The sequence below is a fragment of the Argopecten irradians genome, chromosome 1, assembly GCF_041381155.1.
Source record: "Argopecten irradians isolate NY chromosome 1, Ai_NY, whole genome shotgun sequence".
Lineage (NCBI taxonomy): Eukaryota > Metazoa > Mollusca > Bivalvia > Pectinida > Pectinidae > Argopecten > Argopecten irradians.
In genome coordinates, this window is record NC_091134.1 from 53526406 (window position 1) to 53591726 (window position 65321).

The 65321-nt window shown below is 37.6% G+C and overlaps 2 protein-coding genes across 2 annotated transcripts in view; both read right to left on the minus strand.

Annotated features, from left to right (window-relative positions):
* Window positions 1–4632, minus strand: part of LOC138310770 (baculoviral IAP repeat-containing protein 2-like) — a 5135-nt gene extending 503 nt beyond the window's left edge. Inside the window, exons 1-3 of the mRNA XM_069252107.1 lie at window positions 4547–4632; window positions 1340–1707; window positions 1–777 (exon numbers count right to left, since the gene is read on the minus strand). The exon at window positions 1–777 is cut by the window's left edge and continues 503 nt beyond it. Coding sequence (XP_069108208.1) covers window positions 626–777; window positions 1340–1688 — 501 coding nt within the window. The 5' untranslated portion in view covers window positions 1689–1707; window positions 4547–4632 and the 3' untranslated portion in view covers window positions 1–625. The remainder of the gene's footprint in view (window positions 778–1339; window positions 1708–4546) is intronic.
* A 28232-nt stretch (window positions 4633–32864) lies between these two features.
* Window positions 32865–46449, minus strand: LOC138333154 (uncharacterized). The gene is made up of 6 exons (XM_069281337.1): window positions 45029–46449; window positions 44599–44765; window positions 40034–40203; window positions 36755–36803; window positions 34802–34921; window positions 32865–34435 (listed from the first exon to the last, which is right to left on the minus strand). The coding sequence occupies exons 1-3, from the start codon at window positions 46257–46259 to the stop codon at window positions 40189–40191; spliced, it is 1413 nt and encodes a 470-aa protein (XP_069137438.1). The 5' UTR covers window positions 46260–46449; the 3' UTR covers window positions 32865–34435; window positions 34802–34921; window positions 36755–36803; window positions 40034–40188.
* Window positions 46450–65321: the final 18872 nt, after the last annotated feature.

The following is a 65321-nucleotide window of genomic DNA, read 5'->3' on the forward strand; positions in this document are numbered from 1 at the left end:
ACTATGTTAATTTCACGTCGATAATCCTCAAATAATATGACTATTCTATGATCCAGTAGATGTGACGCTTAATAGGTTATAATTTTACAACATTTTTAAAATTCACAAATAGAAAAATCTGCAAAACATATGTCTATTTTGCCACGTTGTTTGTATGGTAATTTTCTACAAAAAGAGAAAATCACAAAAAATCTTTGATCAATGTTGAAACGAGACATCAACGTAACTGGTACCGCACCAGAGAATGTTCTTAATTGATGCAGTATTATGATATAAAATATGAATGTAAAAAAACGTCTTATCTTGTTTTATTTGTTGGGATGGTAATGATAAGATCACAGAAAATATTGGACTATTACAGAATAAAATCAATGCTTAAACTAATACTGTACATTATTATACATTAGTCAAACTACATTGAAAATATTGAAATAGTTTATTATCATTGAATAATTATCATCATGTCACGTGCCATTAAAAAAACCCAAATATTTTATTTGGTAATTTTGACAGGAATACATCGGACATCGTCTTATTTCCTTTCTTAAATGTTTGTCCTATTTTTTTCAAAATAAACATATATCCTTGCGACTCTAAACTGACTTATGACAACAGGATGGGGCTGTTAATTATGGTATAATTCCTGTATCATTAGGTTCCGGATGAAGATACAGCTTGGACTCAATCGAGCGTGTTCCTGCCTGACACTTGTTGTGAGATTCTGTAAAGGTAGACGTAGATCACAGCAGAAACAGCGAAAGTTGTCTTCTCCAAACTCTGAAACAAAATAAAAATACATAATATGTGTTAGGTATTTAATGCTTTTCCTAGAAGACCACGTTAAAAAAACCTGCAAGACCTTACAACTCTAGTTGAACGAATGAAAATATGACACCATTTGTATTGATAAATCTTTCACGTTATGAACTCTATATGAACATTAGCATGATTATTTCAGTAGAATCATTTCGTTATAAAAATTTATTGTTTTGTTTTCGTCCTAATGCTTTCGAAATTAGTCAAAAACCAAATAACAATATTTTTTTCTTCTATTAAAAAAAATAAGAAATACACCTGCTTTTTACACTCATTTAGTCATATATTAAAATGACCTTAAATGGTTAAAGTACATAACTAAGATTCTGATAACTTGTCTTTTTGTGATAGCGGGCTGAAGTAAAGCCCGAGATAAGAGGTATGGAGAACGGTTTGTGATCAGTTCAATTTTTCGTATAATGTATCTGCTTCATACCAATATGTTTGCTACTCGTGTCAAATCAACTCTCATTTTCTTTATTTTTCCGACATTTATTTTGTTAAAAATGAAATACATCTGTACCTGCTACATAAAATCCAGCCGTCACCAAGTCCTCCACATCCGGTCCCTCTTGGTGCCCCGTCCAGTACAGGAAAGACTGTCTTCGGTCCTGCTCCATCCTGTGCGACATATCCGGGTAGAAGAACGAGCATTCGGGTGACTGTAACACATGGTAGTAATAGGGACTTGTTCCGTTTAGATTGGAAGCGCTCATCTCAAGCCCACAGGCTGTACATCCTACTGTTGAAGTTTCGGGGTCGATACAGGAGAAGCCCGCTATCACAAGTGGTCCTGTTGGAATGTTTGAGTGAGGCCATACTGTAAAGCTTTCTTCTCGAATACGACTGCTATATATTGCGTTGTCATCCATATTTTATAACGTTTTCAATCTGAAAATAATATTACATTTCGAATAGTAGTATATATATGTGCACGATAATTAAAGGAAAAAAACAACAATCCATCATCCAAGATTTATCATCTTTAAGATGTCCACACTATGATTCCAAGTTGCTACGATGCAAAAAAAAAAGCAAAACAAAAGTTTTTTTGCAGAATACATTTTTTCTGATATTGTCGGTTCCGAATAGGTCTACATAAATGAAATGTAACCCATTTCCATTTAACAATTTATTGAATGGTAACATATGACAACTGTGAAAAGAATTTTTTTATCCAAATCTAAGATTAACCCTGTGTCTGCAGTTGTAGGCAACAATCAATCCCAAACGTTGTATTTCATTTGAATTTTCAACAAATTCACCTTGCGTTTCGTGTTGTCTCAGTCCAAAACATAAAATATACAATTGTACCTACTATCAATGTATGCTTTATAGTGATTTGTTAAATGAAACAAAAAACAAATCACTACTCGGGAACAAAACTCATTCAGCGTACAGATTTTGAATGACACCTGGCCACGCCTCTTTATATACAATACAATTCATTTATTTGCATTTTTACATCCACAAACAAGGATCGATAGCAAATTACAAAGATAACATTACATGTATAACACAATAACAATAAAACAAGAACAACTTATGCATTCAGCAAGCCCGCTTTCCTCAGTTCAAACGACTTTTTAATGAAGAGGCCCAAATCCTGCAGAAGTTGTGGTTCATTAGATGACAATAACTTTATTAAATTTTCATAGTCTGTGAACATAGAATTAATGTTGTATTTAGATAGGAAACTTTTTCTTTCAGTAGAATTTACTGTACACTGGAGGATGAAGTGAGCTTCATCCTCTACAATATTGCAAAATTTGCATAACCGGTGCTGGCGAGGTATCTTTTTCGTCCTACCAGCTTCAATTTCTAGGTTGTTGATTGCTGATCCGAAGTTTTGTCAACAATTTTCGATATTCAAAATTTTTCAAAGAGAGATAATATTCCTCTTTACAGTTTTGTTTAAGTTTACTATATAGAAATAGCTTATTACTACAATCTAAAAGCTGCATTTTGCTTGAGAAAATAATGTCAAATCTGCCATGTATGAATCTTTTTAACGACCGTTTTAATCTGGCCTGTGCCTTCCTACTGAATTTTCCCCTTTCAATGTCAAATGTGATGTTATTTTCGTTGATAATACTTGATACGTATGAATACCACGAATATGATCCACTTTCATGAATATTTTGACTGACCTTCAAAGCCTCTTTTACAAGATTATTAATGTCATCTTGTGATATTCTAGCCAAATAACACAATGCTTGAGTATTCATGAAACAGTCTAGTGTATATTGTCCTAATTCAGCCCTGGAAGCAGCATTTACTGCATATTTTCCAACCCCAAGGGCCATTTTGCAAAATTTTAAATTTATTTGTTCAAATGGCGTTTTATCTATTATTGAAAATTTGTCAAATGTTGAATTATTCACATGCGCTCTTTTACTTGCATTTGCAATTTTACTGTAAAAGTCAGCATACCATATTTCAGAATTATATGTTAAGATTGGTCTGACTAAAGAATTATACAACTTTTTCCAGAGCCATATGGGCATATCAGCTATTTTATTTAAATATTGCTTAATTGAAAACAGAACTTTTCTACTTTTTACACTAAGTTCCTTAGCAGCTAGCATGAATTTACCGTTGTTACATAAAGTTGTACCTAAATATTTATACTCAGAGACTTGTTCAATTTCCTGATTTTAAACATAAAACGGTTTCACATTATTGTTTGGTTTTTATATTTCTCTGCCTAGTTTGGAAAATCATCGTTTTTGTTTTTTTAGAAATTTATTGAAAGCTGCCATTTTTCACAGTAGTTTTCCAATTCAATTAATGCTTGCTGCAGTCCCTCGGGAGTTTCTGATAAAATCAATAAATCATCCGCAAATGACAAACTACCTACTGCTAAATCCCCTAATTGTAGTGGATTATTATTTAGAATGACTGGTAAATCATTGATGTACATGTTGAAAAGGGTAGGACTTAAAACTATCTCCTTGTTTTACCCCCCGAATAATGTTAAAATATTCTGTCGTGAATGTTTTAAATTTTATTGAGGATTGCGTTTTTCCATACATGTCACTAACAATTTTGAAAATATTTTTTTCCGACACCATGCTGTGCAAGCTTAAATAATAATCCATTTCTCCATACACTATCAAAGGCTTTATTGAAGTCCACAAAACATGCGTAGATTTTTCTCTTAGACTGTGAGTAAATGAACTTATTTTTAGAATTCCCTTCCTTACAAAATTTGTGAACGAGTGAACAAGTGGTATTGACTTATTACTAATAAGTCATAAAAAAGACTTTTATGTATGAAAAATAAAACATAGTTATAAAGTATTCTATTAGCTTTAACTTGTTACATAAAATGCCATAATCGGTCTTTGACCGAAACTACAAAAATAAAATCTTAACATGGCCGAAAATGACAACAAACTTCCATAATTGCGACATATTTATCCGATATTCCGCTCTTATTTCTAGAGCAGACAATAACGGTTTGTTTTAACGCCCAGATTATAAAAGTAAAGGTCACAGATGTTTAACTATCTGATTTGCGCATTGATAATTTTCTTTTGAGCAACAACATCGATACTATTGGTACGTACGTGCATGTGATCCTTACCCCAAGTGATGAAGATGGTAGACTCTATATTCTGCTTACAGAAGACAAAAGCTTACTTAACTGCATAATATTCTATATACATTCATACAAAAACCTATGTCTAAATACAAGTAAACGCATATAGCTTTGTAGTTTACTCACCACTTCTCATAAAATGTTGTCTGAAAGAACCCGGCGTTAAGGCGCAGTCTGGAGATGGCCGGTGGCGACAATGTCAACAATCTTTAGGCTATTTGGCGGAAGTGACGTATATTTACCATTTGATACAAGTAATATTATACATTTGGTACGGAATTTTAAAAGCAAATAACGCCAAAACGATATTTTCACTGTAAATGCTCTGATTTCAATATTGAAAAAACTGGTATTTTCACTCGAGTGAAAAATGTTATATATATATTCACTTTAAAACCCTATATTTCACTGCGAAAATGTAATTTTTTGCACGATATTACAATTTGCGAGTTTTGCGTTTCGTCCTTTGCACAGATATTTGATCGTAATAAGATCGTAATTTTATTACAGTGAAATTAATGCTTCTTTTTATTGCACATAAAAAAAATGCTTGATTTGATAACTAGACTCAAGACACTGATATATAAAATGTCATTTGTAATGTTATTAATATAACATTACATTATTGAATACACCTTTGAATACATTTCTCATATTAGAATTCTAGCCCTTTGTATCTCATCATATATCACCAAAATTGAATAGTACATGTCTTTGTTGCCAATAGATTTAATTAATTGGTATTAAGCAAATTTTGTATTCAATATATTTACCAATTACTTACCAGGAAATTTAGTTTATACACGTATCTAGGTATTTGTAGGAAATGTATAGATATTTAGATATACATGTAGCAATGTGTGAATTAACTAATTAATTAATAAGGTCCACAATCAAAATTGACTGTGTACATATGTACCATATAGAGTATTACATTTATGGTCTATTACAGTCTAAAGCTTCTCGCAGGTTAATGTGGGTTTTTTATTATCGGGAGCATAGTTACTGGTTAACACCGCGTTTTTTTAATTCGTTTGCTTGGCTTTTTACTCCCCCCCCCCCCCTACCCGACACTAACCGGTTGGTTATTCCTATTTGTTTGCATATTTACGGCCGTGTGTGTGAATATTTCCGAATAGCATGCATGCACAAATATCTTTATATGATCCATTCTAATCTAAACTTAGCATACCCCTATTCAAACCCCACTTTCACCACTATCCTTTTGATTTGAACATGTATTGTATATAGGTTTTGATAAATATGTACAACTATTAATGGTTAATGTTGTAAAGATCTATGTCTATATGTTGTCAGTTTATTAATAGAAGGAAGGATATTCAAATACCGTTCATATTATTTCTTTTGCTGCCAATCCCTCTTGATAGAAGGAATGAAGGAATCTGTTTCGGATTACTTATTATGTTTATCTTGCTTTTTTTGTTCTCTGTTTTTCATTTGCTTGTCTCCGTTTTTATTTGATACTTTGTTCCATACCAGTACCCAGCATTTGGTTATTCAAAATGTGTGTCTCGTCGCTCCACTCTGTATAGATGCTAGTCGTTTTTATTATGTAAATGGGTATTGACATAGATCAATATAGAGCGGCGGTTGGGACACACTATTTAAAAACTCATGGCGTTCTTGAATCACTGCACAATAAATGTATGTTATCTTTTTTATCTATTCTTTTTCATTTGTTCAGTATTGTTTTTAAACGTCTTAAATCATTTGTGAAATATGGAGTGACCATTAGTATTCAGTATCATAAGCCTCTTTTAGCAAACCATAATCATTACTTAACATTTTTATTGATATTGATCCTAAGCAATGATATTGAAACTAATCCCGGACCCGAGCATGAGCAAAATGAATTTTCAATTTTTCACCTCAATACAAGGAAATATACGCAATAAAATCGGAGATATTGAACAGCTGGCTAATTAACACACGTGTATACTTTTAACTGAAACACATTTAGATGAAAACGTTTTTAAATTCTGATATATTGATAGAGGGATATTCAGAGCCCATAAGACTTGATAGAAACTGTTTTGGGGGTGGTGTTATGGTTTACATATCAAACGACGTTCATTTTAAACGTAGACATGATTTGGATGGAGGAGAGATTATCTGGGTTGAGTAAAATTTCACTAATTGTTCTTATTTTATAAGCACTGTGTATCGTCCTGAAGGATCAAATATGCCTTTTAGGGACAATTTTCAATCATCCATCGAGAGTGCTCTTGGTATCAGTTCTAATGTCCTCATATTTGGCGATATAAATATTGACTTACTTAGAGTTCGAAATCATAGACTCAATGAGCTTCTTTTTCTTTTTAGTTTATCTAATGTGATTAATGAACCTACTCGTGTCACTGCTCATTCTAGTACACTTATCGATCCTATACTTGTCAGTGATACTGTAAATGTTATTGAATCTTCTGTAATTCCTGTCAATAATGAAATTAACGACCATTCAGCTACCCATGCGGTTGTTAAATTGACAGAAAACATTACTAAAACATACCAGCGTAACGTGTGGTTGTATAAATATGCCGACTATGATCAGTTCAATAAATTAATCAGAGAATTTCCATGTCAAGAGAGATTTGAAAATTGTTCCGTTGACGAAGCTTGTGAAATTTTCACTGATTCCTTTCTAAACTTTGCTTATATGTGTATACCCAGAAAAATAGTAACTATCAGAAAAAAATGACAAACCATGGTTCAACTCGGAATTACGTACTGAAATTAGAAAAAGAGATCGTTTGCATAAAAAAGCACGTAGCTCTAATAGTCCATGTGATATATTGAGATTTAAACACCAACGAAACCGGGTTAACAATATGAAAAAAATTGCTAAAGTATCCTTTTTTGAAAATATTAATGGAATTATAGACAATTTTGCTATACACGATTCAAAATCATATTGGAAATTGATGCATCGTCTAATTGGAAAATCTGCTTTATCAGAATCTATCCCCCCATTATATGATAGTGGTAATGGTACATTAGTGTACGATAACAAGAAAAAAACTGATTTACTGAATTCGTTTTTTTGTTCCATATCTGAAATTATTGATGAACCAATGTAACATACCCGAATTTCCATCGATATGTCAAAATACCATTGAAACTGTATTTTTTCTGTTCAAGAAGTTAAGGATATTGTTTCAACTCTTAAGCTAAATAAAGCTACTGGTAAAGATACTATTAGTCACGAAATGTTAAAAAACACAGCTGAAACTGTGTGTTTTCCTTTGCAATTACTTTTTTAATGCCTATATTCAAAAAGGGTGAACGTTTTTCTAACCTCTAATTACAGGCCGATTTCACTTTTAAGTACTGTAAGTAAAGTTTTTGAGCGGGCTGTTTATAAACATCTGCATATTTTGTCATCGATAACAATCTTCTATATAAGTATCAGTCTGGTTTTCTTCCGGGACACTCTACCGTGTCCCAACTTTTAGAGATTTATCATAATATATGTGTATCTTTAGAAAATAAACAACAAACATGTATGGTATTTTTCGATATTTCAAAAGCATTTGATAGGGTATGGCATCGTGGATTACTTAAAAAACTCTTTTCATATGGTATCAGGGGAAATATCTATAATTGGATAAAAGATTATATAAGTGATAGAAATCAAATTGTCGTTATTGGTGATTGTTACTCAAATCTTTGTTATTTAAAAGCTGGCGTTCCTCAAGTGTCGGTTCTTGGACCATTGTTATTTTTGATATTCATAAACGATATATCTGAACATGTGTTTTCCTTATCAAGAATGTTTGCTGACGACACCTCTCGCGTATTCTTCAAATAACATCCAAGATATTGAACAACACACAAATCATGATTTATCAATTATAGAGCGCTGATCAAGGGAATGGAAAGTAAATTTTAATCCTAATAAAACTGAAGTAGTTTTATTTAACGGTTCTCTTGAAAAATTAGATATTAATTTGCAATTTGATAACACGATTTTGACTAACGGTGGTTTACACAAACACTTGGGTATAACTTTGAATGAAAATATGAAATGGGAAACGCATATTACTAATATCGCTAACTCCGCCTCACGGCATTTGTCAGTTTTGCGCAAGTTGAAATTTACATTAAAAGGGGAAACGCTGTCTAAATTATATACTATGTTTATTTGACCTTTATTGGAATACGCGAGTGAGGTGTGGGATGGATGCACCAATTTAGATTAAGAAAAACTAGAAAAAATACAATTAGAAGCTGCCAGAATAGTTACAGGTTTAACCTCTTTCGCAAGTAGAAATTCATTATATATGGAAACTGGTTGGGACACATTATCGGAAAGACGGAAGCAGAAAAAATTATTATTATTTTATAAAATTCATCATAATATAGCTCCGTCTTATTTACATGATATTTTACCTGATAGGATTAATGAAAGTACCGTTTATAACTTAAGAAATAATCATGATTATGTATCCCCTAGGTGTCGCCTAGTGTTATTTGAAAACTCGTTTCTTCCCAGTACGGTGAAGCTTTGGAATTCATTAGATTTGACAGTAAGATCTTCAGAAACTGTTACAAAATTTAAAACCCTAATCAAACGGGAAAAGACTGTAGCAAGACGGTCAGTTGGAAACAGAAAACTTGATATTATGCATACAAGACTTCGTCATGGTTGCAGTGCTTTAAATGCTGATTTATTCAAAGTTAATTTAGTTTGATCACCATCTTGTCGTTGTTTATTTCCTATAGAAAATGCATTTCATTATTTTTTCCAATGTGACCAATTCAATGACCACCGTGTCATACTTATGAGAAAATTGTCTTTGTGTGATACGAATATTAATTTGAAGTTGATACTTAATGGTTCTGATACACTTAGTCCGAAAGATAATGAAAGCATACGCCTGACAATTCAAGAATATATAAGAAATACCAATCGCTTTGTTTGATCGAACAACATTCACTGATTGCTAAATGATGATTGCTGGCATTTCATTGTCAAAACTTGTTTCATGATTATTTTTTCTAAAAAAACATTAATGCCAAATGTATTTGTTAGATATTAATTGTAAAATCATTTATATATCATTTTAGATTGTTTACAAAATTAATGTTCAATTGTATGGAATTAGTCACGTCATGAATGTCAAATGTTGAAACAATTCTACATGTAGCTATAAAACGTGGGTGCTGATATGGCTAAACAAATCAAATGTGCCTACCAATACTTATTAATGTTTGTTTGTTTGTTTCTTTCTTTTACATATATAATTTGATATACAATCATTAATGCTGCTATTGTATGTTTGATTATGTAACATCATATACATTTGTATGGGAGAGGGCAATTCTAAGTTGTATAACTTGTGCCTAATTCCTTTTGACTTTGTTCAAATAAAATATGTTTAAACTAAACTAAACTAGACATCACAACGTACTGATTATATTATGTCGTTGTAGAATTAGCCCAATTGATAGTAAAAAAGACGCAGGAGATAGTATTCGCTTTGTAAGTTAAAACAGGAGAGGCTTAATCAGCTTGATCATGCAACCAGCATATTGGTGTTATCGGAAAACACCTATCACATATACAGTGTAGCGTTGCTGTATTCGGCATTTGACGGAAATCAACTATATTTTCGACTGACCTATACTTCCGAGGCGAAACATTATTTGAAAGACAGCCATATTTGCAAACAAACGTTGGTATCTTTCAGTTAAAATATGTGCATATATATTTTTTGATGAATGTTGCAGGATAAAAAGTATACATGGTCAGTGTCTTAAAATATAAACTGTATTTTGGCTCAGTTTAGAAAGAAAACATGGTTCATTCTTACCCTCGCCAAAATATAACTAATACTTTAAGACACTGGCCGTGTATTCTCTGTATATATCGATGAGCGGGTGTCAGGATGATACATATGTGGTTGTCACTTCTGACGTTATTCTCCTTTTATATATTTTATAGTCGTTGTACTTTTATTTAAATTTACTGTGGTCGTTCCGATGTAGTCTAAATTTTGATCTTATAATTGTAATAAAATTAAAGAGAACAATACTAAATTAGAAATGTGTTCCGGGAAATGAATGTCAACCGACAATATACAGAAAAGTAATTCAGGCAAATTCAATCTTACTTACCATGTAGAAATCTATCTCTTATATCCCGTATATCATTGCTTCGAGTGCGTGGAATATGTCGGACCAAATAATGTAGGAAATAATATGATTTGTATCCAAAATTAAAAAGACTTTGTAATCGATTTAGAATAGGGTGTGATATATACAGTCAGCTCAATGCGCTTCCTAAAACAATGTTGATATCTCTTCTTACAAAGAAAACATTGTGATCAAATATCAGCTAGTTTCTGCCTTGGGCATCATGTCATGTTGCTAAAAGACCAAAAGACAACAGGAGCAGTAAAGTGACAAACTCGTCCCGCTATTGGACTATAATATAAGATTTAATTTTTTATTTCAAATGGAAAGGTAAAACAGTAACTAGGTTCATATCATCATTCATGTTCAATGCTCGGCTGTTAAATATATATATATAGTACATTCTCTTTAGGACCTATGGCCGATTATTTTCGTCAGTTGATATTTTCGCGGCTTCGCGGGATAGTGCTTTGATCGCAAAAATTTGATCCATGAAAAATTGTAAAATTAATTAATTAAATATATCCTTATAGCCAAATATCATCACGATATTTGAAAACTGCTAAAATTTAATTTTACTCGTTTCTAAAATCCGAAAATTTTGACCCATGAAATGATATTTAGCATATAATTAAATATTTCAAAAAGCACGTATACACTGTGCTCGTAATAAATTATTAAACAGTGTATACATCACTGTACAAGGTCATCGTAATTATTTTTTTTTACATAATTGTAAAGAATATTTATTTCTTACCTCTGTGCATTAATTTATTTTATTATTAAGACATTTTAAGTAGGCCTAATAGGCGACACCTTACTCGGCAATAATTCATATACCTTAAATTAAGAGAAACCCTCAATCTACACAAAAAGAGTAACGGAGACTAGTGAGGCATGGGATCTGTCTGTGAAAGCACAATTAGGTATAAAGTATTAAATTTATCTTACTGACCATCAGTCCGAATTATACTAAAAATAATCAATTAATTTACAAAGTTCTTAACGATATTTCATATATTTTACTAAGATTATAATAACCGTTTGATTTTCTCTAAAGAATTCAGATAATGAAAGAAATATGTTATGATGGAAAATATTTGACTACTCTACAAATGCATGTAAAGAAAGCTGTTAATGATTTATAAAAAAAATAATAGTTCTTTACTATATTTCATTTATTTTACTAAGGTTAAAAATAGTGTGATTCTGTCTAAGAATTCCGCTAGGAAACTGTTTTACACGAAAAGGAATAAACGATGAAAAAATATTATACCAAACTCTGCAACAATATCATGTAAAACTGTTAATGATGTCTGCAAAGTGATCTCATTTGAATGAAAACACGACAAAAGATAATAAATAATAATATTTATTAATGAGAAATATTAGTACGATGGGCGTGACTAAGGCCATTTAAACTTCTGAATTACATGCTGCAATAATTTAAACATAAACAACCTTCCGCTCTTTACACCGTACTTCGTTAATTTTTCAGTAAAAATGGAGTTTCCGAGATATGTATTACGTAATTTTAGAATATAAGAAACATTAACATACTTTTACTTTAAATTAAAAAAAATGCAATTTCGTCTAACATTAATTTATAATTTATCCATAATCTCACGCGTGCATGTTGATAGAATAGAAAGAAATAGATAATTCTTTATATCTTTTAAACGAAAATAGGAATTACGTTTGTGTATACTTTTGCCCAATATTTAATGTCTTTTCAAGGATCTATGTGTTGATAAATCATATCACAATCATATACCAACCTACCAATCTTAAGTATAAATATCAAAACATTAATCGATCATTGAAAGTCAAAAAAAGCATTTAAAAACATAACAGTATTCCCCACATTAGATAAGGAAATAAATAATTTATAAATAATTACAACAATTTTATATATATAATTTAAACATCTTACTAAATTCATAACAGCACTTAATTTAAAACTTGATCTATGCGTAGTTAATTCTCAATTACTGCCGTGTTGATATAAACGGATAAAAAGCTATTTTTTATTATTTAGAGTCAATATAACCGACTTCTATCGCCTTTTGACATAATAAACCTAGGTATGTGGTCGAGATTCAATCTACATCGGAAACCTTTACGGTAATCCGCTCATACATGCTGATAAGGTAACAATAAATAACAACTTCAATAAGAAATTATCCCCATCAACTTAACACAACTATTGCACTCCTCAATGCATTATGCACTAAAATCCTCATCGTATTTTCAATATAATTCTAAAATAACATAAACATTCTGTGTACTTTCATCTTTGGTTTTAACATTAAGTATTATTTCGTAAATACATGTTATCAATACAATACGATCAAACAATAATACAGAACAACCAGAAACACAACTTTTGGGAATTCCATTCAACGAAACGTTGTATACTAAATAAATAATTAAATATCGTAAAACATAGTAAGATATCAACATGAAATTGCAAAGCCCTAAAACATCATCTTTTAGGAATGTCAGTCTCAAATTTTGATTGGTCATTCAAGATATATATATATAGAATAAAAAAAAATAAAAAAAATGTTCCCGGTTTCACGCATGGCAGCCAAGTTTCCTATGACAAATACGTGAAAATTCTATTTTCGATTTCCCCCTTGCACATGGGACAAATCAGTTGGGCAGAGTCGCAGACTTTGCAGCAGGACCAATGTCCACATGGGTAGTAAGCAACCACACGGAGACTCTCTTGACACACAAAACAGAATTGTTCTCTCTTCAGTCTATTATTTTCTTCCTGCAACATCTGAGTTTCTGAAAATATCAGTGACCAATATAGTGGGCCTTTTTTTCTGGAGAAAAATGCGAGATATTCAAAATTGGAGCACATCTACTTTATTAATTTGAGATATATGCAATATTTAAACCGATTTGTTAGAGACACGACCGCACTGAAGGAAGAGTGGACACAAAGAAATAGATTGAAGGAAGTGGATATAAATAAATAGACTGCTACGGAACATTAGATAACATTGTTAACAAACATAAGTCAGATAGTTATACCTTCATCTTCATTGCTGTCGCCGGGCTCCATTTCATCCTGGAAAATGTTTAAAAAAATATATTGAATAGAGAAAAATATGAATTTCAAAACTAATTTCAATTTGATACCGGTCGTAACATAAATTGACAATACATTGGAATACGTGTCTGTGCTAAAATTATCAATCAGAATATATTTTTAAAACGTTGATTACATTTACTTTACCTTGATATCGGCCTCTACATCTCTTGTTGTGGAACTAACCTCCTCAGAACGGGCTTCATTGTCACTGGCTTTTTCGTTCATCTCTACAGCATATTAAGATATCATTATCATGATTAAATAGGCCATTTTGTGTTCCTGATTATGTTATTAATTATAATCCTGTAGGAAGAGGGCTTTATTTGTTCCTAATCCTATTGTATATAAAATATCACAATAAAATACATTGTACAGTCCCATCTGTCCATGCGACCAGCTCTATTTAGCGACCGTCTGCTCTAAGCGATGTGAAAAAATTGGTTTTGACTTCAGTTTGTTTCAAGAAATAGGGGCCAGCGACCACACTTTTTCTTCATTGTGGATGCCAAAATGTGGATGCATTCGGCGACCAGAAAATTTCCAAAATGACCCCCATTCCGGCGTTTTGCCATATACAAACCTAATATTTAGGTGAGTATATGATATATTTGAAATTAAAATGAATTAAAACAATAACAAAAAGACACTCTAATTATAGTATATTTTGATTTATTCTAGAAGTTAGACATCAATATCAAAACATGGGTGACTTGTCATCTCAATTCTGATAAGTACGAGTTATTCTATTAAGAGACCACTCTCTATTAAAAGACCACTTTTCAATTTCCCTTGAGTGGTCACTTAATACAGATTGGACTGTATGTTTAAATCAAAGTGATTACAGGCTATATATATATATATATATATCTTGCACGTGTCTTTGCATAGTCCGCTAAACATGCCTATATTTTCCCCCTAATTTATATTGGGACTTTTTTATAAGCCTAATATAATATAGGCAGGTTTTCTTTCTATGAGAAGGAAATCGCCTCATGACTTTGTTGCATTAGAGAATGATAATTGATATCTAGTTAGTGTCCTACCGAGATAATAAGTCTTTGGTTCAGATAAAGACCACTTTTTATTAACACGGTATTCACTAAATATAACGCAGTGTGTTACTCGTAGTGTTTAGCGTATCTATATTTAGATCATGTTTCCTACGATGCCGAGGATTTTATGAATGAGTCCATGAATATTCATATATGGAGAAACACGGGGTTATGCGTTGAATATTCATTAAAATAAAATAACAGCACAGTCAAATTACTGAAGAAAATGATGACTTGGAAGATCAGTAAAATTAAACGTGGAAAATATAAAGGATTAAAAAATATCTTAGAATACCGTTCTGCTAACGTTATAGTCAATTGTACCGATGGAAACTTACCTCAATATAGAAATACTACTCAGTAAACAAATGTATACAAACAGTGTGAGGATGTACAGTATACATACATATTATAAAACTAACAAGTGATTTAACATAGTAAATTATATGCAATATTGTAATGAGATTATTTGTTTATATCCAACTCCATTATAAAACTTTGCCTGATTTTTCTCAACTCAGAAGTAATGTACATATGTAATTACATTTACATGAATATAATTTTATACATCACAAAAATGAATAAAAAGAACCAGAATAGAAATCGAATTAGTTTTATCATATTGTATTTGTGAACATTGTAATGACAGGCATAAGATATTCAAATGTCATAGGTAGCTCCACCTCCCATTCATTGAAACCAAAGTCGTCCTCGACCTTACAAATAAAACTAAATATAGCTGCTTGTCAACTACATGTTCATCCGTTGCCAACAGAAGAAAGCAGTAAATCCAATACATAAAGATAATATTGTGTACAATATTTATAAACTGTTGATAATATAGAAATAGTAACAATATTTCGTTCCGCATATAACATCACCCATTCCATAATATTACGTAACCTTGTTTACTATTGTGTGTACTTCCGGTTGTTCGACTACAGCATGGCGAGAACTAGAAGATGAGTGTTTGTTATGATTGAAACACGATATAAATCAAAGTGGTCAACATAAACGAAGATCGATTGTAGGATTGATAGCTTAAATTCAGTATTTGAAACAGATTTACTGTCCAAAGTGTAGGTTCTATATACACGTACCTACCTACCAGCAACAAAGATAGTCATCAAAGCGTGTCCGGAATCCAAACATCCAAGTATTAAGTCAAAATGAATCACCAAATTCATTTAATTGAACTCGTAACAAGTGCACGTGCTGTTAGTATAAACACTGGAGTAACTTAAAGAATGGTGTGTTTGCATTGGCACGTCCTGTGCTTGATATATTGCTTGACAATATTATGGTGGACTGGACCATTGAACACGTGGGTGTTTGTGGCGGGGCACCGCACTGTGCTCAAAACGTCATCGGCTAAAGATACATGAACAATACATAAAATTTAAGTATATCTTAAAAGTGCCTCATATAAAACACACCCTGACTAAAACAAAACTTACAAACCTCTGAATTAATCAAATATCCAGGAACGATTGCGGTTAAGGCTCCGTGGTCTCGCACTGTTGACCTTTGTAGTAAGTAATAATATTATGAATGTCTGCGTGGTAAAACAGCCAATCAACGTTCTGTCTGTCGGGGATTTCCAGCCTATAGCGTACATGGAGCATTCTGGGTAGGCCAGGGCACCAGGCTAACATAAATATGTACTATGAATGACACCATGTGTTACTACTTGGTAACACGTACTCTAAATATAAATCAATGACGTACAACGTAAATGAGACGCCCTTTGCGCTGCAAATATACACACATATCTAGAAGAAGTGACGATTATATTGTGTTGTGTTGGATATCAGGAAAAGGTATTTTATGCACATACATATTTTTTTTCAAACCAATATTGATATGATTTTGATGTGTGACATTCTAATAAAAACACGTGAATTTGAATTTCTATTGGTTTGACAACGGGAAGAGGAGCTTTGTTATTACTATTGATATAACGGCATTAGTAGATATGTTTTATGTAACTATACTGCTGTCATCGGTACATTAGGTTTCTTTGTTTAATTGTTTTTTATTTATTTTTTTAGAGTGTGTGGGGGTGGGGTGGGGTAAAAAACAAACACATATTAGGTTTATTAGATGAATAAGTAAGATATAGCCATTTACTTTTCATTATTCTATTAAAAGTTTTATCCTGATTTGCAAATATCTTTATAGCTACTGTAATGACAGCGGATATTTAAAGGCCCACTACCTTTCCGAAACGGCTTTTAATTTTTAAAATGGGAAAGCAAAACGAGATCGATATTTTTGTATAGTCGCTAAAGTCATTAACTTACCGTTAATACTACACGTGTCATCACATTCTCAACAATTTGATTAAAATAAATAAAACGTTAATGTTCATAACGCGGGTCGTCTTATGTTTCCCGCCGTCGTCCTAAATACCGCGCGGTAGTTGACTATCACTGCGCCAGACGGCAAAACAGCGAAGCAACTCTCCACTGTTATCAAACATTACGCAGGAAATCTTGCATATGTTTGGTGTTGTAACCTCATCTTAGGCCATTGGTATATATTTTCTGATGTTATTAATGTTTTTAAGAAACCTTTATGTTTTCCTCCGGAAAGGTAGTGGGCCTTTAAACGTCAATATAGGGACATTGACATTGTACTTACATGTATTAATGTCCTTGTAATATGTACATGTACTAAATAAAGGTAACGTTAGTGATATAGACATGCAACATTAGCCAAAGGAGAGGTATCACTTTGGGTCATTTTACGGCCACTCATGATGATCAGTCACAATCAAAAATATATTGCATATAGAGTATTTGGGTCAGTTGCATATTGTGTATGCTATTAAGAATAATTTATATAAATATGCACGTTACCCTAGGATGAAATCACCTTCAGTAGATCATGACAAAATCCAAATGAAGCTCTTAACGTCAGTCTAAAGCTATGAAATGGTTAAAAAGTATTTTCATCTAAGTAACCACAAAATTTAGATTACAAATTTAGTAACCTTTTACGACCATGCAGTGGGGTGGCAGACATAATTCTAACATCATACCTTCAGTGAAGATGTTGCTTGAAATTAGCTCATAAAACAAGCCTAAATAATTTGAAATCCTGCTTTGGACAAACGATAACATTAATTGAATATGAATTTATGCATTTGACCTAGCCAATGTGATCCTAGGAAGTAATCCAAGAAGATCCATGTGCAGTACTTAACATCGATTTCATGCAAGCTATCAAATCGTTGAAAAATCTGAGTTTTCAGCAAAAATATTTAAGTTTTTAATGCTAAAATAGAACAAATGCTTAACTAGGTCACTGTTTGAATTTTTCATCAGTTTTCTGGACTGAACTTCACAAACCCAAGATTTACATGAAAAAAACTGCAAAAACAAAATATTATCTCTGTTTAATTGATAAGGACTTACACAATGAAAATGTGAAAACTCACCCTTTGACCTTTGACCTCTGACATTACCATGAGCCCAGAAAAAAATCGGATATTCTGATTAGCACACAATGTACATGTGCAACTGCACGGTATCTTCATGCAAAATATTTCGCATATCACCGAGTGTCAGTAATACGGCCCGAAGTGATACCCCTCCTTGTGTAGTTTTAAGTTGAATATAAATACAAGTCGATATTCTCGATATATGGTGAAAACAGCAAAATTCCCATTAAATCCAATATTTTCTCAAATCGGTATCTTTGAGTAACAAAAACTCAAAAACGAGCACACGGACATGTAGTTTTTTTTTCCATTGTTTTAGTATGAACTCCTTTTTCCAACAATCTATATGAGAAAAAAGGATGACAAAGAAAATGGATAGACATATAGACATCAGATGTCATTTGGATGACATGCTTAACCAAATCAAACGTTAAAATGTACATTAATGAAAATTTTGTATATATCAGATATAAGTATATTTGGTCCTATTTTCCAAAATATCATATAATTTAGTTGCAATATTCTCAAATGTAAGATAAGGGGTAATAGTTAGTTATTGGCCTACAGTTCTAGACTCTCCTAATATGCCATTAGTTTTACAATAACTAACGTGAAGTTGTTTTCCATATGTCACCTATATAACCGATACTATTATTACTTCGTGTGTTTCTGTCACAACGTTTGTAAAATATGTATAAAATGAGAAACGTTATGCTAATTATACTAACCTTCTTAACAGCCTTGAATACGACAGCCGTGGCTCCACGTCCAAGTATCTTCACTGTACCGTAAACAGTAACCGGTAGAGACCCATACTTCCAAATTGAAAACTAGTCTAGTCCAGAGATGAAATGTCTCGCCTTGTGAAATATGTCCACCGCATTCAGGTGCTTTCAAACTAAGTTGATTAAACCTAGTTGCATTTTTCACTTTTAAAATATCAATTTCCATATATTTTGTTTTCTTGTTTTTCTTTATTTCAAAAAAAAAAAAAAAAAAACAAACAAACAAATCAAAGTGTTCCAATGAATAAAACAAACTTTATCAATGGATATTATTTTGACCACTCGGATGCCAGGAAAATGTGTTTTTAATCAAGCTAATACTGTCATTTTTCATTCTTCAAATTAATTCCTTTAAAACAGATAAATATTTGGCAGGCGGCTTGGATACTACCTTACCATTTTTTCTTTAGACTTGTTCATGGCATAGCTTCCTAGACTGAGAATTGTCACAACCTCCTACCGCCCACATACCTAGTTGTATTGTTGTGGGTTCAGGGATAACAATTGTTACCTGTAGGCCTTCGGTATCTTGGTTTCCTATCAGGAAGCGTAGACAGCCTCGTGGAGCGTCGGCGAGCCGTCAGAGCCGGGGAAACAGGTCCTCTCGGTCCAACGATACCAAAACTACTCACTCCGCCGGAAGTCCCGTCGCACTAGGTAGTGACGGAGCCGGTTTCAGTAAGCCGGATCCGGAATCCACAACACTCTTCCCCCTTCTATATGAAAGCAGAGAAGGTTAGACAAATAAAATACCAGAATACATATTATACAAGCTATTTACACACTTATATACAATACTGAAACTTGGGGACTAGTTGAGCAGGTAGTCGGAGAGCCAGGCAGGTCTCCTCCGACATCTGGTCAGCTCAACTTCTCCGTCATCCGGGTCGGTATCGGTAACCTCCAGGGGGTCAAGAGCACTACCGGGAACCGAGTCATCTTCAACTGGCGCAGTGTCCCTAGGGGTCTCCTCATCACCCGGAAAAGGGTCCCACTCGGGGAGACCGGGCCCCTGGTCGGGCTCAACCTCAGCGCTTGGCTCAGAAATTGCTCCGGGAGTGTCTAGGAGTCCCGACCTCATGCGCAGGAGCCAAATCGGAAGATCTCTGTCTTCACATGCCTTGAGACGGTCATGATGCACCACACCACTGGATTTACGATCCCGTATTCTGTAGAGGGCTGGGGAAAACCGTTCCGTCACCAGGTAGGGTCCAGCCCAAGGATGTTTTAGCTTGGGACTCTGTCCGACTTTCCGGGAGGAATCCAGTTTGAATACAGCATCCCCTGGGTCGTAATGGGAAGTATGGAGGTTGAGGTCATACGTTTTCTTTTGCCTCCCCTGAGCCTCCTTCAGGTTCTCTCTAGCTGTCTGATGAGCCAGGTTCAGTTTCCCTAAAAAACTTGTCACGTAATCCGACTCATCCGCATGAGTGCCGGAGACCACCGTGCCGAACATGATGTCCACAGGTTGAGTGACCTCCCTCCCAAGCATCAACATATTGGGAGTGAACCCAGTTTGACGGTGACGAGTTGCTCTAATTGATGCAGAACATTGGTTGAGGTGGGCATCCCAGGAGTTTTGCTTACCCCCTATATAGCAACGCAGTATCTGTAATACCAGACGGTTATATCTTTCCACCTGCCCGTTGGAGCATGGTCGGTAGGGGGTGGTCCGAGTCTTCGCGATTTGGAGATGGCTACATAGGCTTCGGATTAAACTCCCATCGACATTCCTCCCTTGATCCGTATGAAGTTCAAGCGGGCAACCAAATCTCAGAATGAACTCCTCAGCTAGCTTCATAGCAATGGTCTCAGCTTCCTGGTTTGGCAGAGCATAGCATTCAATCCACTTTGTGAACTGATCTATGATTACCAGAATATATTTGTTACCACCTTTGGTCAAGGGAAGGGGTCCCACAACGTCCATGTGGAGTCGCTCCATGGGAAGACCTGCATGGTAAACACCAAGGGGTGCTCTAGGCCTAACCCGAGCTTTTTTTGACTTGTTACACACATTGCAGGACCTGACATACCTCCTACAATCCTCTGACATCCCAAACCACACCACAGAGTTCCTAAGTCTCTCCAGGGTCTTTGCTCTACCGAGGTGTCCGGCCGTTTCGATGTCATGACACTGTTGAAGTGCTACTTGCCTCAACTCCGAAGGGACCATAAAGAGAAGCCTAATCTCGAGAGGTTCTTCCCAACGATAATACAAGACTCCCTCTCTAATCAACAGTTGCGACCGACAGGTCCACCAGTGTCGAACGGCAGGACTCGAAAGGGTGATATCCGGTCTGCTTGGCGTAGTATCTGTCTCCAACCAATTCAGAAGTAGCCGAAGATCCGGATCATTTCTTTGCTTATCCCGCAACTCTCCCATGGTGGAGGTACCCATCCAGTTACAGTCGGGTAGGGGCGCCTCGGAAGGGAGTTGCGCTTTCCTGATGGTTAGAGGAACGACATAATCGATATCCTCCTCGAACACCTGCCACTGATTGCGGGCTCTCGTGCAATAGGGGCAGCCCCCGCACGGCAAGGCACTCAAGTCCACTGAGGGAGAGTAATGCTCGCATGGGGATAACTCATCTGGGATTCTGGAGAGCGCATCCGCGTTGCCATGACACTTGCCAGGACGATGCTGGATTGTCATAGTGTATTGAGATAACTCCTCCAGCCAACGGGCCAGCTGACCCTCTATATGCTTGAAATTAAGCAACCAAGTCAAGCTGTTATGGTCCGTTCTGATGATAAACGGCCGCCCTAACAAGTAATGACGGAACTGCCTTGTGAATATGATGATAGCCAGTAGCTCCTTCCTGGTTGTACAGTACTTCCTCTGGGGGGACGACAATGTTTTGCTTGCAAAACTGATTAACCGTTCCCTCCCATCCTGCACCTGATTTAACTCTGCGCCTAGAGCTTTGTCAGAGGCATCAGTATCAAGAATGAAAACCCCTTCTGGGTGAGGGAAGGCCAAAGTGACAGCCTCGCACAAGGCACTTTTAACCCCCTCAAAAGAACGTTGGTGCTCTTCCTCCCAGTGCCAATCCTTCTTCTTCCCCGTCAGCTGATGAAGGGGCCATGTCATCTCAGCTAAATGATGGATATGGTCCCGATGGTAATTCACAAACCCTAGAAAGGACTCCAATTCCTTCCTACTCTTCGGAGTAGGCCAATTATTGACACACACTCAATATGTTCCGGATTGACAGAGACTCCTTCTGCTGAGACAATTTTCCCAAGGAATTTTACTGCTGGCGTTGGAAAAGCGTCTTTACCAAATTGTCCAAATGATCATCAAAATCTTTCCCCAGGACCATTATATCATCCAGATAGGACAGACATTCCTTCCAAGAGAGACCAGCGAGCATAAGCTGCACCACTCTGCTGAAGGTGGCCGGGCTGTTACATAACCCAAAAGGAAGTCGTTTATGCTCAAATAGCCCGTACTTGGTGATAAACGCTGTTTTGTGGCGGTCTTCCTCTGTTATCTCTACCTGCCAGTAACCTGAGGCCATGTCCAGGGTGCTCATAAAGACTGTATCACGGAGGGTATCAATACAGTCGGAGATGTTCGGTAAGGGAAAGGCGTCTTTTACAGTGACCTCATTCAGGGCACGATAGTCTATACAGTATCGGAGTCCCCCATCTTTCTTCCGAACCAGCACAGGCGCAGAGGCCCAGTCCGAAGAGGAGGGTCGAATCACGTCCCTTTCCAACATCTGCTCTAAATGCTTCTCTTCCTCTTGTTCGAAGCCCAGTGGGGTCCTCCGTAGAGATTGTCGAATTGGTTTTGCATTCCCAGTGTCAATCTTATGTTGAATGTTTCCACTGAATTTCCCCAGGTCTAGATCATCTTTAGCAAAGATGTCCTGGAAATCTGACAAAAGTCGTCTGAGTTGTTCTTGCTCAGGTGACGACAATCCCTGCGAAGACCTAGTGTAGAGAGCCTCCAGATGTGGTGGGATGTTTGGTTGCCCCTCTGGATCAACCTTTAAACTCCGGACAGACACTCCCTCTCCAGAATCCTCCACCAATTCCTCCAATTCAATGGCCTTACCTAAAACTGCTCCCTTTCTGATGGTAACAAACCTATCAGTTGGGTTACGAACCATGGTCTTCATGGACGTTCCCGGTCTCAGAAGCTGATTTGGGGATAACAGTTCCGTGTTCCTCCGTTCAGGTTGGAACACTATGTCCACTAAGCCTGGAGTATCCAATTCAACTCCCACAAACTTCCCAGAGAAGGGCGGTAGAACCGTCCGAGCGGCCGCTGTTACCATCCGGGTCTGCCAAGGCGGCACCGAGGATCTCCCATCCCCATAGCAAAGTGGTACGCTCTGACTCCCGAGGGTCAAGATCATATTGTCCAAGTCAATTATAGCCTTACTACCTCCCAACAGATCCATACCTATCAGAACCTGATCAGTAATGTCGGCAACTACAAAGTCATGCTGAATTTTGTCACAGGAACCGAATTGAATCGAGACTTGTGGTGCAACGTATGCTGACAGATTTGACCCTTTCCCTATCCCTTGTAAGACAACCTCCTCTGTCAGCGTCTGTACAATCCCAGTCTGTCTCGAAATTGTGGTATTGATAACCGATACCTGCGCCGCTGTGTCTACCACCGCCTTAAGAGTTAGCCCATTGGGGTGACCTAGCGTTACGGGCACATATGCCGTTAATCGTTTTGGTTTGTCCTCTTCTCGATAGAGAAGAACTTCGGATAATCTATGTACAGGAGGGGGCTGGCCGGTGTCTTCATCCTGGGGCAAGGGTTGGCCTACCGCCTTACCCCGGAGTTGTTTAAAGGTACCTCCTTTGCCGGTGACGGTGACCTTGAGCGATCCCTATGGGGAGACTGAGATTTGTCTGGGCAGTCTCTAGCAAAATGACCCTCCCTTGTTACACCTAAAACAGGCATTGCCCCTAACTGGACTAGGAGGTCTTTGTGGGGAACCAAATCTTCTAGGAGTTGTTCTTTGCTCCTTCAAGATCTGGAGTATCTGCTCCACCGAAGACCTTGTATCGTCCACGATTCTCTCCGTCTTGGTCAATCGCTGCTCTAGTTGAGCAAGGGATGACTCCTGCACAGAAGAAGCCCGAACCTGGAACCCTGAAGCTTCATTGGGGCCCTCCTGGAAACTAACTCTCCTTGCTTCTTGTCTCTTCACGCCCAGTATCAATCTTTGGTTAGTGGAGGCCAGTTTAACCATTGACACTGCCTGGTCCAAGGTTTCTGGGTCCTTATCCATTGCGGTCAGAGCAGCTCTCTTATCTAGACAACCCTTAAGGAACGAGTCCACCGCAATTAATTGTGAGAAGTCCTCAGGGGCATTTGGGAAACCATCCATTAAAAGCTCCTGAAGTCTTTCTGCAAACTCCTGCAAGCTTTCCTCTGCCCCCTGTCTGACATCCTGTAACTGCCTCCTCACCAGATTAGGTGGATCCTTCGTGCTGAATCTCTCCTCCAACTTCCTGCAGATGGCTTGGAAGTCCAACTGTGTGGTCCTTGGTCTAGTAGTGAAGAACTTCAGGGCGCTCCCTCGAAGACACTCAATCAATTTGTCCAACTTCTGAGGGTTTGACCACTGATATCGGTCCGCTATGTGAGAGAATTGGACAAAGTATGGACGCCAGTCGTTCTTACCATCAAACAGCGCCATCTTTGGAGGTGGAGGACCCTCCATCCTAGTCGCTGGCGGTCGGTGTCGTGTCGAGACTTCCGGGTTACTATTGGTGTCCTTGGTCAGAGGCTTCTTGTGATAGAAACCACCGGGAGCCAGCTTCTCTATCACTTCTTTCATGTCAGGGTTCTCTCCTACTGCCTGAGGCTTCCTGTCCAGGTCTGTTCTTTTGCTGGCCGAGAGAATTTGCAAGTGTTCTTGAAACTGCTCTTGCTGCCTCTTTAATTTATCCGCAAATTCCCTCCGTAACTTGTCCATCTGTGCCCGATGTTGCTGCTCCCTTTCTCTACTCTCGCTTTCAAGCGTTGCGAGACTTGCCTCATACCTGGCAATAAGGGCCTCATCAGCTCGTAGGTTTATCTCCTCCTGAAGGTCCTCCTGTTCTCCCTCAGGATTCTCCGAGGAGCCAAAAGTTATGATTCCCTGCTGTACCAGCGGATCCCAGATGGTACTCGGGATGCTAGTTATTTGTTTGACATCCTCTAAAGTCAGCTCCCCACACTCCTTCTTTTTTTGAAGAATCAATTCCGCTCTTGCATCTCGGATCTTGGGGATAGCTTTAAGCTCCTCGAGAGAGGCTGTATTTATGTTAATTGGGTCCATGTTGTAATTAATGTCTGCTGATGAGTGGACCTCACCTAACAGTTTACAATAAGCAATAAACTGACGGAAAATATATATGTATAATTGATTATGCTTAGAACAATATAAACAAACATCCAACACCAAAAAAACATTTATTTGGACAGCGTAAATTTACAAGATTTCTTAAATCTAACTTGTAGCTGATGAGTTCCCTCACCTAGTTACATGTGCAATTTAATTTAGAGGGTATATATATATCAATACCTATAAGATTTCCTGTAATTCCTCCTGGTCTACTCCAATCTGTAACACATCTGCCTGGTGGACAATTGAAGGTTGTTGAACATTATTGTTCTCATCAATGTTCTTAAGCATATCCTCCAGGAAACACTTAATCCAGGCAAGGCTCAAATATGGACCTGGATGTACCCCATCAGTTAACAAGGACAGCCGATGAGAATAACGTGACTTTGCCTTTGATCGAGCCTTCCTATTTCTCACCAGGAACTGACTAAACTTCAGAGTATTTTGACCAAGGTCAAGGTTCAATAAGTGTATTTCACTGTTTAGAACAGATACCTGGGCCGTGATGAGTTTATCCTCTTCAAGGAAACTATCTGGGTTTCTGTGGTTTCTGGATTGATTCCATGTTGTGGTAGATATAGTTGGAATCTCTACAAATTTCAAAATTACCGACCCTGGATATTTGTTCACAATATCTACTAATTTCCTAAACTCTGTCACAATCTGATTCACAATGTCTCCTGCTGAGTCTGTAATCCTTATAAATTTACCATTCTTCCTTGTTATATCACATGTACCAGCCCATATATACAGCAAAATTGACTTATGTCTATGAATCGCTTTCTCGATTCTGTGGTCGACCAAATTAACCAGAGACGCAGTAGAAGCTCCTGGGACACACCATAATTCTAATGGTAAGCGTTTATTTGTGACGGTGTAATATTGATTTCTGAGAGAGAAACCCTTACTGTCAGAAACTAAGATAGGCTTCCATGGCGTTTTTGGTAACGAGTTTTCCCGAATATATTCCCGAATTTGTTGGAGCGATCTCATGAAAATAAATGACAAAAAAAAATGTTATATGATTTTGTAAGAGGGTTGGTGAGGGTGCCTCACCTAACCCGACCAAAAAAAATAACAACGACCATTTAAAAATGGCGCCTCCCCGCGTCTTCGAATGTAGTAATCTCAACAGCGAGAGAAAAACACATGTTATTCAGTTTTTAAATCCAGCTGTCTTACACCAGTTTGTTGTGGTGTCAGGCGATAACACTTTGTTACCTGTAGGCCTTCGGTATCTTGGAATAACCAATCAGTAGAGCTGTAGACAGCCTCGAGGAGTCGTCCGCGAGCGTCACGAGTGCCGGGTCCACAGGTACCACACGTTACCAACGCTCCCAAAACAACACACACCTCCTGGAAGACCCGTCGCACAAATTGTATTTGACACGGAGCCGGTGGTATTTCATACAGAGCCGGATCTCGGAATCCACCAACAGAATAAACAATGTTTTGTGGATGAATTGTAATATGAGATGGGATACTATATTGTGTGATCCACACATTGACCATACACAGTGGAGCAGAATAAAATCATCACCCTAACAGACTTGTCGCATCACACTCCAGTATCTACAGTGTTCCGTACATATTAGTCCGGATAATTTCTAAGTACTATTTAAGCCAGCACCATAGCATAAACTTTCTTCAAAGACAAAGATATGTTTACCTCTGTTCGGTCTTCCTTCCGTTGGAACAGAGACCTACAGTAGGTTGCCTCATCACTGATTCTATCTTCTTGGCTACTAACCGACCCTTGTCCTGCTGGATCTGAAGGCGATATGTTTGCAATTGTCCTGTACCTGTCGGGCTCTCAGATTTCACTTTGATTAAACCAGTGGATACTCGAGTCTGATTACCCATTAAACTGGGCCAACGGTGTTGTAACTTCTTCCTCCCAGTCGAGCTGCGGATGGACAGATGCAATGTCAAATGACCACGACTGGCCATGGCTAGTTGATGACAATCACGGGTGAAATGCAGGGTGAAGGCTCGTCGCGTTAGGACCATTCCTGTATCTTGGGCTCTCCTTTACAACTCCGCTTTTGAAACTGTTCAGGATGTATTACCGCTGCCATTTAGCACAGCCAGTCTGCATTAAAAAGGTCCATCACGTTTTCGAAACAAAAATTAAAAATTTATCAATAACTTATGATATTAAAACATCGAGTGGTGGCCTGAGGTGTAAAGCCGTTTTCTTTTATGGTATGTACTTTTAATTACTTTTACTTCCCTTGTACTGTTCTCCTTGGTCCGATGGTAATGGCAGTCTGTTTTGTCAGGGTTTTGTCGTGACATTCATAATATGGATAATTCCTTTGTTACATAATTATCAAATCCTTCCATGGCTCAATTAATATCGAACAAATCCTTCCCAAAGCCAAACAATATTTCGGTCTGTAATATCTACCAGTCTGCAACAGATATGGTCTAACTGAGGGTCACAAAATGTAGTAATACCCGAGGGATTAGAATAGTTTGTGATCCTGTTTGTAGAATGTCTCTATCATTCCTATCCGCATATGAAAGGGAACTTTTCTCTCATACCTTCATGTTACTAAATCTATTTTTCCTTCCCTGCAAAATCCTCTAAAAAAACCCGTCTGCAAATCAATTCTAAAACAAGATCCCAGAGGAATCTTGGCGCCCACCTAAGACTGATCTAGGTCTGACAATTGTCAGATGGATATTTTCTCTACTTTTCAAACTTTAACAACCAAAATCCAAGATAGCTGCCTGGCGGTCATCTTGTTGACCTATTGGTCCCAAAATACAGTATGTATAACCAGGGCCCTAGATGATCCTACATATGAAATCTGAGAATGACCCCTTCAGTACTTTCTGAGAAATAGCGATAACAAACATTTAACTATCAGAATCCAAGATTGCTGCCTTGCGGCCATCTTGTTGACCTATTGGTCCCCAAATGCAATGGTAGGCTAAAAATGCTTACAAATCCCAATGCATGCATGTCATCGTCAGCATACGTATGCCACGGAAAACAGTCCAAACTTTGACCTAATTTCTTGAAACAGTTTCTTCTCTGATATCACCGTGAATTATTTTATTTCTTTTTATGCTACAATCTCTTTTAGTTGTATTTTGAGATTAAAAAAAATTCGAAATGTATATTACATCACTTGCAGGTCTTATGTGACATGAGTTATCCACAGACGTACGGGTACGGATCCGCTATATTGGAATGACCATTTCTACTAGTGTTTAAGACAATGCTTTATACCAGTCATTACATGTATGACCTAATCTACCCCAGACAAGATCGCCTATGTAAATCTAGAATGAATTATCTTAAGGAAATCGTGTCAAGATACACATGCGATGTGTACATCACTTCTAAACGAAGTTTTTGTTTGGAAATAAAGTATTTAATGTTGAAAATATTAATAATACAAAATTGAAATACGAGGTCCAAGACTGTGTCAGGATATTATCAGATATGTTTCAGATTAATTTCACTGATAAAACCTCAGTAGAAATTAAAAATTTGTTTTCAAGTTGGCTGCCATGGTACCTGATCTTGGATTCCATATCAACCCAAAAATATAACACCTATTTGAAACCATGTCGGCCCCATTGTCGGGACCATTTCAGGCATGTTTCATTTCAAAATGTGTTTTTCATGATAGCGACTGTGGTGTCCTGCCTTGGACTTGGTCATGACCATGTCAGACAAGTGTCAACTAAAGTACACTTTGATTTTGGATCAACCTGAAAAAGTCGGATTCATGTGAGGATCATTTCATGCAATCTTTAGCTAAGTCCAAGACCAACTTAACTTCGCCTCGGGAAATAATTTATGTCTCCCCCATAGCCATTCAATAACTGTATAGTATTTATAATTGATATGTATGTATCAAGTACTGGGCCCGGTTGTTCAAAAGTCACACGATTACTGAAATTTTCATTTTCTCTTTTGCTGCAAAATGTGTGATTATCTCTTCCCTAAAATCAGCAAGTAAGAAAACAGTCGAGTTTTTTAAAGGCCCACTACCTTTCCGGAGCAAACCATAAAGGTTTCTTAAAAAAATAATAACATCAGAAAATATTTACCGATGGCCTAAGATAAGGTTACAACACCAAACATATGCAAGATTTCCTGCGTAATATATGATAACAGTGGAGAGTCATTTCGCTGCTTTGCCATCTAACGAAGTGATAATCAACTACCGCGCGGTATTTAGGACGACGGCGGGAAACATAAGACGACCCGCGTTATGAAAATTAACATTTTATTAATTTTAATCAAATTGTTCAGAAGGTGATGATACGTGTAGTATTAACGGTAAGTTACTAACTTTTGCGACTCTACAAAATTATCTATCTCGTTTTACATTCCCATTTTTAAAATCAAAAGCCGTTTGGGAAAGGTAGTGGGCCTTTAAGAATCTTATTAAATGTAAAATTTGTATTACCAAAAATTATTTTCTCTTGCTTTGAAAATTGTCGTTGAATTGTGATTAAGCATCTTTGAACATCGGGCTTATGCTAGTTAAATGAAACAGTGAGAAAAAATACCCAAGTCATAATCTTAACAATCTTTATTATATGCATGATGGACGAGTATATACACAGATCATTGTAGACAAATCTTTGCATTGAACAGATATGTACATGTATATCTGGACGAGTATATACACAGATCATTGTAGACAAATCTTTGCATTGAACAGATATGTACATGTATATCTGGACGAGTATATACACAGATCATTGTAGACAAATCTTTCCATTGAACAGATATGTACATGTATATCTGGACGAGTATATACACAGATCATTGTAGACAAATCTTTCCATTGAACAGATATGTACATGTATATCTGGACGAGTATATACACAGATCATTGTAGACAAATCTTTCCATTGAACAGATATGTACATGTATATCTGGACGAGTATATACACAGATCATTGTAGACAAATCTTTCCATTGAACAGATATGTACATGTATATCTGGACGAGTATATACACAGATCATTGTAGACAAATCTTTGCATTGAACAGATATGTACATGTATATCTGGACGAGTATATACACAGATCATTGTAGACAAATCTTTCCATTGAACAGATATGTACATGTATATCTGGACGAGTATATACACAGATCATTGTAGACAAATCTTTCCATTGAACAGATATGTACATGTATATCTGGACGAGTATATACACAGATCATTGTAGACAAATCTTTCCATTGAACAGATATGTACATGTATATCTGGACGAGTATATACACAGATCATTGTAGACAAATCTTTCCATTGAACAGATATGTACATGTATATCTGGACGAGTATATACACAGATCATTGTAGACAAATCTTTCCATTCGATATGTACATGTATATCTGGACGAGTATATACACAGATCATTGTAGACAAATCTTTGCATTGAACAGATATGTACATGTATATCTGGACGAGTATATACACAGATCATTGTAGACAAATCTTTGCATTGAACAGATATGTACATGTATATCTGGACGAGTATATACACAGATCATTGTAGACAAATCTTTGCATTGAACAGATATGTACATGTATATCTGGACGAGTATATACACAGATCATTGTAGACAAATCTTTGCATTGAACAGATATGTACATGTATATCTGGACGAGTATATACACAGATCATTGTAGACAAATCTTTCCATTGAACAGATATGTACATGTATATCTGGACGAGTATATACACAGATCATTGTAGACAAATCTTTCCATTGAACAGATATGTACATGTATATCTGGACGAGTATATACACAGATCATTGTAGACAAATCTTTCCATTGAACAGATATGTACGTGTATATCTGGACGAGTATATACACAGATCATTGTAGACAAATCTTTCCATTGAACAGATATGTACGTGTATATCTGGACGAGTATATACACAGATCATTGTAGACAAATCTTTCCATTGAACAGATATGTACATGTATATCTGGACGAGTATATCACACAGATCATTGTAGACAAATCTTTCCATTGAACAGATATGTACATGTATATCTGGACGAGTATATACACAGATCATTGTAGACAAATCTTTCCATTGAACAGATATGTACATGTATATCTGGACGAGTACTTTCCATTGAACAGATATGTACATGTATATCTGGACGAGTACTTTGCATTGAACAGATATGTACATGTATATCTGGACGAGTACTTTCCATTGAACAGATATGTACATGTATATCTGGACGAGTACTTTGCATTGAACAGATATGTACATGTATATCTGGACGAGTACTTTCCATTGAACAGATATGTACATGTATATAAAACTTTGAATGACCCAATAAGGGTCGTCCAGGGTGCTTAAAAATTTAAACAAATAATGGGACGATTAAAAGAACATTTGGACTAGCCTTTCATAATATTATTAAGTAATAAATCAATTTGCACTTACTGGGTTGAATGAAGTACTTTATAAAATATTTGTGTTTTTTACTATATTTGTACGTTTATGTTGCTGCATACTTTACTGTAAATAAAAACACTCTAAAAATGTTTAAAATACAGTTTATATACAGATATTTTAAAAATGTTAAGTATTCAACAAATTCTTAATTCAAAAAGTAGCACTTACATTACAATAAACCATTATATGTAAATTTTAAAATTCTAAAAATATGTTTTGTACACTAAAACTTAACTCTCATCACAATGATTTTAGATAAAGATCTTCATTCCTTTCTGTAACAGTAGAAAGATAAGTTAACATTAATTAAGAAAGACAATAGGAAATCTAATAATCTCTACCTTGACTAGAGTAATCAGTGCCCTATCACAGTGAAAATACATGATTTAACATACCGGTAGAAAATAAATAACACTAAGAATTTGTTTAACCCCTTGACAAGTTTTAAAAGTAACATGTTGTTGGCCTCACCTTGGCATATGAAGGACTACGCATGATTTTTTGGCCCCTATAAATATATAAATATACATCTGTCGTTCAAACCTGTTGTTTAGTGATCAAGGTGTTGAATTCCAAATATCGAGTACACTGTACATCCTTGATACAGTAATATGATGGTTGTGTATCAGTGTAGCTGCAGTTGCTATGGGAACCTAAAGCACAGTGCATTGTACATTATGTGGTGAAGTATTAACATTAAAACAAATGAAGGTTTATCAACTTCCTTTGAAATGATGCTAAATATCTAAGGGTGACAGGGATTATATGCAAAACCATTTGAAAGATTTTTTTTTTCATCTCAACTCCAGTGTTTTTAACTTGCATTGTCAGCTAAAATGACTACTGGATGTCAGCAAGAACAAACAGACTAGGCCAGGGTCATGATCTTCAACAATCTTTTTGTAAGTGACCTAAGTACATGTACAGTATTTGCATAACAGATTTAATATCAGTTTTCATTTAAAACAGAATTTTATATGCTTGTTCTATTTGATTTGATTTTCTGCCTTACTTCAGTTATACCTGACATGTCGGAAATTTATTTTATGCTCAATATGACTTTTTCAATTCTGACAGTTTGAACTGACATTTATTTATCTCTGAATGTGATACAATCTGTCTTTCATTTGCATAAAGATATCACAAATACCAGTAAACAATAAATAAAAGTATTGGATAATACTCAAAACAAGAGCTGTTGGAGAACAGCAAAGCTCGCCTATTCAGAAGAAGTTGATGTTCAAGTATTTACTATTTAAACATGGAAATATGACAAATTAGCAGACTCAAAAACCCCCTAAATGGCCCCAAATTGGTTGTTTTATCAAGTTCAGCATCCATACACATTAGGAAAATAAAATCATAAACATTTATGATGACTTATGCTTAAACAATTGACAAAATAGAGACTTGCTCAAAAACTTTAACATGGAAATATGACAAATTAACAGACTGAAAAAACCCCTAAAGTGCCCCAAATTGGTTGTATTATCACGTTTAGCATCCATACACATTATGATGACTTAAGCTTAAACAATTGACGGAACAGAAACTTGCTTAAAAACTTTAACGTGAAATGGGACGCCAACGCCAACGCTGACGCCGACGTGACAACATTAGCTTCCCCTATTCTTCGAATAGGCGAGCTAAAAACAATTTACACAAGACTTCTGTGTGGAAGAGCATATTTGTTTCACTTCATATTGTACTATTAATTTCGTTTTTAACACCGAAAACAGTTATATAAATCTAATAACACAGCTTAATTAAATAAAGAAACTAATAACACAGCTATATAAATATTATTGCTATTTCCCTAACTTCATCTTTATGTGAGAAAGATGATATGCTGATAAACAAAGCTTATTGATATGAACACTACTGAACTTACTGCTCAAAATGGAAGGGTTTTTGGCAACCCAAATGTTCTTCATTTGTTTTCATACATATATACAATATCACATCTCCAGGTACATAACGTAAACCTATAGGTTATGTCCAAGATGAGCGAGATGATGCAAGTAACTTTGACAGTATATACACAAGGGATTGCAGCTATATATCCCTCCCCTTCATTTCATGGTAGGGCATAAAGTATGACAGGACAACCAGTGACGTCCGTACCCATCAGTTAATGTGTAAACCAAATGGAAGACTGTCTGATCCTCATATCCAGCACATCATCTAACTTTCATTTTATACTGCTTATCATACTCATGTCAATCCAAATGTTTTTTTTTCTTACTGTGTCAGTTGAAAGGCCTTTCAAATTTTGTATTTGAACCTACCATCTCTTTGTCATTTATAATACATTTGGTTCAATGGTTGTAAATTTATGTTTGATCTTGCTGTTTCAGTTCCATCTGTCAATGCTAAATGTCTTAAATCATCTCAGCATGACTCAAAATTGTCTACGGTGTGTGTAAAATCCCTGCCGTCTCTATACCGGTTTAAGACAGATACGTATCAACTTTACCCGAAATAACAATCTGACAACTTGGACATTTTATATATGCTGGTGCACATTCTCTGCAGCAACATAGATGGTAACACGGTAGAAATGTTACAGCCGTTTGATTTTCTTCACAAACTATACAAAGTAATTTCCTTCTTAGAGCTTCATTTTCTTCAGAAATCCTGACTAGTTCTGAAACAGAAAGAAATATTTGATTGTAAAATTTCAAAATCATCTTACAAGAGATCCCAAAGGGAACTTTATACTAGGTATGGTATGATATAAGTTATAGGAAAATGTATAATATGAGTTTTCTATGGTCGGTCTCAATATGGATTATGTCAAACATTTATTTACTACAGAATACAAAATTGAACTATATCACCCAGCATCCATCAGCTTCTGGAGTAAAAAGCAAATTATCTCCCTTTACTTGTCATTTCCTTGTTAGAGTGTTCATTAAAATTATATTCTGATCACATCTGTGTATTTCTTAGTTTCTTATTCTTAATTCTATTTCCTTATTTTAGTGAACATTAAAATTTAAAATATATGTGCCTTCATCAGACTGATCTTGTTCCTGAGGGGGGTCCTGAAATATGTCAACATTTTCTCCATCTGTGAAGGAGGAGCTGTCAATTCCATCCAGAATTCCCTCAATTCTGAGCTGTGGTACATCTAGAAAAGCAATTACAAAATACTCATCATTAGTTCCAAAAAGACTAGAAAGAACAGAAACACAAGATCTATCAAACTGATTTGGTTGTTCAATCCTTGAAGATGCTACACCACTGACAAATGGTATTTTTTTTCTCACTATCAAAAACAGGAGCAGACAAATTAGTATTTTTTTCAGTTGCAAAAGTTATTTATTTTACATCATTACCATCACTGAAAGGTTTTGCGCTTTTTATATTACTTGGAAATAAAAATAATTACAAATAATTGCGTCTTGAAAAATGACACTATGCCCTATATGGAATGAAGCGATGGTGCGCATCAATCAAAAGGAAAATACATTACAGTATATACATTTGAAATTATCTTTTGTTTAAATTACTAGACATACAATAACATGAGTAAACACCAATTGTTGTTCTAATGATGTGTATTGTTTATGCTCTGTCAGCGGTGGAGCATATTTAAATAAAGTTAATGGTCAAGGTATTGTGCAAACTCATATAATTTGCACTTAAGTGTAATTTTGGTTCTTTTGGTGTTGAAAATAAGGCCAAGAGGCCTTGACAGTCACCTGAGTGTTAATACAGAAAGAGCATTGCAAAGTTGGTTCAAATCTGTAAAAAGTATTTATGAATTAGAATAAACTTTAAAGTTGAACCTTCGTATTAGAATTTTTATTTTTTTGTTTTTCATTTTGATAGTTAGTGTATTATGTTACCAAACCTTATGCTTAAAATTCCAATTTGCTTTGCAAACATTTAACAACAAAATCAAACTAGAAGTCAGTCCGTGTCAGTGATTTTATAAATTTCACTTTTTAATCTATGAAGATTATTTGGTTCCATCAAACCTGTGAATTCAGAAGAAGATATTTGAAATTTTAGCCATTTTGACCCATTTTGGCTCCGCCTCTCTGGTCCCTGGGGGTCGGCCAGGACCAATATGGATATAAGGATAAATGCTATCTCAGGCAAAAATTTCTAACCCAGGTTGACTAATTTCATTTGAAAAATAAGCAAATAACGTTCATAAATGTGTTTTTTCCTATATAAACTATAGTAAATTAAACTTGACCCCCTCCCCAGGGGGAAACATGAGGCTCCAGGGTCATATTAATTCACAAATTTTGTAAAGGACCTTAAGACCTTTCCATCTATGAAGAGTATTTGATTCTACCAGTTCCAGAATTTCAGAAGAAGATTTTTGTAGTTTTAGCCTATTTGACCCCTTTTGGCCCCACCCTATGGCCCCTGGGGGTCAGTCATGGAAAATTTGTTAATATGATTCAATGGCCAACTCATAGGGATAATTCTGACAACATTTGACTAATTGTCTATTGTGATGACCAAATAATGCTCCAAAATGTGTTTTCTCTATATAAACTATAGTAAACTTAACCCCCTCCCCAGATGGAAATCTGAGACCCCAGGGTCATATAATTCACAAATTTTGTAGAGGGCCTTGAAACCTTTCTATCTATGTGACGAGTATTTGATTCTACCACATCTGTGAGTGGAGAAGAAGATTTTAAAAAATTTAGTCAATTTTACCCCTTTTGGCCCCTTCCATAGACCCCTGAAGGGTGGAGGTCATATAATTCACAGTTTTGATCGGTCTTATGCCTTAGAAGGTTTGTGCTAAAATTTCATTGAAATTGCTTCAGCGGTTTTTGAGAAGAAGTCGAAAATGTGAATTGTTTATGAACACACGACGGACGACGCACGACGACTGACAAAAGGCGATATCTAAGTAAATTAAGACATAGTTGAAGGTTTTTTTAATTGGAAACCAAACCAGGGACACACATGTCAGGTTAGATAGAAACCTCACCATTTGTAGCACCAATATCCTGTTCTGTTGGCAGTGTGAATTGGCGCATCTAAAACAAATTATATACATAATACAGTTAAACTTGAACTGGCGCATCTGAAAAATATTGAATACATAATATACAGTTTAAACTTGGATCCCAACTTACTTTTGGTGTAGTGCAAGGTCTTTTATTTGAATAATCTTTCAGTTAGTCTTTAAACTAATACAGGCCCACTGTTTCCAAAACAACACTTCATACTTTATTAATAACAAGAGGCCCATGGGCCTTAACAGTCACCTGATATTTGATACAAATAGTTATGTAATTTACTAGCCAATTGATGTCATTTGTTCCTTTTGACAAGAAATTCACCAAATAGGAAACATTTTTTTTTTGTGAATGTAAAAATATTTACATAACATAAAGTGATCAAAACTATCAAAATACAATAAAATTTATTAATTGATCAATGATTATTATTACAAAAGGGCAATAACTCCTTCACTAACAATCAAATATCTTTAGTATTTTAGTCTGCATACAAAATTTAATTACGTTCAGTGGATATTTATTAGTTATTGTATTCGCAATAATAATTATTATTGCAAGGGGAAATAACTCCATCGGTTATAATGGAATAACATTTCTCTTTTTTTCCCCCTATATATGTTAGTCTGCATACAATGTTTCGCTTAATATTTTCACAAGGTATCATGTTTACAACGAAGATCCCATAATAATTATTATTGCAAAATGCAATAATTGCAAAGTGCAATAACTCTGACAGTTACAGTTGAATCACACTGATTTTCAAACTCGTCCAAGATCTTTCCAATGTTAGCCTACATACAAAGTTTCATTAAGCTTGGTTCACATGAAATGTTTATGAACAACAGACAACAGACATTACATGACGGCCGAGGGTGGACAAAAGACTAACGCAATAGTTAACTATGACCAGAAGACCTAATAAAACAAGAGGCCCAGAGGGCCTGTGTCGCTCACCTGGTTTGTAATGCCAAGTAATGTTCTGAATACAGGTTCTTTGTTTCCTTTTCTGATAAGGGAATTTTAATATTAACCTCTTAAATCCCCTATTGGGCCCCACCCCTCCAGCCGCACAGGGGGTCAGAGCCTAAAATATTTTACAAGTTTCTGTTCCCCTTCCCCCAATGGATGGTTTATGGCAAAATTTTGGTCACAATCCAAGGCAACAACTCTAGGACAAGAAGTGATTTATAGGGATTTTTTTTTAGAAACCATCTATTTCCCCTTATTGGGCCCCACTCCGTCCCTGCCCTCGGGGTGCCCAGAGTCAAAAATTTTAGCAAGTTCCTGATTCCCTCTTTCCCCAAGGATGGTTTGTGGCCAACATTATGGTTAACAATCTCCATGCTGAACTCTACTGACTAGTAGTCGATTTTAAAGGATTTACCTCAAATTACCACTCTATTTGGGCCCTCGCCCTCCTGCCCCCGGGGGACCAGAGCCAAAATTTATACAAGTTCTGTTTCCCTTCCCCCAAGGATGTTTGTGGCCAAATTTGGTTACATTCCATTCAGAACTCTATGACTAGTAGCGATTTAAAGGATTTACCTCTATTTCCCCTATTCGGCCCGCCCCTCCTGCCCCCGGGGGACCAGAGTCAAAATTTACACAAGTTTCTGTTCCCCTTCCACCAAGGATGTTTGTGGCCGAATTTGGTTACAATTCATGTAGAAACTCTATTACAAGTAGCGATATAAAGGATTTACCTCTATTTCCCCTATTGGGCCCCGCCCCTCCTGCCCCCGGGGGACCAGAGCCAAAATTTAAACAAGTTCTGTTCCCCTTCCCCAAAGGATGTTTTGTGGCCAAATTTGGTTACATTCCATTCAGAGCTCTATGACTAGTAGCGATTTATAGGATTTACCTTTATTACCCCTATTGGGCCCCGCCCCTCCTGCACCCGGGGGACCAGAGCCAAAATTTATACAAGTTCTGTTCCCTTCCCCCAAGGATGTTTGTGGCCAAATTTGGTTACATTCCATTCAGAGCTCTATGACTTGTAGCAAATTTATAGGATTTACCTCTATTTCCCCTATTCGGCCCCGCCCCTCCTGCCCCCGGGGGACCAGAGTCAAAATTTACACAAGTTCTGTTCCCCTTCCACCAAGGATGTTTGTGGCCGAATTTGGTTACAATTCATGTAGAACTCTATTACAAGTAGCGATATAAAGGATTTACCTCTATTTCCCCTATTGGGCCCCGCCCCTCCTGCCCCCGGGGGACCAGAGCCAAAATTTATACAAGTTCTGTTTCCCTTACCCCAAGATGTTTGTGGCCAAATTTGGTTACATTCCATTCAGAACTCTATGACTAGTAGCGATTTAAAGGCTTTACCTCTATTTCCCCTATTGGGCGGGCCCTCCTGCCCCCAGGGGACCAGAGTCAAAATTTATACAAGTTCTGTTCCCCTTCCCCCAAGGATGTTTGTGGCTAATTTTGGTTACAATCCATGCAGAACTCTAGGACAAGTAGCGATTTAAAGGATTTACCTCTATTACCCGTATTGGGCCCCGCCCCTCCTGCCCCTGGGGGACCAGAGCCAAAATTTATACAAGTTCTGTTTCCCCTCCCCAAAGGATGTTTGTGGTCAAATTTGGTTACAATCCATGCAGAACTCTAGGATAAGTAGCGATTTATAGGATTTACATCTATTTCCCCTATTGGGCCCCGCCCCTCCTGCCCCGGGGGGGGAACAGAGCCAAAATTTATACAACTTCTGTTCCCCCTCCCCCAAGGATGTTTGTGGCCAAATTTGGTTACAATCCATGCAGAACTCTATGACTAGTAGCGATTTAAAGGAAATGTTGACGGACGGACGGACGGACGACGGACGCCGCGCCATGACATAAGCTCACCGGCCCTTCGGGCCAGGTGAGCTAAAAAGAATGTGGGTCAAAGAAAGTAATATCAACAGTATGTTCCTGGGTAACACAGGCTCCTTACAACACAAGTCTGTTTGAAACAAATTACTTTAAATAGTAAATATGGAGAAAGGAAGAAATCCAAACCGTGTAGACAAAATATAATGTCAAGGAAGTGATTTTATCAAATTAACCTTTTAATCTATGAAGAGTATTTGAATGCATTACATTAGTGAATTCAGGAGATTTTTGAAATTTAAATCGTTTCGACCCATTTTGGCCCTGCCTTTCTGGCCCCATACTACAACCATTATTTGAATAATATTTTGTTAATGCTCATGAAAAATTTTTCATCTGCTGATAGTAAGCTAAAAGTAAAAGCTTCACCTGGTCTTCTGTCAACCGACGACATCCAGCTCTTAGAGCAAAGAACTCTGGTCTACTTTCCAGTACGAAGGGACAATTTGGATGTTTATCAAAGTGTACTGCCCAGGGGTCATCACTTTCTCTGATGTCAGCCAATCGAATTCCACAGCAGAAGGTTACACAGAAACTGCCTGAAAATTAGAATTAAGTAATCTAACTTATAAATATCAAGTATTGAAATGATTCAAATAGGAACACGTATATTCATATACTATGGCCTGGTTGAGAGGGCACTATTGCCTTTGGCTACGGCATTATCCCCACACGAGACAGTATAGGCAATATCTCAACCAGACACGAGACAGTATTTATTTTACATTGATTTAAGCAGTTATACAACTTATGTAAATCACCTCGATCGGATGTAAGCCAGATCTTGTGGGAGGATGTGCCCGTATCACCCAATACATGACCTTTTCACGTCCGTGTCGGGGATGGAAACTTTAGCAGGGCTTTTCACCCATTTAATGTTTAATACCATTACATGTGTATAGTGTACTGACCCATTTTAACAACATCACGGGAAACAATTAGACTACTGTATCTTGTTGTTACATATAAATTGTCAGACAAAAATCTGCATGTTGTTTCTTTAAACAAAGATTTTGTGTTTATGAAGATTGAAAGTACAATAGTACATAGATCAATATAGAACTAGTGAACTGACTTTTGTAGAAATAGCAAACATCTGGTTTCCTTTCGCGTACACCAAAAGCTTGTCAAACCATCTAAACATCTTGGTTGAAGCGCAACATTGATAAACTATGAAATGTAAGTGACATCACATATAGATTCACATTTTAATATCGCACCTGCTTTCCTTGCACATATATATAGATATTAGTTGTTGCATTTTTTATATACACTGTATTTTCTTCCTTAATAATGTTTTTAGCTGACAAAAAAAAACAGTAAATATCAAAGGGAAAGTTCTTGGAAAGGAAAAGTGACAGTTTCTGGTAAACCAGATAATTTGGAAATTTACCATCAAGAAAAATATCCTGCCTCAGGACATTCGTCCATCTGTGTTCAATGAGTTTATTGGCCCATGGTTGACTCCCTGGCACTTCTATGGCGATACTCTGGATATTTAATGACATCATGTCCTAAATATCCTTTTAATGTTATCCTAGCCTGTAACAATCAGGGACATAATGTCCTAAATATCCTGTTAATGTTATCCTAGCCTGTAACAATCAGTGACATCATGTCCTAAATATCCTGTTAATGTTAGTCCTAGCTGTAACAATCAGTGACATCATGTCCTAAAATATCCTGTTAATGTTATCTAGGCTGTAACAATCAGTTGACATAATGTCCGTAAATATCCGGTTAATGTTATCCTAGCCTGTAACAATCAGTGACATAATGTCCTAAATATCCTGTTAATGTTATCCTAGCCTGCAACAATCAGTGACATCATGTCCTAAATATCCGGTTAATGTTATCCTAGCCTGTAAAACAATCAGTGACATAATGTCCTAAATATCCTGTCAATGTTATCCTAGCCTGTAACAATCAGTGACATCATGTCCTAAATATCCTGTTAATGTTATCCTAGCCTGTAACAATTCAGTGACATAATGTCCTAAATATCCTGTTAATGTTATCCTAGCCTGTAACAATCAGTGACATAATGTCCTAAATATCTGGTTAATGTTATCCTAGCCTGTAACAATCAGTGACATAATGTCCTAAATATCCTGTTAATGTTATCCTAGCCTGTAACAATCAGTGACATAATGTCCTAAATATCCTGTTAATGTTATCCTAGCCTGTAACAATCAGTGACATAATGTCCTAAATTTCCGGTTAATGTTATCCTAGCCTGTAACAATCAGTGACATAATGTCCTAAATGTCCGGTTAATGTTATCCTAGCTTGTAACAATCAGTGACATAATGTCCTAAATATCCTGTTAATGTTATCCTAGCCTGTAACAATCAGTGACATCATGTCCTAAATATCCTGTTAATGTTATCCTAGCCTGTAACAATCAGTGACATAATGTCCTAAATATCCGGTTAATGTTATCCTAGCCTGTAACAATCAGTGACATAATGTCCTAAATATCCTGTTAATGTTATCCTAGCCTGTAACAATCAGTGACATCATGTCCTAAATATCCGGTTAATGTTATCCTAGCTTGTAACAATCAGTGACATAATGTCCTAAATATCCTGTTAATGTTATCCTAGCCTGTCACAATCAGTGACATAATGTCCTAAATATCCTGTTAATGTTATCCTAGCCTGTAACAATCAGTGACATCATGTCCTAAATATCCGGTTAATGTTATCCTAGCCTGTAACAATCAGTGACATAATGTCCTAAATATCCTGTTAATGTTATCCTAGCCTGTAACAATCAGTGACATAATGTCCTAAATATCCTGTTAATGTTATCCTAGCCTGTAACAATCAGTGACATAATGTCTTAAATATCCTGTTAATGTTATCCTAGCCTGTAACAATCAGTGATATAATGTCTTAAATATCCTGTTAATGTTATCCTAGCCTGTAACAATCAGTGACATCATGTTCTTAATATCCTGTTAATGTTATCCTAGCCTGTAACAATCAGTGACATAATGTCCTAAATATCCTGTTAATGTTATCCTAGCCTGTAACAATCAGTGACATAATGTCCTAAATATCCTGTTAATGTTATCCTAGCCTGCAACAATCAGTGACATAATGTCCTAAATATCCTGTTAATGTTATCCTAGCCTGTAACAATCAGTGACATAATGTCCTAAATATCCGGTTAATGTTATCCTAGCCTGTAACAATCAGTGACATAATGTCCTAAATATCCGGTTAATGTTATCCTAGCCTGTAGCAATCAGTGACATAATGTCCTAAATATCCGGTTAATGTTATCCTAGCCTGTAACAATCAGTGACATAATGTCCTAAATATCCTGTTAATGTTATCCTAGCCTGTAACAATCAGAGACATTATGTCCTAAATATCCTTTTAATGTTATCCTAGTCTGTAACAATCAGTGACATAATGTCCTAAATATCCTGTTAATGTTATCCTAGCCTGTAACAATCAGTGACATTATGTCCTAAATATCCTTTTAATGTTATCCTAGCCTGTAACAATCAGTGACATAATGTCCTAAATATCCGGTTAATGTTATCCTAGCCTGTAACAATCAGTGACATAATGTCCTAAATATCCGGTTAATGTTATCCTAGCCTGTAACAATCAGAGACATTAATGTCCTAAATATCCTGTTAATGTTATCCTAGCCTGTAACAATCAGTGACATAATGTCCTAAATATCCGGTTAATGTTATCCTAGCCTGTAACAATCAGTGACATAATGTCCTAAATATCCTGTTAATGTTATCCTAGCCTGTAACAATCAGTGACACCATGTCCTAAATATCCTTTTAATGTTATCCTAGTCTGTAACAATCAGTGACATAATGTCCTAAATATCCTGTTAATGTTATCCTAGCCTGTAACAATCAGTGACATAATGTCCTAAATATCCTGTTAATGTTATCCTAGCCTGTAACAATCAGTGACATAATATCCTAAATATCCGGTTAATGTTATCCTAGCCTGTAACAATCAATGACATAATGTCCTAAATATCCTGTTAATGTTATCCTAGCCTGTAACAATCAGTGACATAATGTCCTAAATATCCGGTTAATGTTATCCTAGCCTGTAACAATCAGTGACATAATGTCCTAAATATCCGGTTAATGTTATCCTAGCCTATAATAATCAGAAGTCAGACATGTAAGCTCTCATAATTTTCATGTGCGTAAGTAAATACTGTCAAATAATCATCAGATCCTTATGTTGCTATATTGGATGATTTTTATAACAGGACCAACAGACCGAACCTCTGGACCCGAACTGCTCATACCTGCCATGTATACCTGATGTTAATACATGGTATAGAACTAAGCATAACTGAGCTAGTTCAAATATAAGGTGCCCGAGTCCCTGGGTTATACAGAAGTCATTAAAAAAGGTTATGGTCAATTATTTGATAAAACATGAAAGTTCATCAGCCTAGTGTACCAAATATCTGGTCCTTGAGCCTCAATATTGGTTATTGAAAAGTTATTTCCATACAACAAAAATGTGATCCTATGACCTTCATCTAAACAAACAAGAACTATAAGCCAATAACTACATTAAATTATTTAAAATTTTAATGATTATTATGTATCACCCTGCCAGATCTTTTTGTGGACCTGTACTTAAACATAACATCCTGCTATACCACACTTGAAACCTTGAAACCATGCAGTTTTAAAAATAGGACCAAAGATATGCCCACCAAAGATTATTACACAAATTTCGTTAATATTTATTCTGACGTTTGATTATAGTTTGATTTTTAGAACCCATATACATGTATAGCAATTTTCAACTTAATCGATCAACATGTGAATTTTGACTAACCAGAAGTCTGCATCATGTAGCTGTTAATATGTAGAAGAACAGGGAAAATACACATATGATTCCGGTCGAGTGCCCATACTAGGAACTTACCTGAAGGAGGTTTTCTCGCAAAAAGTAGATGAAGGCTGGACCATATTGTCTCAATATATGACTGCAGTACAAACTAGCAGCAGCATGTCGGAGAACTGGGTCATGTGACTCCTGCCAGTTTCCCAGCCTAACTCTGCAGGAAGAGCAGGCAAAAGTCCCAGCATCTTCTACAATGAAAACAGCAGACACATGAATATGTGACTTCAGCTGTTTTCTGTCACAGAGCATTGAATGTGATGACATAGTCATGGCTATTAGCCATCTTTCATTACCGTCGGTTCATTTAGTTGGTCCCAAAATTGAACTCGTACATAGATCTGCATGGTACAATCATATAATGATAACTTCATGATCAATAAAATCAAGCGATCAGGATACCATATTTTGCATTATTATTCATTTTTAGTAAAGGAAATATGTATTTGTTTACCTGTAGGATGTAATCCAGAGTCGATGAATCTTTCATGATCGATATCTACTGAGGAATATGAAGACAGGTAATTGTCTCTCAAAGGTACAGCATTACTTGGTCCTAATGATTCTAAACTCATCATCATCAAAGACAGCAGTTTGCTCATCTCTGCTACAGAAATTGGTCCCTCAAACCTCAGCACACGTGTCGGGGAACAGCACACAGCGATATTTTGCTCACCATCACATCTAACTGTAAGGCTGTTTCCACAGGTGAGACACATGACGATACCCCGTGTAAAATCAGTGCAATAATATCCATTGTTATATAAGTGTTGGGCAGTTGTCAGGGCGCTATCACACCAGTGTAAGAAACTAAAGATGGCTGATAGATCCATGCTTGGAGCATTCCCTATCAGGACTGGCCTTAAGCTGGTAAATTCACCAGGCACATACGAGAGCCGAGTGTAGTTCATGCCCAACCTTGCCACGATAGCACCAACAGCAAGTTTGAAGACACAAGAGAGAGCACCAATATTTATGAAATGACTGTCTGTATTTGGTTGTGCTTGAGGCTGAATAGGTTCTCCATTACTGTATTCAATAAAGTCCAAAAACAGAGTTTTCTTAATCATTTCCATAAATGTTTTCTCTTTCATCTGCAGCTCAGTACCATTCTGTTCTTTTGTTTTTAAATGACACCACAACGCCTGTAATTCTTGCCTCTTCAATACAGCCACATGTCCTGAGTACCAAAGTTTGACTGTGTTTTGTACTATTATAATCTTGCAATTGTAAATGACTAGCCCCGGGAAAAACAGTTGAAAATTTGAAAGATACGACTCAGTGTTTTTGGACTTATTTGTATTTTCGAACTCAAACCTGACTGAATTGTTATTGTCCATTGATGTTGCCATTGTGATTCGTAGATTTGGAGAAGCAGGAAGATCTGTAGTGTTTGGAGCAGTGTCCTCGATTATCATATCAACAGTTGCATCCTCGCCACTCTCAGGACCTAGACCTCCACAGGCTCCCCTCTCCTCGTCCCCATCTCTATCTCCCTCCTTGTCCCTGTCCTCATTCTCCCCTCCAGTCTTTAATTCTGCCAGGTAAAAATCTCCCCTACAAAAAAATGTCAAATAAAGCAATCCGAGGTACAGTGGAACTTCCTGAAACTGAACATGCTCGGTGCATAGAATTTTTGTCCGGTTTAAAGAGGGTTCGGTTTGGAGAAGTGAACCGAATATCATTCATTACCTCCGTATTTAATCGATTGGAAGTCGTTTTCTACACTATACTGTAATGCCTGTATGCCTAGTGTTCGTTATAACTGACCGATATTATTGTTAATGTGAATGTTATCACAAAAGAGAGAATCAAATGTTTAAAAGGAATGGATTACAACAATCTTGACTTTGTGACCGCTTATAAATGTAGTTAGTTGCGTGAATGTTTCTCGTCTGCACTAGCCTACACCCGATCGCTTCCAGTAATAATATGACATGGTCACTTTCTAAAACAATACATGGCTTCGGCTTCTTCATACAGATAATTTACGTTATCACACTTTTGTCTTTGATAATGAACGTTTTGCCCATGTGATACTAGTGCTGTCCGTGCCGTCATATCAGCGCCCGGGCTGATATCACATTATGACGTCATAATTTGATATCAGCCCAGGCTGAAATCAGTTATCAGCCCAGGCTGATATCACGTCATCCAGGGTTTTCACTCCGGATTTTAGAGTTGCCGCTTCGATTCAGTTTCCTACAGACGATAAGCTGAACAAGAGGCCCAGAGGGCCTGTATCGCTCACCTGGTTTGTAATGCCAAGTAATGTTCTGAATACAGGTTCATTGCTTCTTTTCTGAAGGAATTTGAATATTTACGTCTAAATTTCCTATTGGGCCCCACACCTCCTGCCCCCATGGGGTCAGAGCCAAAATTTATACAAGTTCTGTTCCCCTTCCCCAAGGATGTTTGTGGCCAAATTTGGTTACAATCCATGCAGAAAGCTAGGACAAGTAGCGATTTAAAGGATTTACCTCTATTTCCCCTATTGGGCCCCGCCTCTCCTGCCCCGGGAAGGTCAGAGCCGAAATTGATAAAGGTTCTGTTCCCCTTCCCCCAAGGATGTTGATGTTTTTGGCTAAATTTGGTTACAATCCATGCAGAACTCTAGGACAAGTAGCGATTTATAGGATTTACCTCTATTTCTCGTATTGGGCCCCACCCCTCCTACCCCCGGGGGGTCAGAGCCAAAATTTATACAAGTTCTGTTCCCCTTCCCCCAAGGATGTTTGTGGCTAATTTTGGTTACAATCCATGCAGAACTCTAGGACAAGTAGCGATTTAAAGGATTTACCTCTATTTCCCCTATTGGGCCCCGCCCCCTCCTGCCCCCGGGCGACCAGAGTCAAAATTTATACAAGTTCTGTTCCCCTTCCCCCAAGGATGTTTGTGGCCAAATTTGATTACATTCCATGCAGAACTCTAGGACAAGTAGCGATTTATAGGATTTACCTCTATTTCCCCTATTGGGCCCCGCCTCTCCTGCCCCGGGGGGGTCAGAGCGGAAATTTATAAAAGTTCAATTCCCCTTCCCCCAAGGATGTTTGTGGCCAAATTTGATTACATTCCATGCAGAACTCTAGGACAAGCAGCGATTTATAGGATTTACCTCTATTTCCCCTATTGGACCGCGCCCCTCCTGCCCCGGGGGGGTCAGAGCCAAAATTTATACAAGTTCTGTTCCCCTTCACCCAAGGATGTTTGTGGCCAAATTTGGTTACAATCCATGTAGAACTCTAGGACAAGTAGCGATTTATAGGATTTACCTCTATTTCCCGTATTGGGTCCCGCCCCTCCTTGCTCCCCGGGGGGTCAAACCAAAATTTATACAAGTTCTGTTCCCCTTCCCCCAAGGATGTTTATGGCCAAATTTGGTTACAATCCATGCAGAACTCTAGGACAAGTAGCGATTTATAGGATTTACCTCTATTTCCCCTATTGGACCGCGCCCCTCCTGCCCCCGGGGGGGGGGGGGGGGGTCAGAGCCAAAATTTATACAAGTTCTGTTCCCCTTCACCCAAGGATGTTTGTGGCCAAATTTGGTTACAATCCATGTAGAACTCTAGGACAAGTAGCGATTTATAGGATTTACCTCTATTTCCCGTATTGGGCCCCGCCCCTCCTTGCTCCCGGAGGGTCAAACCAAAATTTATACAAGTTCTGTTCCCCTTCCCCATAAGATGTTTGTGGCCAAATTTGGTTACAATCCATGTAGAACTCTAGGACAAGTAGCGATTTATAGGATTTACCTCTATTTCCCCTATTGGACCGCGCCCCTCCTGCCCCCCGGGGGGGTCAGAGCCAAAATTTATACAAGTTCTGTTCCCCTTCCCCCAAGGATGTTTATGGCCAAATTTTGTTACAATCCATGCAGAACTCTAGGACAAGTAGCGATTTATAGGATTTACCTCTATTACCCCTATTGGGCCCCGCCCCTCGTGCCCCCGGGGGGTCAGAGCAAAAATTTATACAAGTTCTGTTCCCCTTTACCCAAGGATGTTAATGGCCAAATTTGGTCACAATCCATGCGGAACTCTATAACTAGTAGCGATTTAAATTAAATGTTGACGGACGGGACGGACGACGGACGCCGCGCCATGACATAAGCTCACCGGCCCTTTGGGCCAGGTGAGCTAATAACAGATACAATTTTCAATTTCAAATTAGCTCTCGGATAAACGTATTGAGAAAGATATCAGAAATCAGAAATAGTCTGTTTCATATTGATTTTACAGGAGATATTGTCTTAAATAAGATCAGGTTGAAATGAGTTTTGTCCAGTGCCGAAAACAAAGCATCACAATTCATAACACAATAATTATAACACAAAAAAGATTATATTCGGTATAAATAAAATCAACGACATGCGTTTGTCAACAAGAAGAGACACAGGAACAAGAGGCCCAGAGGGCCTATATCGCTCACCTGGTTTTTTGTTAGTAATTATCACAAGACTCTGACAATTAGAAAAAATAAGCAAAATTGACTCCCAAAGTTTTAATTTTGAATCACAAAAATACAATGATGCTATTGATACCATACAAATATGCTATCCAATACATAGGTTCAGAGACAAAGTAATTTATATGAAAGTAGTAGCCTAATTGACCTTTTTGACCATGCATCTATTGCCGTCTAAGGCCCCACGGGTCAGCCCTATCATTTGTACAATTTCAAATCCCAACCCTATAAGGATGCTACCATTGCATCATAAGTGCTCTTCCATTCTTAGTTGCAGAGAAGAAGTCGTTTATATGGAAATAGCTAAATTAACCCCTTTTGACCCCACCCTTCAGGCCCCCAGGGGGTCAGCCCCATCATTTGCAAAATTTTGAATCCAAACCCTATTAGAATGTAACCATTGCATTATGAGCGTAATCCCATGTTAAGTTGCAGAGAAAAAGTCATTTATATGGAAATTGACCACTTTTGACCCCACCCCTCAGGCCCCCGGGGGTCAGCCCTATCATTTGCACAAATATGGAATCCCCACCCTATAAGGATGCTACCATTGCATTATGGGTGCTATACCATGCTTAGTTTCAGAGAAGAAGTCGTTTATATGGAAATAGCCAAATTGGATCCTTTTGACCCCGCCCCTCAGGCCCCAGGGAGGTCAGCCCCATCATTTGTACAATTTTGAATCCCCACCCTATAAGGATGCTACCATTGCATTATGGGTGCTATCCCAATGCATAGTTTCAGAGAAGAATTCGTTTATACGGAAATAGCCAAATTAACCCCTTTTGACCCCGCCCCTCAGGCCCCCCGGGGGTCAGCCCCATCATTTGTACAATTTTGAATTCCCACCCTATAAGGATGCTACCATTGCATTATGGGTGCTATACCATGCTTGGTTTCAGAGAAGAAGTCGTTTATATGGAAATAGCCAAATTGGCCCCTTTTGACCCCGCCCCTCAGGCCCCCGGGAGGTCAGCCCCATCATTTGTACAATTTTGAATCCCCCATCCTATAAGGATGCTACCATTGCATTATGGGTGCTATCCCATGCTTGGTTTCAGAGAAGAAGTCGTTTATATGGAAATAGCCAAATTGACCCCTTTTGACCCCGCCCCTCAGGCCCCCTGGGGGTCAGCCCCATCATTTGTACAATTTTGAATCCCCACCCTATAACGATACTACCATTGCATTATGGGTGCTATCCCACGCTTGGTTTCAGAGAAGAAGTCGTTTATATGGAAATAGCCGAATTGACCCCTTTTGGCCCCGCCCCTCAGGCCCCCGGGGGATCAGCCCCATCATTTGTACAATTTTCAGTTAGCAGCCCATAAGGATGCTACCAGTCAAATTTTGTTGAAATCCGACCTGCGGTTATGGAGAAGAAGTCGATTGTTGACGGACGCCGGACGCTGCGGTATCCCATAAGCTCACCTCGGTCCTTTGGACCAGGTGAGCTAATAAATTAGACATTTTTTTTAGACATAAATTAGACATACGTGTAGTTTAATTTTCCCGTCGAATTCATCATTCTGAAATGAACCCGCTTTGCCAGAATTTGTTGAACATTATCATTTTTAAGTGATAGTTATCCTTCAATAGGATCTTGTTAATTTTGTTTAAAATTTGTGTTTCAACTCGTTCATTTAACCGGGGATTATATATTTGTTTAAAAACATAAACATGTACACGTAATGAAGTTTTCCCACTGTTTCAACATTAAATTGGCCTACATTATGATCAGTGGAATATCGGTCATTGATCAATATGTTTTAATACATGTACATGTATTTAAAATTGTTCAAATTTCTTTCTCTTTTTTTTTTCAAAATGTGTGATAAAAAGGTTATGATATGTCAATTTTGATATCGCACCCTTTATCAGCCCTTGACCTGATATGAGCCCTCGGGCTGATATGGCGGTCTCGGGCTGATAAAGGGTTGCGATATCAAAATTGTCATATAATAACCTCTAATTATTCGACAACTCAATAAATAACCCATGTGAGGCTCTCAAAATTGAACAAGAGGCCCATGGGCCTTAACGGTCACCTGAGTTAGAATATATAATGAAACAAATTAAAGACATATAAACACTATATGCTGGTCCTTGAAGTTGGTCAGTGATATATAAATTTCACTTTTTAGACTATGAAGAGTATTTGCTTCCATCAAACCTGTGAACTTAGAGGTATTTTTTGAAATTTTAATAATTTTGACCCTTTTTGGTCCTGCCCCTCTGGTCCCCCAAGGGGTCCTTTGAGGACGGATATGAATGTTAAAATGCTATATCTTAGGCTAATAATTCTTATCAAGTTTGACTAATTTCCTACGAAAATTGGGCAATAATGTTCACAAATATGTTTTTTCCTATATAAACTAAAGTAAACTTGACCCCTCCCCGGAGGGTAACGTGAGACCCCAAGGTCATATAATTCAAAATTTTTATAATACACCTTAAGACCTTTCCATCTATAATTATTTGATTCCACTATATCCAGAATTTTAGAAGATTTTTGAAGTTTTAGCCTATTTGACCCTTTTTTTGCCCCGCCCTCTGCCCCCAGGGGATCGGCCAGGACCAATGTGGATATGATATTAAAATGCTATCTCAGGCTAATAATTCTAACCAAGTTTGACTCATTTCCTATGAAAATTGAGCAAAAAATGCTCATTAATGTGTTTTTCCTATATAAACTATAGTAAACTTGACCCCCTCCCCAAGGGGAAACGCGAGACCCTAGGGTCATATAATTCACAAATTTTGTAAAGGACCTTAAAAACCTTTCTATTTATGAAAAGTATTTGATTCTACCATTTCCAGAATTTCAGAAGAAGTTTTTTGAAGTTTTAGCCTATTTGACCCTTTTTTAGCCCCACCCCTCTGCCCCCAGGGGGTCGGCCAGGACCAATGTGGATATGATATTAAAATGCTATCTCAGGCTAATAATTCTAACCAAGTTTGACTCGTTTCCAATGAAAATTGAGCAAAACATGCTCATAAATGTGTTTTCCCTATATAAACTATAGTAAACTTGACCCCCTCCCCAGGGGGAAACGCGAGACCTCAGGGTCATATAATTCACAATTTTTGTAAAGGACCTTAAGACCTTTCTATTTATGAAAAGTATTTGATTCTACCATTTCCAGAATTTCAGAAGAAGATTTTTGAAGTTTTAGCCTATTTGACCCTTTTTTAGCCCCACCCCTCTGCCCCTAGGGGGTCGGCCAGGACCAATGTGGATATGATATTAAAATGCTATCTCAGGCTAATAATTCTAACCAAGTTTGAGTCGTTTCCAATGAAAATTGAGCAAAACATGCTCATAAATGTGTTTTCCCTATATAAACTATAGTAAACTTGACCCCCTCCCCAGGGGGAAACGCGAGACCCCAGGGTCATATAATTCACAATTTTTGTAAAGGACCTTAAGACCTTTCTATTTATGAAAAGTATTTGATTCTACCATTTCCAGAATTTCAGAAGAAGATTTTTGAAGTTTTAGCCTATTTGACCCCTTTTGACCCCGCCCCTAAAGTCCCTGGGGGTCAGTCATAGAAAATTTGTTAATAGGATTAAATGGCCATCTCATACTGATAATTCTGACAACATTTGACTCATTTCCTATTACAAATGACCAAATAATCCGCAAAAATGTGTTTTCCCAATATAAACTATAGTAAACTTAACCCCCTCCCCAGGGGGAAACTAGAGACCCCAGGGTCATATAATTCACAATTTTTGTAAAGGACCTTAAGACCTTTCTATCTATGAAGAGTATTTGATTCTACCACATCTGTGAGTAGAGAAGAAGATTTTTGAAATTTTACTCAATTTTACCCCTTTTGGCCCCTCCCACAGCCCCCTGGGGGGTGGGGACCATATAATTCACAATTTTGATTGGCCTTATGCCTAAGAAGGTTTGTGCAAAATTTCATTGAAATTGCTTCAGCAGTTTTGGAGAAGAAGTCGAAAATGTAAATTGTTTACGGACATACGACGGACGACGGACGACGCACGACGCCGGACAAAAGGCGATTAGAATAGGTCACTTAAGACTTCGTCTCAGGTGACCTAATAAAAAACTTTCTCTTTACTAGCTCTGCTTGTTTTCCTACAGTAAACAAACTGCGTGCACGTGGTAGACCTTCGTTACATATCTAAACAATAGACAGGATTAAATAATTACACCACCATCTCTGGTATAATAACCGTGTACCTATAGCCTTCACATCTGTATACATGCCCCAGGACATGGCATGCGACAACTATGGTACAGGTACGTGTGTATTTCACGGTCGGTTGATCAGACCTTAATGCAAGCTATCGGTGTCGCTCAGGTAAGGCAGGTTTTCAGAAGTGTATTTTATTCACATTTGACAATTCAGTTCTCAAAATCAGTCCGGTATTTGGAATTGGGAGGGATCGGTTTTGGGAAGTGTTATTTACTATTAATAAAGTGGAATTCATTTCCGTATATGACATCCGTGTTCGGTTTCTAGAGATGATTGGTTTTGAGAAGATTGCATTTAGTTGCATTTTCATTCAAACAATCAGATAAAAATATGGGCAAAGTCGTTACCGTTCATTTGATGTGTGTGGAATATATTTTAAGCATTTGTCAAGAAAGTGCAAAATAAAATTTGAATGTTAATCTTGAAAATTGCAATATAAAACTTCATGATTCACAAATCATTATTGTAACTATATCAGTTTCACAGTCAGAAATAATTTGTTACATAGCATTGCTAACAGAACAAAATCCCTTTCGTAAATCTCAAGAAATAGCGATAACAAACTTCAACTGCCAAAATCCAAGATGGTTGGCTGACGCCATCTTTTTTATCGATCAGCCTCAAAATCTGTATGGCACAAGAAGGGACTAAAGGGACTCTACATGTGAAGTTTGAACAAAATCCCATCAGGAGTTCTTAAGAAATAGCGATAACCAAGTTCATCTGCCAAAATCCAAGATGGCTGCCTGTTGGCCATTTTGTTTTTTCGATCATTCTCAAAATCTGTATAGCACAACAAGGGGCCAATGGGATTCTTCTTGTGAAGTTTGAACAAAATCCTTTCAGTAGTTTTAAAGAAATATAGTGATAACAGACTTCAACTGCCAAAATCCAAGATGGCTGCCTGGTTGCCATCTTGTTTTTTGGATCAGACACAAAATTTGTAAGGCACAACAAGGGACCAAGGGGACCATCCATGTGAAGTTTGAACAAAATCCCTTCAGTAGTTCTCAAGAAATAGCGATAACAAACTTCAACTGCCAAAATCCAAGATGGCTGCCTGGCGGCCATCTTGTTTTTCCGATCAGCCTCAAAATTTGTATGGCACAACTAGGCACCAATGGGATCCTCCATGTGAAATTTGAACAAGAGGCCCAGAGGGGCCTGTATCGCTCACCTGGTTTGTAATGCCAAGTAATGTTCTGAATACAGGTTCATTGTTTCTTCTCTGAAGGAATTTTAATATTAACCTCTAAATCCCCTATTGGGCCCCACCCCTCCCGCCCCCAGGGGGTCAGAGCCAAAACTTATACAAGTTCTGTTCCCCTTCTTCCAAGGATGTTTATGGCCAAATTTGGTCACAATCCAAACAAAACTCTAGGACAAGAAGTGATTTATAGGATTTACCTCTATTTCCCCTATTGGGCCCCACCCCTCCTGCCCTCGGGGGGCCAGAGTCAAAATTTATATAAGTTCTGTTCCCCTTCCCCAATGGATGTTTGTGGCCAAATTTGGTTACATTCCATTCAGAACCCTATGACAAGTAGTAATTTAAAGGATTTACCTCTATTTCCCCTATTGGGCCCCGCCCCTCCTGCCCCTGGGGGATCAGAGCCAAAATTTATACAAGTTCTGTTCCCCTTCCCCCAAGGATGTTTGTGGCCAAATTTGGTTACATTCCATTCAGAACTCTATGACTAGTAGCGATTTAAAGGATATACCTCTAATTCCCCTATTGGGCCCCGCCCCTCCTACCCCCGGGGGACCAGAGCCAAAATTTATACAAGTTCTGTTCCCCTTCCCCCAAGGATGTTTGTGGCTAATTTTGGTTACATTCCATTCAGAACCCTATGACAAGTAGTAATTTAAAGGATTTACCTCTATTTCCCCTATTGGGCCCCGCCCCTCCTGCCCCTGGGGGATCAGAGCCAAAATTTATACAAGTTCTATTCCCCTTACCCCCATGGATGTTTGTGGCCAAATTTGGTTACAATTCATGTAGAGCTCTAGGACAAGTAGAGATTTAAAGGATTTACCTCTATTCCCCCTATTGGGCCCAGCCCCTCCTGCCCCCAGGGGGGTCAGAGCCAAAATTTATACAAGATCTGTTTCCCCTCCCCCAAGGATGTTTGTGGCCAAATTTGGTTACATTCCATTCAAAACTCTATGACTAGTAGCGATTTAAAGGATTTACCTCTATTACCCCTATTGGGCCCCGCCCCTCCTGCCCCCGGGGGACCAGAGCCAAAATTTATACAAGTTCTGTTCCCCTTCCCCAAGGGTGTTTGTGGCCAAATTTGGTTACATTCCATTCAGAACTCTATGACTAGTAGCGATTTAAAGGATTTACCTCTATTTCCCCTATTGGGCCCCGCCCCTCCTGCCCCCTGGGGACCAGAGTCAAAATTTACACAAGTTCTGTTCCCCTTCCCCCAAGGATGTTTGTGGCAGAATTTGGTTACAATTCATGTAGAACTCTATTACAAGTAGCGATTTAAAGGATTTACCTCTATTTCCCCTATTGGGCCCCGCCCCTCCTGCCCCCGGGGGACCTGAGCCAAAATTTATACAAGTTCTGTTCCCCTTCCCCCAAGGATGTTTGTGGCTAAATTTGGTTACAATCCATGCAGAACTCTAGGACAAGTAGCGATTTAAAGGATTTACCTCTATTTCCCCTATTGGGCCCCGCCCCTCCTGCCCCCGGGGGACCAGAGCCAAAATTTATACAAGTTCTGTTCCCCTTCCCCCAAGGATGTTTGTGGCCAAATTTGGTTACATTCCATTCAGAACTCTATGACAAGTAGTGATTTAAAGGATATACCTCTAATTCCCCTATTGGGCCCCGCCCCTCCTACCCCCGGGGGACCAGAGCCAAAATTTATACAAGTTCTGTTCCCCTTCCCCCAAGGATGTTTGTGGCTAATTTTGGTTACAATCCATGCAGAACTCTAGGACAAGTAGCGATTTAAAGGATTTACCTCTATTACCCCTATTGGGCCCCGCCCCTCCTGCCCCTGGGGGACCAGAGCCAAAATGTATACAAGTTCTGTTCCCCATCCCTCAAGGATGTTTGTGGTCAAATTTGGTTACAATCCATGCAGAACTCTAGGACAAGTAGCGATTTATAGGATTTACCTCTATTTCCCCTATTGGGCCCCGCCCCTCCTGCCCCGGGGGGGGGGGGGGGGGGGGGGGGGGGGGGGGGGGGACAGAGCCAAAATTTATACAAGTTCTGTTTCCCCTCCCCCAAGGATGTTTTTGGTCGAATTTGGTTACAATCCATGCAGAACTCTATGACTAGTAGCGATTTAAAGGAAATGTTGACGGGACGGACGGACGACGGACGGACGGACGGACGGACGGGACGGACGGACGTACGACGGACGCCGCGCCATGACATAAGCTCACCGGCCCTTCGGGCCAGGTGAGCTAACAAAACCCCTTCAGTAATTCTCAAGAAATATTGATAACAAACTTCAACAGCCAAAATCCAAGATGGCTGCCTGGTGGCCATCTTGTTTTTCGAATCAGCCACAAAATCTGTATGGCACACGAGGGACCAAGAGAACCATCCATGTGAAGTTTGAACAAAATCCCTTTAGTAGTTCTCAAGAAATATCGATAACAAACTTCAACTGCCAAAATCCAAGATGGCTGCCTGGCGGCCATCTTGTTTTTCTGATCAGCCACAAAATCTGTAGGGCACAACTATGGACCAAGGGGACCCTCCATGTGAAGTTTGAACAAAATCCCTGCAGTAGTTTTTAAAAGATAGTGATAACAAGCATTGTTACGGCCGGACGCCGGACGCGGGACAACGGACCACGGACGCAGGGCGATTTGAATAGCCCACCATCATCAGATGGTGGGCTAATATACCCCTTAATAGTGTTTACTTCATCGGAAAAGAATATAAGAGAAAATTTCTGAAGTGCCACAATATATACTTTAATAACTCTTGCTTTGTATCAAATTGAATTTGGTATAGTACTACTGATGTTTTATTGATAAATACAGCTTCTTTTTTAGAGCCTAATGCTCAATTATAATTACAACATATCATCAACCAAGACAATAAGTATTAAAACTAGAGGCCTTAATGTTTTACATTAGCGTTAAACTTCTGTCAGATACATACAGCTTTTTATTTAAGGCCCTACGATCTGTCACAACACATTATTGTATTCCGTGTATTTCCGAAAATCAAGAGGTCGAGATAGCAAAATTATATCGCCATGAAATAGTCCTTAGGCAAGTAAACTCTTACTAAAGTTTAACCATGAAAATAAGTTGTTTTACAATAATATTGACCAAAAATAAAATTAATGAGGGTATCAACAAGAGATGTGAGAGGGATCTTTGCGCCCACCAAAGATTGATCTATGTCTGATAAAAGTCAGATAGATTTTTTCTCTACTTTTCAAACTTCAACTATCAAAATTCAAGATGGCAGCCTTTTGTCAGCCATCTTATTGACCGATTGGTCCCAAAATACACTATGCATAAGTAGGGCCCAAGGGGAACCTACATATGAAATTTAGAATGATCCTTTCTGAAAAATAATAGTGGTAACAATTTTTTACTATGAAAATCCAAGATGGCTAACTGATGGCCATCTTGTTGATTGATCGATCCCAAAATGTAATATGCACAACAAGGGCCCTAGGGGAACCTACATATTAAATTTGAGAATGATCCCTTCATTACTTTTTGAGAAATAGGGATAACAAGAATTGTTAACGGACAGACGGACGGAGGACCACGGACAAAAAGCAATTTGAATAGCTCACCATCTGATGATGGTGAGTTAAAAAATGTGTAAAATCATCGAACACTTTATAATACATATATGTAATAGTATTGCAACAAGAGGCCCAGAGGGCCTGTATCGCTCACCTGGTTTGTAATGCCAAGTTATGTTTTGAATACAGGTTCATTATTTCTTTTCTAAAGGAATTTAAATATTTACCTCTATTTCCCCTATCAGTTCCCGCCCCTCCTGCCCTCGGGGGGGGTCAGAGTCAAAATTCATACAAACTCTATTCCCTATTCCCCTTCCCCCAAGGATGTTTCTGGCCAAATTTGGTGACATTCCATGCAGAACTGTATGACTAGTAGTGATTAAAAGGATTAACCTCTATTTCCCCTATTGGGCCCCGCCCCTCCTGCCCCAGTGGGGTCAGAGCCAAAATGTATACAAGTTCTGTTCCCCTTCCTTCAAGGATATTTGTGGCCAAATTTGGTCACATTCCATGCAGAACTCTAGGATAAGTAGCGATTTAAAGGATTTATCTCCATTTCCCCTATTGGGCCCCCCCCCCTCCTGCCCCAGTGGGGTCAGAGCCAAAATTTATACAAGTTCTGTTCCCCTTCCCCCAAGGATGTTTGTGGCCAAATTTGGTCACATTCCATGCAGAACTCTAGGACAAGTAGCGATTTAAAGGTTTTATCTCCATTTCCCCTATTGGGCCCCGCCCCTCCTGCCCCCGAGGGGTCAGAGCCAAAATTTATACAAGTTCTGTTCCCCTTCCCCCAAGGATGTTTGTGGCCAAATTTGGTCACATTCCATGCAGAACTCTAGGACAAGTAGCGATTTAAAGGATTTACCTCTATTTCCCCTATTGGGCCCCGCCCCTCCTGCCCCCGAGGGGTCAGAGCCAAAATTTATACAAGTTCTGTTCCCCTTCCCCCAAGGATGTTTGTGGCCAAATTTGGTCACATTCCATGCAGAACTCTAGGACAAGTAGCGATTTAAAGGATTTATCTCCATTTCACCTATTGGGCCCCGCCCCTCCTGCCCCCGAGGGGTCAGAGCCAAAATTTTATACAAGTTATGTTCCCCTTCCCCCAAGGATGTTTGTGGCCAAATTTGGTCACATTCCATGCAGAACTCTAGGACAAGTAGCGATTTAAAGGATTTACTCCATTCAATTGGGCCCGTGCCCCGAGGGGCAGAGCCAAAATTTACAAGTTTGTTCCCCTTCCCCAAGGATGTTTGTGGCCAAATTTGGTCACATTCATGCAGAACTCTAGGACAAGTAGCGATTTAAAGGATTTACCTCTATTTCCCCTATTGGGCCCCGCCCCTCCTGCCCCCGAGGGGTCAGAGCCAAAATTTATACAAGTTCTGTTCCCCTTCCCTCAAGGATGTTTGTGGCCAAATTTGGTCACATTCCATGCAGAACTCTAGGACAAGTAGCGATATAAAGGATTTACCTCTATTTCCCCTATTGGGCCCCGCCCCTCCTGCCCCCGGGGGGTCAGAGCCAAAATTTATACAAGTTCTGTTCCCCTTCCCCCAAGGATGTTTGTGGCCAAATTTGGTCACATTCCATGCAGAACTCTAGGACAAGTAGCGATTTAAAGGATTTACCTCTATTTTCCCTATTGGGCCCCGCCCTTCCTGCCCCCTGGGGGTCAGAGCCAAAATTTATACAAACTCTATTCCCCTACCCCCAAGGATGTTTGTGGTCAAATTTGGTTACAATCCATGTAGAACTCTATGACTAGTAGCGATTTAAAGGAAATGTTGACGGACAGACGGACGGACGACGGACGACGGACGGACGACGGACGCCGCGCCATGACATAAGCTCACCGGCCCTTCGGGCCAGGTGAGCTAAAAATGACAAAATGAAATATATGACCTCAGTAAATGTAGATATTTTAATTGCAACTCAAAATTAAAAAGGGTCAACATCAGGTTCTTTTTGGTATTTCTTATCTGCCTATATGTTTGTGCCATGAATAACTGAAGTACATGCGCCACAAAAGACCTATACTGTGATAGCTTTCCTTCGCTCCACCAACATCATTGACAAAAGGATGTTACTGATGAACTTCACTTAAATTCTTCCTCAAATTTGTTACACTCAGATTCTGGTTTTAGTTTCAATTAATAGACAACACTTGACTTTGCAGTCAAACATGTAGCCTTATTGACAAAGTATACTTCTTTCACTTGCTCCAAGTGGTAACCTCTTATATAGTGTGCGAAAGTAACGATAGCAGGGTTTTTGCCAGGCATTTATAGGGCCGGTAAAAGAACCCATTCCCAATTGAAAACAGCACTATATTTTCCCAAATTCAGTCAGATTTTCCCAACCTCTGTCAAATAAACTTAACCCCCCCCCCCCCCCCCATTATACCTACAACATCAATAAACTAAATATCTTGTAGAACTTGAGGAATATCAAAATATCATTGACAGCAACAGCTAAGCTTTCTTTGATATTTTTCTTTCCCAAGTTTTGATATTATTTCAACAAAATTGTGAAGAATTAATTAAAATGATGCTGATGATATTTTCCCAATTTTGAAAAACTAGCAAAAACCCCGGATATACTGATAGATCGAGGCTACAGGAAAACCTGAGCTGTCTGTCTATGTAAACCGCTAGTAGTGTAGACCTGATGTCTCAGCAATTCCATTGCTCGTGTATCATAAACATTGTATGCTTATATAGCTATCAATTTTTGTTAATAACTTAAACTACGAACGTGAATAACCCAAATAATGCAGTCGTTATATTCCACCTTCTGCTCCATTAATGCTACAACCGAAGGCGTGTGGTACTGTTTGAAGCGCTTTACTGACACTGATTCACATTACACACACTCTGTTGTTAGCACTTTACTGACATTGATCCATATTAAAAATGGCGAACTGTTCGCGCTTCTATGAAGGGGCAAAGCCCAACCAAAAGCAGAAAAGGGCCGTATTGACAGCTGAAGAAACAAAACAAAAACGCAAGACCTATGACGATGAGACACGCAGCGTACAGATCGGTCCATTAAAATCATTGATTATCCTCCCATCACGGTGATCTGGCGCGACGCGTCGTCACCATCAAAGGGTTGCGATGATCCCCCGCGATGGGCCGATGTATCACCGAGGTTCCGTCACCGAGTATCCTCGTGACCATCGCGTGTTGCGATGACCTCCGCGATCCCCCGCGATCGTAGCACGATCGGTCACCGAGTGTCAGCAGGGATCATGGCGAATGGCTAAAATTTACCTGTAAAGTTGGTTGTCGGCAGCGGTCGTATGTTCGCTGATTTGTAACTGTTTTTTGTTTTTGTTTTGGCAAGGTATTGATTCATTTGAGATACTGTTTGTTATAATTTCTGTCAAGAATGTTTGTTGACTGACCTAAATAAATTATTAATGTATATATATATGTGTGTGTGTGTATGTGTGTTATAATGGCAGAAATAAGTTTTTACTGCACGTGTCAACCTCCCTGAGCTGAATCTGTACTGACATTTTCTTACTGATCGTTCGTTTTTGTCCATTTACTAGGTAACAGATAATACAGAAATACGGTATATTGTTTTTAAATCTATTATTTGATTTTCGATTTTCAGTTAGACACTGCCGTAAATTCGGCATCCTATACAGTAACAGCCAACAAAATGATACTTTAATTATAAGAAACTGAAAGATGAATACATTTGTAATTATTTGTGAATTTCGCTCTGGTGTTTAGGCACAAGATATTACAACTTATGACGTCTTATCCAATCATCGTAAAATATTTACAGATGATGACATAGAAACGTGCTGTGAACAAATGAATATACCGAGTTAAATCCACAAAATGTACAGTAGATTGAACAAAATATTTACCGGTATGCATGGTTCTAAATACATGTACTGAATATGCATATTATTATAACTATAAGTGAATTGTATTTCTTAATTTCAAATATTAACTGTACATTTATAAGCGATGTTGACAAAATGTGTTCCATTGTAATACAAGCACACTCGGGTCTTGTTTCTGTATTAACATGTATGTCATAAAAGTTGTGCACATTACAGAGAATTTCAAAAGATTATAAGTTATTCATCTTGCTTAACGATTGTTTACGATCGATATGGGTTTCCCCGCTTTGTCACTGGATTGAGTGCACTAAATATTGCTATCGTAATGTCTCGGAGTAAAAGAAAATCTGAAAATATTTTGCATTGCATCTTATTTTATATTGGCGTAATGTTACCGAAAATATCGAACATCGTCCCAACGACCACTAATAAGCACTAAATTCACCCTTTTCGATTCTCCTATTTAATTCAATTTATTCCGTGGACCTTACGGTCCATAAGTGCAAATTACAACATTTCAAATATACTTTATATTACAAAAGAGATGATTTCACACCCACATTCGCCAGTGATTTCTCACGACCCTTGCGCGTAATGATTTATAATTTGCCTGCGGGTCTAAACCAGGCGATCTACTAGAACCATAATGTGTATAATGGCCTGTGTATATGTCATAAACATGTCAACCAAAATCACAACGTATCTCTGCATATAATTTGAATCCCACGCACACCTGCAAAGATTCATGTGTTTGCTGATTGGTCAGCCAATCAGTGCACACCTGAAGCTTTGCTGTCCCGGCCACATCCGCAGATCGAAATGTTCACTGATTGGACAGCCTTATTTCTGGTTCTCATTCGGACACTTAAATTTAGCTGAAATTAAAGTGCCATTTAAATTAATTATGAAAAAACCCGTAAAAATCGCATGGCCTTATGCACATCTCAGGAAAAATCGTCTGGGCAAGGATTTATAAGTCTCATATACGTCCTTGGTCTTGGCAACAATACCGCTGTCGAAGTACCTCGCTCATATGGCTCATGTTGACTCGCTTATGTTGTACACGGAAAGGAAAATTATATTTTGATATGTTATTCTGTTAAATTTCCTGACAATAATATCAAAACCGCATAAAAATCGGCCGCTATACCGAGATACCTCCCTCAAAATTGCTCAATTTGTACCTGTATAACGACTCATGCGACTGCTGATTTGGGGGAATAACTGAATGTGACGTCATTACCGGCAGTGGGCTGTTTTGTAGTGTAAAGTACAAATAATGTATGTCTGATAAGGGGCTATGATAATTTACAACTATATATATATACACACACACAATTATACCTGATCCTCGGTATGATTAAGCTATAAGCGTCTTGACCAATTAGGATAATGATATGATTATATGAATATATTACGAAGTATTGCATTTGAACTAATGCTAAAATAATAGTCTAAAGGGATCACCTTGTATACGTATTAGATGTGCGCGGCTCGTAATCCTGATATTCATTTGAATATGTTCTGTTCAATATACGTGATTTCCGTTCTTTAAAGCAAAGATTTGGATAGTATATCAAACTATTCTAAATATCTGTTTTAAGCAATCATCTACAGAGTGATGCAGTACATTTATTGGTCATATGAATTATCATTATTATCATATGTATATCAAATAATGATTGATATTGACCAAAACTCACAAAGAATGGAATATCCGAAATCTAGCAATTATCAGAAATATCATTTCTGACATTATGCATTACTTTTGATAAGGAATTATTAGTTTTCACTTATAAATCCTTGCTTTTGAATAGTTCTTTTTTCGATATGCCATTGTAAATAATATTACTCTTTCTAGTATAAATACATCAATCTGATTGAAAAATACATACACATGATACACTTGCTATATGTAATGTACAAATTGGGCCAAGACCTGTGTACAGTGTGAACTGAAATTACATGATGGTCAATTTGCTCACTCCCGTGGATAGTTTCTCTTTCTTGCGTAATCTGGCCCCTCTCATGAGACTGTATTGAGACGATGTTGACATCAGCTAAGAAGAGACTCTAGTCTCAGTTTTTTCTTCACATCCGTGCATGATCTGTTTAATAAATAAAGACACTAATTAATGAATGAATTTCAGCAAAATATGAACAAATCATGTACAGTATGAAAGCTGAATGTTGTTTTTTTTTGTCAGAAAAAATGGATCGATATATATCACTCCACTAAATGATACATATATGTATTTGTGTTATGGCGGTTCTCAAAAACTTTATATGTATAATTAAAGCCGCCAATTCACGAAAATGAAATAAATCTGCTCTCAAGATATATTGTTAGACATAATTACTTATATACAAAACGTTCGGTTTAGAATCATGCCATATATCATGAAAGAACTAGGAGACATCAGCTTACCCGGGTCGGGTCTTGGATAACATAATAATGAAGGACGTATCAGTGTGTATGTGTAGTCACTGGGAATATTGGAATTTTACCAAAGAAATAATAATCACTTTTGATTACAGAAAACAATTGATTTTTCCCTTAATTACCAAGATCGGTAGCAGAAATATTAGTTCGTAATATTTACACAACGGTATGTTTACATGTATGAAAATAAAATCATTGTCACAGCTTGAAAGTTTCGTCCGCCTGTATACAAGGTTGGTTAATTTTATTATTGTAAATAATACGAAATAATACTTCACGATATATAATAATATATCAAGGACAAATATATAAATAAAACTCATCATCTAAATTTCAATGGTGCTGCTAAATGTTCACAGACATGATGTCTATCGATAACCAAAAACCATAACTGACTGCACACCCTACATTTTGAAAAAAAGTCTACAGGTAAACGCCCGTGGCTATGATCTGGGGCAGCCGTCGCTATGACAACACATACATGTCAAGCTGTAGTGGTTATATTTGGACATTTTTCGGCACGTGACGACATACCTACGTAAAATTCGTCCGGAATATTGCAAGAATTTTTATTAATGAACAACATTACGTATAACTTAACGCCAGAGACAGATCATACTGACGGCTTCTGGATAATCTTCCGACATGGATTTATTCGTCCTTGCTTCCGATGACCAGTTAGCTGGCCGGACACAGGTAAATCTGTCTATCACAGCGGGAGGCTGAAGAGTGTAGTCTGCGGATGAGGGTTGTACACATTTATCTTAAAATAAAAGTCATCTTCATTTCACAATGAGTATGAAAGTTATATTTAGAAACCGATTTTATTTTAAGTTCTTGTTGTAAACATCAATCCTTGTAAACATGAATTCTTGGAAGTATATTGGTATAGCTATAAAGCGGTCGTAAGCTACATTAGAGACGATACACTATACATACACAAGACCGTTCTTATGAAAACATAAGTCATGACAAATTAGTTATCGACCTCAAACTAT

Coding starts and splice junctions, on each gene's coding strand:
- LOC138333154 (XM_069281337.1), bottom strand. CDS start 46,259: ATGATATTCGGTTCACTTCTCCAAACCGAACCCTCTTTAAACCGGACA. Junction 44,766..45,028: donor CTCTGGATTACATCCTACAG/GTAAACAAATAC, acceptor TTTTCATTGTAG/AAGATGCTGGGACTTTTGCC.